The sequence below is a fragment of the Anarhichas minor genome, unplaced genomic scaffold (genome assembly GCF_050575085.1).
Source record: "Anarhichas minor isolate MPS153535 unplaced genomic scaffold, ASM5057508v1 ptg000003l, whole genome shotgun sequence".
NCBI classification, from domain to species: Eukaryota; Metazoa; Chordata; class Actinopteri; order Perciformes; family Anarhichadidae; genus Anarhichas; species Anarhichas minor.
The window spans coordinates 13,315,781-13,376,728 of record NW_027466449.1 but is presented as its reverse complement, the minus strand read 5'-3'; the positions used below and the strand labels follow the sequence as shown (position 1 = coordinate 13,376,728).

The following is a 60,948-nucleotide window of genomic DNA, read 5'->3' as shown; positions in this document are numbered from 1 at the left end:
CGAGCATACCAATGTGTGTGACATATAATGTAAAGTGAGATTCTTCTTTTCAAGCGTCTTTTTTTTTTTTTTTTTTTTACCATTTAGCCCAGAAATCTATTGGAGTAAACGTTTACTTCACCCCGAGAGACTGACACAGTAACACAAACCTGTGCTACTTGTGCACGAGGCAGATCAGACAGAACCAGGACTGCAACTCTGGAATATTAAGAAACTGCATCGTGTTTTAGTAATTGTAGAAATTGGGTCCAGGTGTGGCAGTGATGTCCTCGTAGGGTGCTCTCTGGTGCAGGTGAAGGGCTTTTTGTTTGTTCAGGATCAGGAGACAGAAGAAGGTGGTTGCAGCCTGCGAGCGAGTTCCTCGTTCACAGAGCGCCTTCAGGCTGAACGAGGCGACGCTGTTGCTCTGGCTCTGCCAAAACACGAGAGAGGTGATTTAATTCATTCAACATTATCTCTAATCCTGCCCCGCCCGCCCTGTCCACTGGGACTATAGATTTGAATCTGCCATTCAACGAGCAGGGACACTTCCTGTGTCATCAACATACAGGCAAATATAATATGTAAGATTTGGTCGTTGGTGTTACTGTGATTCTAATACATGAACAATTCTTTTTTACGTCCTTACTTTTAGAATGTTCAGAAGCTTCCGTGTACGTCTGGTTATCATCCTCTCCTCAAAGTCCTGGCTGTCCAGCATAGACTGCAGGTTAAAAAAAGGACCGTATTTCAGTGAGTGATGCCGGGAACATCTCCAAGGCAGCATGGGAAATAACAAATTAGCACCTGCCATCTGGCAGACACTGTTAGATTTGTAGTTTGTTTACTGCACCGGCCATTTTTAGTCTAACTTCCTGCCCTGTTTCTATTTGTGACTGCATGTGTGTTCACAGGCACCTGAGTGTGGAGGGAAGTTGACTGAGTCTCCTGCTGCACGTGAGACGGATGGACAAACATGGAGTCCTCTGATGGAAGCTCTGGATGTGAGAACTCCGAACTGTTGTCATCCTGACACGGCACAGATTACAAACGTGAGAACGGTAAAAGGACATCATGAATGGGGAAATGAATGACTTCTCTTCGTCCGACACGCTAATGCTTACTTGTGCGAGCTCTGAGTAATTCTCAGGTAGATTGTCGTTCATGCGATCGAGGTCGGTCAGCTCGGTGTTGTGTGTTCTTTCGGGGTCTATTGATGAATCCACGACACTGACGTTGCCTGTGGTGAGGGTGCTCGTGCCCCTCTGAACTGCACGAGACATAATTATGCAGATTGCATGTCACAAAAGGCAGAACAGAGGACAACACCAGTGATGCGTTCAAATAGAGATGATAGTTCACTTCCTACCATCTTGTCCATCCTGACGCATCACCTCAACCTCCTCACGCACTACATACGATTTCACCTGGAAAATACTCTTGGCAAAGAGCTGCAAAGGCAAAAGTACATTAAAACGGTAACAGGAGTAATTTCAATTGAACGTTCGCTTCGGATTGATTCGTCGTTTTTAAGATAAAAGACCATCATTGCAGGGATTTGTTTATCTTTTTCACCTTCTTCACATGTGGAGCTGCTACAGAGGAACACGGCTGTGTAAAGAGTTTGTCCACACCGCCGCTCTCCTTCCATTGCATGAGCTGCAGAGTGGGCGGGGCCATGTCCAATGGGGCGACCAGATCGGAATCGTCGAGGAGCTGCCCTCTGATGCAGTCATTGGTCAGCTCTTTAGTCTGGTCCACAATCAACTTGCGTTTCCTCTTCCCCCTCTTCCTCTCCGAGTTCGCTGAAAAGAAACAGCAGAAGGTCATGAGAACGCTTGCTTTGAGTATCAAGAGCCCGCCGTTTGTGTGACAACTTCTTTTGGTTTGGCTCTCTTTGTACAGCAATGTGATCTGTGAGTTGAGGGAACACGGTTTGAGGGTTGTTTAGTTGCGCCTACGAGTGACGGTCACAGGTTCGAGTGCAAAGGCCTCGCCCTCGTTAGTGAGCAGGGTGGTCTGATTCAGTGTCGGGGTCTCCATCGCCGTTCTGTCACTATCTGGAAAACATATGGAATCTGTTCTGAGTCTGAATGAAACTATATTCCGTCTTGATGAACAAAACATAACACAATCCAATGCGCAGCTGTACCATCAAACTAAACTATGATCACAAAATACGGGCATAGCACTAATAATAATTATTAAACTGCTATTAATTAAGCAGCTGTTGAAATTGAGGTGCTTTGCTTTGTTAGAAGGTAAAACAGGATGTAAATATTTGAAATATGTTGAAATAATGATGAAACGTCACCTGGTTGATGATCGAGTGAGGAGATCTCTGGATGTTCATTGTGAGGCTCCTCTAGGACGAAGTCAGTGGACTCGGCATTATCACTGGAGATTGTCAGAAAGTCTACAGGGTCATTAACAAATAAGAGAATCGATCACTCTAAGTTTTGATAAAATAAAAGAACATAACAAGAGCAAATATATACAGCAGCAGAATTCCTTCAGATTGAAGACTTGTTTTAAAGCTACTCGGAGTAAATTGAAGACCAACTGTACAATAACTAAAATATGACTTGCTGATGTAGGCCGTGTTGTTGGAACTGCGTGCAAGCGTGTGAGCAAATTCAGAGTCTGGGAACATTAGTCCCTTATTACCCTATGATTGATGTTTTGTTTTATTTGAAATTGCAATGTCAGAAAAATAGATATGTTTAAAATGTTTAATAGCAATAAAGGCCTTATTTCTTTAGATTAATGAATGAAATGCCGTGTGAGACATTTTAAGGATCCACAGGAACCCAGAGTAAATGAATGCAATCTGTAGCAAAAGTAGGATTTTGTTGCTACAAAGCAACACGACTGATGAATGAGTGCAGAGAGAATCTTTCTCTTATTTGATTATCATGATTTAATGAGCAGTCGGGCCATGCTGCGTCTCAGATGTTATTTATTCTTTGTGTCCCAATTCAGAGGCTGGATCCTTCAAAGAACGCTGGTCCTTCAGAGGATGTGAAGGCAAGCTTGTATCTCTGCTTCCTCCTCAAGAGACAGTTTAGCCTCACGGAGATCAAACCTACGTATTGTTGCTCTTGTGCAGTCCCAGTCCCACGTGAGCAGTCAAATATGTCACAAAGTGCAAACGCCACTGGGAAACTGGGACATGTGTCTTCATATGAGTGCGGACATTTCCCTGAAACACATAATAGATGACTGGGAAACTGTACCAGACTAACTATAAATGTATCTATATTTAATTTCACTTTCTTTTAATGCCTTCTGATCCATGACATATTCAGGCTCCTAAAAAGAACAAACTGTGGAAAAATCCGTTTAAGCGTGTTATGACATAATTGGTCCCCAACGGCTGACTTTGGAGGATCCGGCCCCTGAATTGGGACAAGGCAATCTGGTGTATTGGCTTCACAAAAACTTAGTTTGATTAATTCACAATCACTACCGAGTAGGTCGAGTCCTCTATTCTCATCCCCAAAATCGTCTCCATGTTGACCGAAGCTCTGGAAGCTCATATCCAGCAGCCCATTCTGGTGGCTCTGGGACTCGTCTCCTACTCATCAGAGCACACAAACGGAGGAAATGTTTTTGTTATTGTCAACAAATCCCACGAAAAGACCAACCCCAACAATGCATTAGTCTGTCTGTGGAAATCAGCTGCGAGCACATTCATTACTGCAGATGTAAATCTTTAAAAGCAGGTAACTAGTGTATCATTTAATTCAGAAACTGTTTTCTAAAAAAAGCTGAGGACTATAGTTTTTAGTAAATGTTACTCAATCAGGGGTGAATAACTTTTTACCTTTTTCAGCTGTGGATTTACCTAAAGTCATCGTAATGAAGAAACATGTCAGCCGGTGCGACGGCGTGGCTGATTTATGTGTTTTTAACTTTTTGGAACGCAGTGGAGCTCCTCGATGGCTCAGAGGAATAACATGTATCAGGCTTTAAATTAGCAGGAATAAATAAATGCTGAACATACCAAAACGGCTCCACACTAACGAGGCAAATGGCATTAGCTCACATCAAATCAGGAATAAGAGAACAAAATGGTTCTTACCGAAATCCACTAAGTTCAGAAAGCCATTTCCAAAATCTTCTTTCAGAGTGATTTCCTCTGATCGACACTGGTTCAGTGAAAAGTGGTCCACAACATCCATGTTACTGGTGTCCCAGTATGAAGAGGACATAGTGTGGACACAGACACAACACTTATTCATCACGCTTAAAGGAACAATGGGTGACCCAAATGTAAACGAAAGGGTTAGCTATCACAATTTAAAAGACAAAATTATAATTTACCACATCAGTTAAGTTTGTAATCCAAGCATTAACACCTAAATGTGTCATGTAACGCATCTCTGAGCATCTTGAAAAGCCTGTTTTCAATTATGGTCATTTGAGAAGGTCAAGAAGTATATGCTTTTATATTGCATTTGTGAATAAGCATGTGTCTTTTAAACTGCCACGTCTTGAGTGACATGTCTTAAAGAAACCTGCATCTATGAATGTCAGGTTGGGCTTCGTCGGAGAAGAGAAAACGGTACCTCAGATGTGGCAGCTGGGCATCAAAGGCAGTGAAATCCTCGATCAGAGTAATTGCTTTTAGTGTTGCCTCGAGCCCCTCCACGGGCATATCTGTCTGACCTGGTGTGTTGAGAGACAAACAGGGCAAATAATATACAAACATATACTGCGTTTAGAACTAGAATAGATAAGAACAGCACTCAGTGATTTACCTGAAGAGGTATTTCTTTGGAGCTTTCACAGGCATTAAAAGATCATGTTAAATAGACGAAGATGTCCTCAGGATCTTACATATAAGAACTAATCAGCTGAGCTACTATATTACTACAGGAATTCAGAGATGCTAACTTCTTTACCTTGTTAAGTGTGTTGAAAGACTTTTAGCTGCATAAATGTATGCCTGTCTCTGTCCTTTCGGGACTGTTTATTCTGTGTGACAGTTCACATGAGAGAAACACCTCACATGCATAATAACATTCTCTCTGTCCTCCCGAAATCAATTTAGTGGAGTAATTAGGTCTATGTCACCCTCTGGTGGTTGTTCTCATTAGGGAAAGTATTTACTGGTTTATTAGGTACAACAAGCGCAAACTAATTCTGTCTAAAACAACAATCCTGCAATAAATCCAAGCTTTATGAAGGTTATGATGTTCAGTTGAAACTATTTTAGAGAGGTGTTTACTCAACTGCTTGATCATTTTGAAGGATGCAAAGTTTTCCACTTCAGTGAATGCATCCATGTGGCCAAAGTTTACCTTTGCACCATAATTAATATTTTAGCAAGTCCAATGTCTCTAGAGTTTAAACAACAGTTGACACCGACAGCACAAACGGGGTGTTTTACCTGGTCTGAATGCCATTTTAATTTTAACCAGTGCTTCACTGCAGTCTGCGAGGAGATACTTTGTTTTCCTGGAGTAGATCCTGACCACACCGACCAGCAGATGACCGGAGGTCCTCAAGCCAAGTTTCATCTACAAAGATCACACATACATCTCAGACAGCACTCTTACACTTTAGCTCCAAGTTATTACATCATATTGGGGTTTTGTTGATGTGTTGTTTTTGTTTACCTTTGGGGAAATTATGTCTATGATGGTTGTTTCTAAATTACATTCAAATATATGGGCCTTTGTGAGTTTCCTTTCCCAGTGCGCTGCAAGCCAGATCTTGGCCAGAGGCCCCCGCTTGGAGGTGAAGAGTTGAGTGTAGAACATCATGTTGGAGGACCAGAGCTAGCTGTCACCTACAAACAACACAACACTGGCTGTTTAAACCCTTCCCATGTCTCTGATAATAATGTTATTTTATTTATGACATTAGAGTAGTAAAATATTCAGTCAAGCTGTTTAACTTAATGTTTGTGCCACTCGAGCTTTAATTTTTATGGTCAAAGTTAGATAACGTTAGCTAACGTTAGCTAGGAGGTTCCCTAAGCTAGCTAGCTAGCTATGGCGGCAGACTCAAATATAAGCAGTATTTTAAATATAAATAAAATTACGTAATATAACTTGACACAGTTAAGAATTTAGGTAGGAACGTGAAATTCCCGCTCCACGTAATTATGCCCATTTATCGGGCTAACCAGACATCAGCAATATTAAGCTTACCTTAACTTTAAAAGTGCCGCTTTTTGACATTTGGACGTAACGGTATCCAAGCAGCGACTTTAGCCACGCCCACCCGAAAAAACAAGCGAAGATGTGATGAAACTGCTGCTTCAGAAACACAGGTCAGCGGGACTAACCCGGTGTACAACCAGGTTAACTAAACATGTTGTCCATAGTTTAATCCCACTTATAATAATGCAACATTTAAACGGAGGGAGGCCATGTTAAGTAGTTCATTGTTTAATTAGTGGAGTGTTTGTCAAGCAACAACATAAATGGAGTTCAGGCAAACTTAATTAGGTCTCCACCAAGGCTCTCTTTTGAGGTTTGATGCACTTTTTACAGGCATTTTTTACGAGTTGGCCCTGTACAAGAGGAACAATTAGTAGCTATGTGAGGAAATGAATGCTGGCTGAATTCCACTAAGCTGCTTTGACTTCAGGGTCCTAGTATTGTGAACGTTGCGCATGCGTGCTTGCTTGTTTGGCTGCCACTAGTTCGTAGTTTAAATCCACACTGGTGCAGCAGATAATAAATGCATGTAAAGTGGTGAGTCGATATATTGTTTGTAGTTTATGAAATATCTACGAAGGTGCAGCAGTAGTCGGTCATATTTGGGCTGTTCCCTTTTTAAAAGTCCTGCACACCTACACACGTGTTTTCAATTATCCTGTCTGTTCAGTCTGTGGAAGTTGGGTGAGCTGAAACAATAAATTGATTTATCAATTTTCCATTTGTGTGCACTAGAGGGCGGCATTTGATACATTAAGGACACCTGAACACACTGACTCATGCAGACCCGGCCACAGTGGGAAGAAACAACCTGTGCATTGTTGTCGCCATTAGAGTATTAAATCTAATCGTCACCTCTCATGGTGTGTGTTGTAGATAAACTATAGCAGAAGCTCAAGCGTGATGACACAGTGAACACTTGTACATAATACAACCCAATACAAAAGACTTGCAAATAAGCTGCTTTAATATAAGTTATAATATTTCATCTTTTGACTGTGTCAGAGACTTGTTTCTACTCTGTGGGACAGTGTTTTCTCATCCCATATTACAGGGCTGCAAGTTATTTTCATAATTGGTTAAATAGCATACTGGTTTCAAAGAAACTTTGATTTCCTTTGTTTTGGCTAAAATGACTTAAAACAACTCATCCTTTATCATAATAGTTGCTGATTATTTTTCTGTGGATCGGCTTGTCTAATTGTTTCAGCTCTACATAATTAAAACTTCAAGTACATGCAGCATTTAAAACCACTGGTATGTCAGTTTTGTAAGTTCAGCCTGTGAAACAGATTGTTTTATCATTTATTTCAGTGCATTCATCATAATTAGCTACGTTTCGATTAATGCAGGAGGGTGACGTCAAGATGAACCTGTCGGACGTGAATGGACTCCTCAGTCAAGAGGTAGGATGAAGATGCCTGAACACTCTTTCTTTCTCTCTTTTTCTCTCACACAAACACACTTAAGATCAAAAGTTGTCCTCAAGTCACAACCGAGGCAGCAATGTCGGGCCAAGAATTATTAACATGACAAGATATGTGTTTCATGTTAACCGAGAGCCTTGGGTAGTGTTAGTGTGGCTGCACAAATGTGGCGGGTCCTGAATTTCAGGGAAGTGAGATACAGGATAAAGATATGCGGCACAATGGGCTTGAGCTTTCACTCTGTAAACTCCGCTGTCATTATCTTTGAAAGTGACTTTTACTTTGGATGCTGTGCAATGAGCTCTGTGATGGCAAAACGGGGTATTGGGTTTTCTTATCATGTTTTAACTGTTAGGTTTCCATCTGTTTCTAGAGAAAAAGCTCACTCAGTCCAAAATGAAGTATCTCTCACACAACAGTCACAATAATACAAAATAAAAACTGGGTGAGGAAAATCAATGCTTTAGATTTATGAGTTTTGAAAAATACCCAACTACTGTGTGTGTGCCCATGTAGGATTAATCTGCCAGTTTCTCTCAATGTTTCGTGGTTCGTTTTCTTTTAATTCCTTCTCTGGATGCAGATCAATGCTCGCCTACTGGTTGCAAGTGAAAAGCATATCCTCCAGACTTAAAAATAAATGACTTTGCATCTTAGTCGATACTTCATGCATATTTTTCTTGGACTCCTTGCTGTCATGGGAGTTTTCATTTCCTTTTTATTTCAGTTCAGCTCTGGTAGATGGAAGTATATCTCTTCAGCAGCAGATACACTTCATACTGTAGATGTACACATTTCAGTTTTGTATTTCTGAGATTTTAACTCTCTTTCTTATATGTGGTTTTGGATGCACATTTATATTATCTTCAAAAGGTTGGCAACCCCCCAGCTGTAGCTTTGCTGTCATCACAATTTTGGTCAGTGTGCTCAAAAATGCTCCTCAGAAAATGATGTCTCAGCGGCAAACACAGATAAAATAATGTTGCAATGACATGGAAGTGTTGCAGTGAGTAGTCTTTCACCTCCCTCACAGATAAATCATGTCCAATCTACCAAGTTAAACATCAACATCTCATTAACTGTTGAGAGGATTTTTCTTTTAATCTAACAAACAGATTTGTCTGTGTGACAAATTATTGGATGGATAGATCATTTTGCAGCTATTTAAGCTACTGAGTGAAGTATAATGTGAAATATATTGTCTCAGCTTGTGTTGATTTTTGAGACATTTGACAATGCTTTCTCCTAAGATGTAGTGTTTTGAGGGCATGCAGTACATATGCACATTTGTTTGTGTTGTCTGCAGTTGCAGTGTCTTGTGAAACACTAAAGCTTTTGTCGAAAAAGAAGAGGGGAGATCTGGAAGTGTTGCGCACCAACCCAGGGATTTTAAATAGAGACAACACCCAAGGTGCTGCTAATAATGTCAATAGATTCCTTTGTGGAACATTAGATTGACACTTAATTTGAACCTGGTGAGCCCTCAAGTTAATGAATAATGGTAATGTTCCCAAAGCAACACGTCGCTGACAGATAATTAATGAGGAAATCTCGTCACGTAGGTTTTCTTTTGTGGATCAGAAAAATGGTTGAAATAAAAGATGTCCTTCAAAAGTTTCTTACTTTAATTACTCCTCTGCTATGATATGTGATGTTACTATTCTAATACCATTTCCTTGAATCAGAAAAGATTAAATGAAAGGATTTCAAACACTCTGAGCCGGCTTTCTGCATCTCCAGAAAAATCAGACCACAACAATGAATCACTGTTTTTATTTCTTTAGTAAATAAAGCTGCACCGGAATTGGTTTTGATGATGCTATCAACACTTAGTTTGTTTTTCTTTAAATGCGTACATGAAGCCACAAAGGACAATACCATTAAAAACGGAGAGCAGACTTAAATATAACAAAATGCTGTTTGAGTTCTGATTAGAGAAAACTAAATCGTCAGTCTTTTGATACATATTTGCAGGATCAGACGTGGGTTTTTTTTTAAAACGGACTAAAATACAAAATTAATTTATTTTAATAAATGCGCATGAATTCTAAATTAAAAATAAGGAGTAGACGACGAAAAACAGCATAAATAATCGAATATGCGTTAGAGTTTATAGACACTTCTGTGTGTGCCTCTCTGTCAATTTATAATAATCAAAGACATTATTGAAAACATCAATAAGAAAATTATTATTTGTAACCAAGGACCTTCAAACATTCTCACAGCTAAAATCCTATTTACAATTGTTTGTCACCTGGACACAAAAAATACAACTTCCCCTCGTTCCACTTGGTTCCTGAACAGACCTGAAAACGTCCAGTGAAATGATCTTAATTAACAGGTGTCACTAATGTTGGTAGTTACTGCGTGAGTATTAATCTAATGTAACAACTAAGAGGGTCTCAAGAAGAGAGGGGTCCCACAACTAACATGACGCTTAAGGCTCCTCCAAAAGAAAGGGATCGATTTGTCTCAATTTCAGTGAAAATGAATGTGAACGAACATGAGGTGATGCTGACCTCTAGTTCTACTTTTTGTTAGAACTCTGTTTTGTCTGTCAATCTACAGTAGAATGGCTACATGGCACAGTGGAGCCTGTTTAGTAAAATGATGCTCCAAATCTGTCAAAATGGATTCCACTGGTGACGAGGACAAAATGTCCATAGAAACATTCAAGACCATAGGGGGTGAATACTTGTTCATTTTGGGTTGAGTAGCACTTCACCATCCAGCTGCCAGCATACCAGCTGTCCTTTGTGTGCTGAAACCTGAACAGAAGTTGATCTTAATTACACATTAGCCTGCTAAACAAGTTGTTCATCTTCTTTACAATAATTCTACATCATTTTTTAATTTTCTCACAATGTGTTTTGTTCGCACCGACCAGATACTGAACGCTGTTTATCCCGACATGAAGCAGTATGTTCCTGCTGTATGCAATAGATGGTGAGCTGCTTTGAAATGTCACTCTTTTGCCTAATTAACCTTGACGCCAGCAGGGCTTCTCATGTCTCGTTTTTCTGCCCTTGAAAAATCCATTTAAATTGCACATTCAAATTAAACTGGAACCAAGCTGACACAGACGTAGGCATTAAGACATTTCATGCTTACATTTCTGTGTCAAATCTTCTCCGATGACGTAAAACCCAGTGTGGATTCTTTGAATCTTAGGCCTTTCTCAATGACTTTCATGACTGACTTTCGGGACGGATGCCACTGAAGGTCCTTGCAAGCCTGTGTTTTGTTATTCTATAGGTCTCGTTGACACTCACTCCATTTAACTTGTGAAGGCCCTTTGTTGTGTTGTATTCCCTGCACCTGTCCCGTCTGGTTTGCTTCATGAAAGAAGGAGGTTGTACCACTAGAGGAAATCAGCCTGTGGTTTGTCAGAGAGCTGGCTAACTGTCACCTCTCTGTATGTGGATTCAGTCAGGATGCAGGCGGTCCTTTGGGGTGTTGTCACATGACACGGCGCTGTATTCTCAGTGCAGTGCAGACATGCCCCGTAGCTCTCCTGCTGTCCATTTGAGAAGCGCATGGAGACGCTCATGTCCTTGTTGCGCTGCAAGCTTGATCCGAAATGTGCTTTGGGCTCCGACTGTGGATTTCCCCTGTAGATCCTTTGTCGCAACATCGTAGTGTCTCTGTAGAGACACTCGCGGAAGTTGGGCTTACACAGCAGGTAGACAATAGGGTTGTAGATAGTAGAAGATTTGGCAAACACGGCGGCGAAGGCGAATGCATCAGGAGGAACCAGCGTGGCGTCTCCGAAAGCAGCCCACATGGCCACGACAGCATATGGAGTCCAGGCACCCAGGAAGCCGATACATACTGCTACTGACAGCTATGGAGAAGAAACACATGCAGACACTTGTACATGGCTGTACATGGCTGCACACATACCGAGGCATCCTATTATTCCTTATTGCACGCACACACACACACACACACACACACACACACACACACACACACACACACACACAGATGGCTATGTACATATGTAAGTAATCAGCAAAAGCATTTTCATAACCTCAGAATAATTTAATGTCTCATATCCTGCTATCCTGCCAACTGCCAAGTCAGTCACACTAAAACGACACACTCATATCCTCTGACCTTGACGATGAGAGTGTGTGAATTGGTGGTCTTGGTCTGTGGTGTCACATGCTGCTGGACGGCCTGACGGGACCCCCGCACTGTCAGCAGAATGAAAGTGTAGGAAAGGAAGATGACGGTGCAGGGCAGTGCGTAGCAAAAAACGAAAAGGCAGACGATGTAAGACAAAGCTGAAAACTCGTGGTTCGGTGCCTGCCAGTCGATGCAGCAGGCTGTGCCGTAAGGCTCAGGGCTGTAATGTCCCCACTGAGCCAAGGGCCCAACAGCAAACACGGATGCGTAACACCACACTCCAACGACCAGGAGGCGGGCGTGCGACGAGGAGAACTGGTTACCTGATCAGACAGGAGATGGAAAAAGATGCTTTGCAGTTATTGTGGTAGTTTCTTCCCCCTCTCCTCAAATGAAATGCTTTGTTATGAAGTATGTTGTGTTGGCAACATCCCGCTCATCAGTTCAGCTTATCATCTACTCACCGTGGTTGGGGAAGCAGACTTTAAGGCAGCACACTAAAGAGAGGGCTGTGAGGTTGGTCAAGCTGCATAGACCAAACAGTACTCCGCACATGGCGTAGAGCTGACAGGTGATTTCTCCAAACAGCCACCTGTACACAAAGACGAGGAGGAAAGAGAAATGTGATGGATGCTAGGCCTGCAACTAACAATCATTCAACAATCATTTTCACTATCAATTCATCTGCTGATTGGTTTCTTGATGATGTCAGACGAGCAATCCAAAACCCAAATATATTTATATTACAATGATATGAAATAGAAAAGCAAAACATTTTTACTATCAAATAGTTGCCAATTATAATAAGTACATTTTTCACTGAGAAATTAATTTGATTCTTGAGATGGGAGAAAAAAATATAGAAAGACAAGAGTGACATGTGAAATACCGATGTGTAAAAGCCGATGGTATTGCCAGTGGGAATAAAGAGAGCGTCATCCCAAGGTCACTGATGGAGAGATTGATGATGAAGAACTCAGCTGGCTTCAAGGTCGACCGCTTGTGATACGCAACAAGTAGCAGAATGCAGTTGCCCATCAGGGACAGAACACCTGTGAAACAAAAAGAGAGGGAGATTGATCTGGGCTGGACATTGCGCACCCTGTAGGGATTCGTCAGGCATGCACGGAGTCAGCGTCGGATCAACACAGTAGAGATGTTGTTGTTGTGTGGACTTACAAAAGACGCTGTAGAGTGAACCCATGAGGATGTCGTGCTCCTTGGAGATGGTGGAGGCAAACACAGCAGATGTGTCTGAAGCATTTCCCATCTGAAATGTTAACATTTAGCACACACACACAAGTCAATTGTGAATAATGCAAATGATTAAAGAATTTACTCAACCGGTGTTGTAGGCTTAGTTGAAAACGCTCATGGGAGCAAATTAATTGAAATGGTAAATTAAATGCACTTTGAGAAGAGGGCCTTTCAAGTTGTCCGCCCACTCATGTCAACATTTACCACATTCACACACGCATTCATACACTGATGGCAGAGGCTGCCATACAAAGTTTATGCCCATCCAGATAAACTGAAGCTCATTCACACACCGATGGCAATTTAGGGTTCAGTATCTCGCCCAAGGACAGTTTGAGATGCAGACTGGAAGAGCCGGGGATCAAACCGCTTATCTTCTGATTAGTAAACGACCCGCTCTATCTTCTGATAGACGACCCGCTCTATCTTCTGATAGACGACCTGCTCTATCTTCTGATAGACGACCCGCTCTATCTTCTGAGCCAGTCACAACAAAAGAAAGAGAGCTAAATTACAGCTGCAAACGCAAAACCACATTTCTCCATTTTTGTTCTCAATGAATCTAAAATACTATCTACGGCACAAGACGTGTTTTCTTACTATCTCTATTGTGCAATACTTTCAGCCTAAAGCTGCAGAAATTGGATGGGAAAGCTGCTTTTATTAGAATATAATCCTGTGCAAGAGACGAGGACAATCCATATTAAATAGAAATATACAAAACATGATTGACGGATGGAATGAATTAGAAAGATTGTGCCTTTCGGGATTTACTACAGGAGTATGAGATGAGAGATTTAGAGCTTGGGACCCAAACAAAACGATTAAGATAACATGGGCTCAAATTGTGATGGAGAAAAGATAGTGAAATCGCAATATTGTCTCCAGCCTTCAGATGTTTACACATGATGCAAGCAGGCCACACATGCATATATGCAATACCAACAGATTAACTTTTACAATAGAAACATAGGTTTTCATTCTACCGAGAGAGCTGACAGGCGCTCAGTGATTTCCAAGAGCTCCAACATTAACCTAATAGATTGTTAGAAGAATCGAAATAGTGTCCTCTCTGCCCCAGTCGAATCATGTCGGAAGCACTCGCGCTCTTTGCAATGAGCCATACACATACGCGAGGCAATTAGTTTCTTCTCGCTCTGCCATCTGCAAACAGGATGATGACTGCTATTCAGTACGCCACTTTGCAAGATAGAAGAGTGAAAAATCAAATGGGAATCGGGGAGGAACTGCAGCGTTCAGGGACGAATGTGGAGCAATACATGAAGTGCTATCAGAGATGATACAGAGGCAGCGTTGACTCTCAAGGCCAATCACGCAGGATAAAGAACGAGACTTCATTATACAAGTCGGCATACCAGTCAATGACAAAATGTCCACACAGTTGCCCGTTTATCAGGTTCACTTCGCTAACAATAATGCAGTCCAATAGAACAGTTTGCAGCAATAGTTTGCTCTGTCAATACTATTTTAGAAACATTTTTTTGTGGGTGCATGTTTCTTGAGTGATAAGCGTCCTGTACAAGAAACATCTGCACACTCGGATCTGTGTAAAAGATGATTTAGCTCATGCCAGCTCTTGGACAGAAAACCTCACGCCTGGAAGATTTAGAGCTTGCATTAGTCAAAATAACTTTTGCACAGATCTGAGTGTAGAGGGACACTTCCCTCTGAAGTGTGCTCGTCTTTAAGCTGCACCACGTCTGAGTGAGCAGTATTTCCCAAATTTTCTTAAACCATCCCATGACCTCACTGTGTGGAAGTGACTGGGATCATTCTCGCATGTGTAAGGCCCACTTAAACACTTGCTGTCATAATTTTGTAAAACAAATTGTACATAATGCAATTTAAATAAATGCTGTACTTTTAAATAAATGTAAAAGATGTACTGAATTGTTATTTATCAAAATATTGGTGTCCGATACCAGATCAGCCTATTGTCCCCGATAGCGAGCCAGCTATCCAAACAAAACCAAGACCACCCTTAGCCACGTGAGTGTGAAAGCGAGAGGGAGGACGTAAACACGAAGAGCCGGAGAGAGCTTAACCAGCTGAACTATGACTTTGGTTTCGCTGTGACAGATTAAGTATTTTCAGAATGGCTGAGCTGTGACACTAACGTTATCATGTCTCTGAGCCGGGCTGAATAACTTTTCTGTCCAGCTGTGATTAATTGGATACCTTTGAGACAGGGACGTTGACCTCCAGATGATGATGTAGGGTGGTAAACAACATATCGCTTGCTGACCTGGTTTATGTACTCTATTATTTCATTTGCACCTCATCCTCTCCTCCAAGTTATCTGTCTCTGTGGAGAGATCTTGACTGTGTAATTTACTGGGGAAGAAATTTAAATTCATATTTGTGCAGCTTACCGCTGTTGTCAGCGTGACAGGTAATTTTGAAGGTTGTGAAAAAGTTTCCCTGCAGCATGTCATCGAAATTGTGAGATTAATTTGATGCCCCTGAAACTGGGGCTGTCGCATAACATTTAAATGGCTGCGGTCCGAGGAGATAAGTGGCCTTTTAACGGCAGACGGGCATGTTGGGATGTCCACATGCATGAGCCTATGAGCAGTGACGATCCCAAGGTCAGAGGGTTTACCAGATTGGCAGCCAGTGGATAGCTCAATCTTTGAGTTTAAATCTGACTTTGTATGTGTGTGTATGTACGTATATATGTGTGTATGTGTATATATGTGTGTGTGTGTATGTATGTATGTATATATGTGTGTGTACATATGGCATTGCCTTTCCTTCAGCCCCCTATTGTGATGTTACATTCACACCCAGCCCTCAGAGTTTGTGCCTTTATGACATTATGAATCATAAAGCATTTGTATGTCTCGTGTGTAAAGCGTCACATTGTATCTTTTATGCTTGGGTTGATTGACCTACCACGTCCCTTACGCATTTACACAGTTTTCATTGGTGCATTTCAAGGCAATAATGAACATATAAAAAAAAAATAAATAAAAAAAAAAGTATGCTCTTATACTGTATGTTAAACACGTGCTAACAAAGTCACTTTGCTTGCTTATTTTACATAGCTTTATGTTTGTTTGAAAATAATACGTTTTCCACTATAGATTAATCTGCCAATCATTTCGTCTCTAGAAAATAGAGAAACATCCTCATCACAATTTCCTAGAGCCCAGAGGGATTTCTTCGGATTGCTTGTTTTGCTCAACCAAATGTCCAAAACCCAAAGACATTTCGTTTACTATCACAAATGACAAAGAAAAACAGCAAATCTTTAATCGTTTTTTATCGGAAACTAGCAAACGTGTAGCATTTTTGCAACAATTACTCAAACGATTTACAAAATTGCCGCTTCATTTTCCTTTGATGTGCTAATCAATTGATGGACCAATCATTGCAGCTGTAGTCCACATTTTTTTGTACTATTTGTATCATTTAGTATTTTATTAAGCGTATGATTCACTGCATTGTGCAATATTTAAAAGCAACATATATGACACACAGTGTTGCAGTGCGACACATCCCCTGAGGGCCCTGTGTGACCTTTAGTGAGATGGAAGCGGTCTTAGGACTCACCCTGCTGTGTGTAACTGCCTCCTCCTCTGAGTGACTGACAGTGACAAGTGATTGCCATCACGGTTCAATATTTACACTGTGGTATAGCAGCATGACAAAGAGCCGTTGGAGGCAACTCTTTCAAATGTTGCATGACATGTTCTTACGTAATCACCAGTGTGATCATGTGATATAAATGTCTCACTAACAGTTCACTCACACTTGTGTTTTTTGCTTTTCCTGCACCATGTTCTTTAACATGTGGCGTTGGCTTGTTGCAAATTAGGATCTGAACTTAACAGTTAATAGACATGTTGATAATTTCCTAGAAATAAACAATTCACAATATCAACTTTAAAGTAAAGAGGAGGACTAAAAAAAGCATTACGGTTAATTGGATTGCTTTTCATACCCCGATGCTCAATAAACAATCAGAATATCATGTATAAGATGCTATAAAGTATCTGTAATTAATCAGACTTTAAAATGTTTGTGTGAATACAATTCTGTCACCCTAGTAAGTATCATCATCATCACTCCACCACAACTGCTTCCCCTTCGTAACACAAACGTATTACATAACCGCAGTCTGATTGAGTGTGGGAAAGAGAGCATCTCTGTGTGAATGATGGGTAAGTGTCTTGCCTCCGACAACTGTCTTCACTTTGACTTATTTGACTCTGAGCTTCAGTTGAAGGTCATTCATTTAGTCATATCACGTTGCATCCACTAGAAAGACGTCGTACTCTCACTCTGGCATCATAATCGATCACTGTCAACACATATTGATTCTCTGTTGTGAGGCCCGAGTCACAAACAAATGAATCGCTCACATGTGTCTGTGCAGGTAATAAGAAAAGGCAGTTCATGCATTCATGCACACATCCAGAAAAATACTGTGTGGTAAGCCGCCTGAGATCAAGTCGACAGGTTGTCTTGAAAACGGTCAGCACATCGACGACTACGACAAAAAGATGATGAAAAGCAGTCGCTGCTTTTCTTGTCACAGAAGGGGATGATTGGTGACCTCATCACTAATCCCGTCGGAGATCCCACAAATTGTCTGTGGTGTCTGTGCCTTAATTTCATCAGCATTACAGCCAGCACAATCCGTTTTTCACTTCCTTGAGATGGTTTTTGAACCTTGACTGAATGTCCGTCAGTAACACGTCCCTTTAACACAACCAGATGCTATCATTTCAGAGGAAGACTTGTAAGATAACAGCCACTGTGAGTCACAATAAACTAGCAGACCTTTGCACAAAAAGAAGTAAAGAAAGAAATAACAGAATAGTTATTTCTTTGAGAGTTGTGTCAGTTGCCAGCAACCATTTGAAAACAACATCAGTAAAATTTGGAAGATGAAACAAAAGCATCATCATCAATTATCCTGCATTTTGTAATTGTCTAATATCTTTGTATTGCACTGGAAATAGAAAAGACACCCCCACAGCTGTGCTGCTTACCTTCCAGGGAGGAAAGGCTTGTCCTCAGTTAAACTCATGGAAGCCAGGTGGAGAACAGGACAGAGAGGAGAGGAGCTTGGCCAGCTACCGTTAGGGAGACAGAGAGGACGAACAGACAGAGAGAGAGAGAGAGGAGAGAGAGAGAGAGAGAGAGAGAGAGAGGGAGGGAGGGAGGGGCACTGGAAGAGTCTGGTAAGGGGTTCTCCTCCTCTTCAATGACACACACTTGCACACATCCAGCCAGGTGGACACCGACTCACTCCCTCATACAGAACATGCACTCATCTTCATTGTGGAGATACGCTGAGCCCCACTGATGTAGAATGAAAAGCCCACAGTGACAGCAGGCCAGAGAGAGAGAGAGAGAGAGAGAGAGAGAGAGAGAGAGAGAGAGAGAGAGAGAGAGAGAGAGAGAGAGAGAGAGAGAGAGAGAGAGAGAGAGAGAGAGAGAGAGAGAGAGAGAGAGAGAGAGCAGCATAATACTGGCGAGCTCTGAGTGTCACTGATGACTCAAAACACCACTCCCCACCCTATTTCCTCTATCCATCGCTACTTTCCCACTATACTTATCCCCTACACTTTGATTTGCTTCTATGCTTTGGATTATTCACCTTCTTTAGACATGAGAATCATGCCTTTGGATGAATCCTGCATGTACGGTGGGCTTCCCCAAATCACTTTCTCACGGTTGACTCATACACGGCAACACCTATGAGCAACAGGTTTGTGTTCATACTTTATGTTGCAAATCGCTTGATCACAAGGATTGTAAAGGTGGCAATCACAACCTGGAGGAGAGAAAAATCTCTGTAACAATGTCATGGTGGATTTTTTGAAATAATTTCAAACATTTTGATTTTCTCTCTGAATATAAAATTGAGAATATGAATATCACAGAATGTGCCTGTGAAGCGATAATTTAAAAGCTAAAAGTGCGAAAAATTATGATTGTAATTTCTTATCGTGTGACTAGACAGCTTATGACTATTTTCATCAGGGTCCTAATAGTTCACAGTGAAGGAATTGAGCTGCACCGATAGTTAATGATTGGGCTCAGTGAATGTCCTGTTGCTATTGTGCTCATGGTAATTAATGATTGTTGGAATGCATTGAGAATTACAAAATGTTTGATGCATGATTTGCGACTGGAATGAGATTTCTTAGGTTATTGTTCATAATTCAATATGACAGACACTTAACAGAAAATAAAGTGCCATCCTCGTTCACACAGTCAATGCATTCCTCTTGGGAAGCATTCGAACTGCACCTGAAGCCTTGTGTCATCCTGCTTTATCATACTCACCCATGCAGTTTGCCCGGAGCAGCGCCGCTCTCACACTGACAGTCATGGAAAGCTGCTTAAGGGAGTGTGGGCTCGCTCGCTGCGCCGAGCCGAGGCTGCAGCGCTGCCAGAAGGCTGCATGGAACATTGCTGTCAAATTAATACCTCGGTTCAGGATGCTGTTCCTTCTCAGGCTCTTTTACAGATACTTAGTGTCACAGCCAGTGGTCTGCTGTAGTGTGAAGTCCCTACAATGACTTATTGGTGATGACATAGGCAGGAAATTATCAGAACTCGTGGAAATTATGAGAGATCATGTTGAATCATGAGGGCAGTCACTTTCCCTCTGATCATAAAAACATGGTGGAAGTCAATGTTTTAGGTTTGTCCAGACTAACATATCTCAACAACTATTTGATGGATTGCTATAAAACTTGGTACAGACATTCATGGTCCCCAGAGTGTGAACCCTAAAGACTTTGATAATCCCCTGACATTCCCTCTACTCTAACCTGGAGGTTAACATTTGTGGCTTTGAATTAAGTTTCTCGACAACTATTGGATGGATTGCCAAATCATTTTGTACAGACATTCATGTCCCCCTCGGGATGATTGTAACAACTTTGGTATTAATTTGAGCCATCATCAGTTTGAATTTATCTAAAAAATGCTTTGGTTTATAATGAAATTCCTACAAAACTAATGGCATTCTCTTCAGCTCTGTTTTGTGCTAGCAAATGATGCTAGCAGGCTAAACTAAGACCTGAACATGGTAAACACTATATCTCCTTAACATGCAGACATTTTGCAAAAAGCACAAATGTGCTTAGGAACGGCAGCGACCACGGCAAGCAGAAAACCATTTTTCCTGCCCTTGAAATTCAGTGCACTGGTGGTAGGTGAATGAATTATATGAACACAAATTATTCCAAAAATATGCCAAATTAATATGAATACATTTTACAATATCTGTTGTCAGCAGCTGCTTTAGACTGTATGAAAAGCTTCTCCTTCAGTTCATTAAATCCCTACAGCGAAGGCAGCGACCTCTGAGTGGAGATGTGCCACAAAAGAGCTCAGTGTGTTTCGCCCGATTGAATTACATGCAATTGACACCAGGCAGCTACAAAATAAGCACACCACCTCAACATACGTGATACCTGGAGCTCATTTATCCTGTGAATCACAGCCTCCTTTCCAACTTTTTACCTGCCGCGACAGCGAGTGTTTGGTGTCTGTGGACAGATTTTGCGATCGCTATAGTGTCGCAATTGTGCAAGATACAATCACGGACCTTTACAGGTATGTATATGAGATCCGAATGAAGGTCGAGTTCGAAGATGGGCATGGTCCCGAGCAAGGGGGGCGAAGGGGCCCCACCTCTTCATGCCCCTGGCCCGATTTGGCGCCGCGGCTGGTGTGATCCCATCGCAAGATTTAAATGGTCTCTACTTCTTGAAATGCATTGTGGCAGTCTCAGTACTTTCATTTCCCACTTCCCAATTAATTTTTCGCAGAATTTCCTAATTCCTGAGTTTAGTGAAGGGGTTATACAAAACACCTGTTGCACAGGCTGATAGAACTGGCTTCTAATTAAGAATTGAGAGCAGCTTGGTGCATTTCCCCTCTTCGTGTATCAGGGTGTGACGGCGTCCTTTCTTTAGAGCTTGAGAGAGGTGGGGAGTTGCACACCCAGGGCATTCTGATCCTTCCTCGACTTAATGCAGACCTTATTTCAGCAGATGTTTCTAGGCAGAAACTCAGGTCTTTAGGCCCTTTGAGAGTTCTTTGCTGTCTTAACTTTTCTGTTTTGGGGTGATTCTGAAAACCCACTGTACGCTAAACAGCAGCCAGACAAAGATTGCGATAAGCTGGTGAACATATTGGAGCATTTAGAAGCTAAAGAGGAAGATATTTCCTTCAGGAGTTGGTACCAAAACAGAGCTGAAAGTGAGTGAGTGACTCCGTAACTGCTGGATGTGTAAATAATCAATGAGCTGTGGACTAACAGACTTCATCCCTCAAGGCTAAATTATACAGTAAAGCTTCTGGCTATAGAATTGATCGGACTGCAATATGACTAATTGGCACTGCTGGAAATTTTGCCAGTGATTAATTTGAATGTGAATGCAGAATAATGAACGTCTTTTACAGATGAGCAAATTTTTCCCAGGTTTTTAATGTAGCAACTGTCCCCCTAATTAGGGAATAATACATTCTGCCCAAACACATGATGTGGAAAAGAGAAACTGAGAAGAGAACATTTGAGGTATTGATGAAATAACTGTCAAATCTAGTTGATTTCATATTGGTCATCTTATTTAAAATAACTTGTATCAATTACATGATCCGATAGGTCAGCAGTAACCCTTTGCATAAATAAAACTTCAGTTGAGTTGACTTGATTCAGTTTTTTCGAGCTGTAGACATAGCTGTTACATCCCAAAACGTAGTTACAAAGAGAGAGTTACAGAATAAATGCAACAATGGTTGATTCAACAATAATAATTAGAGGACCACCTGACCACTTTCTTAAAAGTCATGGCATTTGTCGGGTACAAAATAATTATGAATGCTATAATCATAAGCAGAGGTCACAGACGGGTACTTTTGATGTACTGTTAGGTGTTTATTTTGGGCTCCAAACTTCTCACAGGTTTAGTAAAATAAAATGTCATCTAAAATCTAGTGTTACCAGAAAATACATGGTCTATTGTTTTTCACTGTTATTATGGAAGTGACTGAATTTGATATGATTTGTTAGCTCTTCTTGTTAACCTTCTATTGGTTCATCATTTAGCTCTCACATCAGGCATCAATGTCTTAGCTTCTCTGTTTTTGTAAGAGAGCGACTGAGTTTCATGAGTTTCAAAGGAAGACAGAACAGATTGAAATGGATTATTTGGTTTGGTTAAGGAAGCAGCAAAACTAATGAAGCAGATGTAAGATTTGCTGTGTTCTAGGTTGACGTCATTCTCACAGTGAAACACTGACTCACAAAGACTCGTAAAGACCAATAAAGCGGTCTTATCAATATCCTTTTAGAATATCAACATCCTCTGTTGACACTTTTTCAAAGTAGGATGGAAGAGGACGAGATCAAGAGGCTCATTACATGAATGTTTCTATTTCAATGGGGTTCTTCTAATTTTATGGGGGCTTAAACTGGATTTAAAAAACATTGCGACTCATAAAATGGACAAAGCTTGATTATTTAATCTAATTTATCGAATGATTATTTTCATAATAGTTTAAACCACCTGTTTAGGTTAATCTTTTAATCACTGAAATGCCATAAAATACATAAAGATTACCGCCAAGCTCCCAGAGCCCAAAGTAATTTGTTATCTGTAGCTTTGAAGCTACGCTTAACTGGATTAGTTTGACATTTTAATAAATACGCCTTTTGGCTTCCTATCCAAGGGTTAGGTAAGAAGATAGATACCACAAAATATGAAGTATGGCTTTAGAGCCAGGAGTTGATTAGCCTAACTTAGCGTCAAATCTAGGCAGTGGGAAATGCCAAAATACCTATCTAAAAGCTCCAAAGCTCACTTATTAATGTTATGTCTTCTTAGTTTGATCTGTAAACAAACTTAAATAATAACGTTAATTCACAATGTGTAAAAAAATACAACAAGAGGCCGTGAAATGGGTGCTTGCTGTATATCTGCATATGACACCTGCGCTCTTCATGCTCGTAACACCCATCTAATGTACATAAGATAATTTATTAAGTCCAGAGATGTATTGTACTTATGTGCACCTTCTGTGCACTTCCTTCTCTTAAAATCTTACTGTTTGTAGAAGCTTTTCACACCAGCATGAATTTGCCTAGTTTCCCTTCTGCTTTCCTTCTGTCATAATCTACCCTCCACTTTGAGGACTGAGACAGGCACTTAACTCAATAATCCATCTTCTGTGATTTGAGATTTTTCAAGAAGCAGTAACGTGTGAAGCTGTACTTGAGCTTCTATCCTCTATGTATTGGTGAAAAGTTGTACTCGTATAAATAAACCCACGCCTACAAAACATTGTGACATTTACCATCACAAGTTTTGAAATGATGAATACAATATAGTCCTGCCTAACTTGGTACTGCTTCCTGAAAAATGTGAAATCCTGGAGCTTAAGAAGCTCTTGAGTCCTTGAGTTAAAGTAACCCTCTCCTGTGAGCCAACTGTAATCATCACTCTCTGCTGTCTGGCCATCACTATAAATGAGGACGAAACCTCTTCTTTCACCTTAAGCGTCCAGAGAGGACATTATATAGGATGATTCACGATTCACACCACTGCAGCGCTCTGTTTACTCAAATAGCCTTTGTCCTCTGTCTTTGTGCCAGCTTTGTCTCTTGTGATGTGAGTGCATGCCTTGGCTATAGTGACAGTGTGCGAGTTGTGCATGGGAGCATAATCGGATCCATGAGGGAGAAGTGAAGAGACTCTTGAATCAGAGGAGACAACTTCACCAGAGCCGCCTCGACTGTGTTGTTGTCTGCGCTTGTGTAAGGTGTGAACGTATAGGAGATATAATAGGAATACAGAAAAGAAAGTAGAAAACACAAATAATGACGGAGACATGAGGAGTAACATGGGACTGGTGTGGTGCAGTAAGAGAATGGTATATTATTTTGTGTATGGCTTTATAGACAGCAACCTATTATATATGTAGTTATTTATTTTTCATGGCATTTGTGTTTATCATTGCACTTAAGTAATGGAAGAAAAGTAGTTTGTAGGTCTTCTGGAAACAGTGAATATCTCTTTCTGCCTCTCACTCTCTCTCTCTGTGTGTGTGTGTGTGTGTGTGTGTGTGTGTGTGTGTGTGTGTGTGTGTGTGTGTGTGTGTGTGTGTGTGTGTGTGTGTGTGTGTGTGTGTGTGTGTGTGTGTGTGTGTGTGTGTGTGTGTGTGTGTGTGTGTGTGTGCGTGCGTGCGTGCGCATGAATGAACCTGCATCATTACCTAGGGTTATATTTGTTTCTTGAGATCGCGCGATCACTCCACTCTTCCAACATAAATTTGGTGTCTACTCTTTCTGTCTGTCCTCCTTTTCCTGCCTGCAATTGCCGTCGTTATTATTCACCACATGTCTCGGGTTAAATAGTTTTTATACAGCAATGGGCTCATCTCCCACATAGCTGTGAATTGAATGGTTGTTTGTCCGATATGGGGAGTGGCTGAGCAGGAACTACAGTAATGAGAACTGTGCTCAGCTGGCCTTATAGATTTATGGAGAGAGAGAATGAAATATGGGGCTCCTGTGCTGAAGTCCCCCGTGTCTTTCTGTCTCACCTTGGCAATAAGGCAAGTTTGCAGGTTTCCTCTGGCTGTCCTCATGAAAATAATATTTTGAAGTGAGACTATAATTTATATTCTGCATGAACATAGCTTCAGTCAAGTCAAGCCTCCCTAGTCCCCAGCAGTCAACAGTATTATTGCTTCTCTATTGCTCTCTTGTGGTTTCCCCACTTCTCTGAATCAATACCTCTAACCACTAAAGTAAAACATGACTAGTTTCTGAAATGCAGGGTTAGACCAGAAGTTATTATTATAATTTTTTTAATGTATCTATCACCTGTTGTGTGACAAATCTGTAAATATACATAGTCAACATGAATAGAAATGTAAACGTGTTTATTGGATTGTCTTTATTGAAAAACCTTGAAATTCAGCTTGAAATGCTAACATATTATGTTGAGTTACAATCAGAATAGAAACGGATGCTCAAGAACTGAAATCATATAAAAACATAATATATTGTATACTTCTAGTCTAGACATAAGAAAAATCAATACAAAATCTTAAACATGTAAACATTGTTATACAACCGTTCATACAATATTCTTTGTAAGCTTTACAGAAACAGTACAGTAACACCGGTGCAGTTTGTTGCCGTTTTTGTCTTCCACAATCACTGGAGCTCTAAATAAAGGTCAATTAAAACAAAGACTGAATTTCAGCACCTTCGTGATTCAATTTCACGATTCTGTGTTATTAGTGCAGTTGGAATTAGCTGCCATTTTGTTTTCATTTTTATAGCGTAAGCTAACTAAAACCATCCTTCAGTGCAGGTTCAAAACCTTTGTATTTTACAATTCAAATAATAAGATGGGGGTTTAAGTGGACCGCCACTACACCTGCAGAGTATTTCCCCTTTTTCGTTCATTTTTAGAATCTATTGTCCGTAACTCCGTATGAACTGAACTAATTCAAAGTGAAGGTGTCCCCTCGTCTCAGCTCTGGCTCCAGCTCTAAACTCTGTTGTGTTGGTTCTACCTGGGAGGTGCAGTTTCGGAGTTCCCCTCTCAGCTCAGACAGCTGCTGAGCATGACTGGAAAGAGTCCCATTGACTTGCACGAGAATCCCATTCGATTGTCTCTCCAACTCCTCCCTGATTCTCTCCAGGTCATCTGCTAGGTAATTCAGGCCCTTGCACTGGTCTTCCACACTGGTAACACGCCCTCCAACCTCAATAACCTCTTTCTGGACCCCCATTGCTGTGCTCCGGCAGCCCCGGACCTCCTCAGCTAGCCGCCTCTTCATCTCCTGCAGCTCACCTTTAACCCGGGTCAGTCTGCGCTCACCTGCACCAAGCATGGAAGCCTGATGTCCAACCAGCTGCACCACACCCTTTATCTGCTGGGCCAGACGAGCCTCTCTCTCATGCCAGGAGCTGTTGGCTTGGCCCACCTGGTGGACCACTGTCCCCAGGGAATCCTGGAGGCCTTTGAGGGTATGGTTGACTGAGCGGACATTGAACTTGAGGATTGTGAGCTCTCCCTGGATGGGATAATCTCCCTCTGCTTGTTCCTGCTGGTCCCTGGAGGTCAGACGCCTCTGGATGTTCTGTAGTGTAACATTGAGGCTATTCAAACGGTCACCTTGCTTGTTGAGTTCATCCTTCACATTCTGCTCCTCTGCCAGGTTGGCACTTGGTGCCGCTGAGTCTCCTTGGACGGCAGATGGGTTTTGAGGTGAGGAACAGGAAGAAGAGCAGAGAATCTCAAGGCTGCTCAGGTGCTTCTGAACTCTGTCCACATCTATCTCTAGTCTCCCTCTGAGAGACTCCAGCTCTGTCTCCAGAGTGGGAACAGAATGACCCTCCAGCAGTGCGGGAGCAGTGGCATTACCCAGCTCCTCCAAAGCCGTCAGTAAACGGCCTTCCAGAGCCCTCAGCTTACCATCCATTATTGCTTCCACCCCTGGTCCTGTCCCCACTCTGTCTGGGACACCACTCCCCCTTCCAGACTCATCAATGTTAATCTCCCCTGTCAGGTTGAGCTTGGCCTCTACATACCCTAGACGCCCCTCCAGCATTCCCTCTATGTGGTCCTTGTGTCCACCTAGCTCCAGTCTCAGGTGCCCCTGGGATTGGTTGAGGCCTGCCATGGATGTTTCCAGCATTTGTACCCTTTCAACCAGTCCACTCACTCTACCAGAACAGCTCTCTGTTGCTTTTAAACCATGGAGCTGTGCTTGGAGGTTTCTCAGCTCTGTTCTCAAGTCTGTGTTACTCTCCTCCAGAGCGTCCTCCATCTGCTCCTGCCTCTTATTTTGCTCCTTCTGGCACTGAAGACGCAAATCCCCAGCTTTCTCCTCGCATCGCCCCTCTGCACTCTCCACCCATTTCTCAAACCCACCAATAATTTCTGTCCTGGCTACACTCAGCTTTGCGTCCATTAAGTTCTCCATAGCTTTCTGCGCATTTTCCCCAAGATTTCCGTTGGAGTCTGATACCACCCCAGCTCTATTTGACATCTTCTTCAGTGCTCCATCGTGTCCTGTCACTGTTGCTTTGAGTTCCTGCAGCTCTGCTGTCTTGGCTTGCAGCCCTGTCCTGAGCTCTTCTACCCTTCCATTCAGTTCTGTGAGTCCTGGAAACACGTGTCTGCCATCTAGACCCTCTGTCTCAGGGTCGCCCCCTGGAATCTCTACAAACCCTACACTGGATGGACCAGAGGCTACAACAGGAACGGGACCAGGGGCAGCAGAGAGAAGAGCTGACAGCATCCTGTTGGCATCCTCTCTCAGCGAGGCTCGTAGACTATCTTCCAGTCCATTCACGATTCCCCTCAGGGTTTCCAGGCCCTGGTTTAGATGTTGCACATCCTCCTCCATTCGATATATTCGCTCCTCTGTCTCACTGTCCAGAGCCTGGCCTGAAGAGAGAAAGAAAAGCTGTTAACATTGGGACAAACATGATACACTTTGTGCTTTAGTGTGATTTGAATCCAGGTCAAAACGATGATGTTAAATCAGGATTTCAGAGCCCACGATGAAAAGTGTGAGTATGCTTAGTTTTGTCACTATCCAGTACCAACAATGCGCTACATAGTCAAACCCAGTTAGATCAAGTATGTAGTTTAGAATTTGGACACACCTATGGTCTCACCTTCAGGCTGTTCACCATCAGAGGGAGCAGGAGGGATTTCCTCTGGTATGTGTTCCTCAGGTCCTTGGCTTTGTTCATGCTCATGCTCATGTTCTTGGTCGTGCTCTGTGTGATGTGGTTCCTGGTGCTCTGGCATTGGCTCCGGCTCGGATGGATAAGGCTCAAAGGAGATGTCTGGGAAGGAGGAGGTCCTCGGAGGTCCAAAGTAGCGCATTGGGTAGGAGTTAAAACTGCCTGTGGGAGGTCCTTTGGGTCGACTCCATGGGTTGGCCTTCACAACAGTGTTAATAGGTGGGCCCTTGAACATGGGACCCTTGAACATGGGACCTTTGTACTGTGGGCCCTTAAACTGTGGGCCTTTCATCGGTTGGCCCTTGAATGGTGGCATCCTTTTCATGGGGTGTTGGTAAACTGGATGTCCCTCCATACAGCCATAACCAGAGTACCCAGGACAACAACGCCACTCCAGCTCTGTGACTGTTTTATGTGCCACCTTGTACATTGGTTTGTACATCAGACGATACCTGAGGGAAACAACCATCAATCAGAAAAGTACGCTTGACTGTGGTATTTCTCTACCCTGAAGTGATATAAATCCCATTTTTTTAAATATCAACATGACATAATATAAGCCATTATTTACTCACTGTAGAGTTGGACATTTTTGACCCCAGGAGCACTTGTTGTATTCAGCTTTTACATATGGGGCTGCCCCATCCTGCACGGTGAAGGACACTGTCTTTTCAACCACATAGGCGCAGTGGTTCCTTTCAGAGAGGAGATAAAAGATGACAGAATAGAGGTGAGACAAATAAATATGATTTCTAGTTGGCTTTAGAAAAACAAAGTTTTGTCACTCAAAGTAAAATGTAAGTTAAGATCATAAGTGATATGGACTTGATTCCTAAGAGCATAAGACAGAGAGAGAGAGAAACAGAACTTACTTGTGTCTGCTGGTGGCTTTCCCTTGGTCATGGTGGTGATTGAACCCAGCTTTATACTGGTTAAATTGGAGTGGTCTGTAGAACTTGGTTTCGACCAGTGACAAAAATAGAGTAATGAACACAAAAGGACTCACAGCCATCACAAAATGCATCCTTGAATATCCTCGTGTTGAAAGTCAAAAATGGGTAAAAGTCCTCAAACTGAGGTAAAGGTGATCTCACAGAATATAAAAGCAATACCCTAAATATTCCACTCCATTCACTTGATATGGAAATTATTGAATTGTAGGGCTTCTGACAAAAGAAGATATCTCAAAACGCACAAACTCAGAGAGAAGGCTACAAAATTGACATGAGAAAAAGACTTGAGTCTCTGCAGTATAACCCTTTTCTGGCTGTGCTATAAAGCAGAATGCCTCCCTGTGAATGTTGACCCTGACGCTGGCTGTGGGTGTGGTGGACTCTGTTAGAGTGACAACAGTCCACTGTGAGTTTGGTGGACTACAGACGCCACTAATAGGGCCCCACTGCCACCATCTGCATATCTCCGCCCACTCAACCTCCTTAAAGTAACATCAGGGTGACAGTGAAAGAGGGGAGAGAGCCCTCACCTTCACAGTTAGTGTTATTGATGGTATTCTGTAGTACTCAACTTTACACAAAATGTTGTTTTTATTATTCAGCTAGTTTGAAGGCTGCCTTCCACCCATCAGGGCTGAGGCTAAAGTACCATGAGCTATTTTCCCATGGTGACATCATGTACAACACCAGACCTGTCCCAAAATAGACTGTTTTTTTCTTTTTTTTACATTTTAGGTTAATAGCAGAAATTAATTATCCAAGCTGACAAGTGGACATATTCCGCAATTATTCATTTGTTCTTTAGAGTATGAAGAAGACTTACTCTGTATTGTGTGTGTGATCCTTAACAATATAACATTAACCCTGACCATGTCCGTCTTACTTTTGCAGAACACAATGTGCAGTGGTGGGAGAAGTATTCAGATCTTTAACTTAAGTATCATTACCAAAGTGTAGAAATACTAGTTCCAAGTAAAAGTCCTGTATTTAAAAAAAAAAAGTACACAAGTTATACTTAAAGTACCAATAATAAATATACTTGTGCTTTTTTAATATATTAATGGAATATAATTATTGATGCATCAATGTGTAAGCATTACTAATATTGCAGCTGGTAAAGGTGGGGCTTCTTTTGTACTTTACTATCTTATATACTGCCGGGTACCTTAATCTATAACGATACATCATAATTTATCAGTTAATTATCTGAATCTCCAAAGTAACTAACAACTAAAGCTATGAAATGAATGTAGGGGAGTAAAAAGTACAATCGATGCCTCCAAATTGTAGAAGGCAGCATGAAATTGTAATACTCAAATTAAGCACAAGCACCTCAAAATTGTAGTACAGTAGTATAGCATACACGAAATATATAATATTGTGTGGGATCTGTATGGAGATCTTTCTTAAAGCTAGAATGACTGTTCTGTGATGATATACTTGAGGTTGTCTCTAAAGGGAAATGTGGGAAACATCTTGGTCTCTTTTACTTCACACATAGACACAGTTTATACCCCGACCTAACAGCAAACCTCCAGGACTGGGAACAAATAAAAACAAATACCCTGTGTCGAAGGCTGTGGCAGTGCACACCCATGCCTGAGTGCTTTGCCCCACAAGCCCACACATTCATTTACAACACTAGTCTTTGTACAGTTGAAAAACTTCACCGCCCTGAGGAAAGGAAGACGCCTGGCTGCTCCACTGTACCACAAACGGAACACTTTCCACTAAAAGGCCACGTTAGACGGAGACGCATTTTGGCCGCTTGCATCCATTATGACCATTTTATCGTAACAATTTTCCAACAAAGCCCAGTGAAATAAGTAATTCACAGAATCAGCTTTTGGAGGGCAAACTGAACACTCTTGTGAATACAATCAAAGCCTCCAAATTAAGCTTGTACAAGTTATGTATTAAGTTTTTCACAACTTTAAGTATTTTCTGTTGGCCTTAAAGTTAATTAGACTTCGCTTTTCTTTTAAATCTCCTATTCTATTATAACGGAAAGTGCAGGGTAGCATGTGATTTATTCCCAAGGGAAAAATTTATATACCTTGTTAGTGATTATGCAGATAGACCAAATGTAGGTGGGTAAGGATGGAGTTAACAAAATACCACCGTTTCCACTTATCGCCTACGTCTGTAGTTACAGGTTACTTTTCAGAAGATTTCACACAAAAATACATTGTCTACGTTGCATACAGCTCTTATCTCATCGGTTGCGTTTTGATAGGACAACAGCAGCAAAGTTTAAATAAGTTGATTTTTGAGCGCAGTGCGCCACGCAAAAGGTAGCGCTTCTGCCTAACCGGGCGCTACCACTCTCCCTATAGGAAAACAATAACACAGCCAGCACACAGAGATTTTACTATTGATCATGTGTGGGAGGACTAGGATTTGTTAGCAGTTCCATTTCCTCTCTAAACTTCTTAGATGGTTTCATTTAAATAAGTCCCAATGAAGTCAAATTATCCAATATTTATAAAAACATAAAAATTAAAACAGATTTGTGTAAATTCATTTTTTTTTTGCTGTGAACATTGTAACATTATCTCATTTTGAACAAGAGTAACACTGTGTCCGTTATTTTGCAGGGATCTTTTGATTGACCCCTTTTTAGAAGCCGGCCCATTTCCTGTATCCTGTTTGTACCAGGTCCCACCTCTTTCACCTGGAAACACCCTGTTTAGTGTAGATGCACAACAGTGTGTGTGTTTGTGTGTGTTGCATATTCTCCGTGAGCTATTTTACTCTCCCAATTTGTAAACAAGCTCTCATTGTATCATGTGAAGCATGTTGCAGAGCACACAGCATCCAGGCTCTGACTTTCTAGTGCTGTGAAACAAGTGCAGCTTTATTCTGCAGGCTGGTTGCGGCTCCACCCGGAGTTTTCCTTGAACGTCATCACACAGTTACAGCTGTTTTAGCTTCCACTCACCTGCCCTTCTTAACGCATACATCAGGCTGAAGCTGTTCATGGACTTCTTGACATCGCCACATTATAGACAGGGTGAGGCCAAACTTGCCTGCATGGAAAAACAAAGTGCAACACTATCTCTGAAAGTCTGTGCAGCATGTGGGTATTTGTGTTTATCCCTTTCCCTATTTCTTTGTGTCTATTTAGTTTTAACACCAGCGGTCCAAATTCTGAGCTGGCCTGTAAATCTCCTAATGTGTGTCTTTAGTTTTCAACGAAGTCGGTGCGTAACTGGACTGTGTGTTTGGCAGAGCTTTCCCAACAGTGCTGGCATTTTCAGTATTTGTTTAAACTTGCATCGAATAATTGAGCAGGAGCATGATCCACAGAGTATGAAAGGTCTATACATTTTTTTATAGTTTCTTAATGCACTGAAGTAAGCCTGATAAAACCTTATTCTGAACACTGTATTTCCTGCCAGCTTGTTGTACTAGTTTCTGGATACTGCATGTTAATATATCAATGGCTGTAACTTGACAGGGAGAAATGCATAATGCAATCACGCGTGAAACTTAGAAAATAGTCCAAGCAGCTTTTATTCATCACATTAACTGTTCACGTTTAAGAGATAATCTTGCAAATGCAGGTTTAGAAATTGCTGTGTCTAACTTGCAGGGCTGTTTGTTGTAGAGTGGCCTATATCCGCTCTTGTATGTTCACAGCCATGTAACAGAACAAACAAGAGTAATTGGTCTCGACACTTCACAAACCTCAACCTTGTTTCCAGTGGAGGTGCACCCAGTTGCGTGCTTTTCCTTTTTCATTTTGGCCTCTTTCTGTAAGATTCTTCTGTTTTAAGTTTACGTTGTCGAGTTGCCATTTTTTTCTCTTGGTACTTGTGGAAAAAGATTAATTCGGAGGCGTCACCATCTGAAGAATTTAGTCATTAAATGAGCCAAATGTGGTGGCCTGAACAAACATAATTTGGGGGCCATATGGGAAGCAAGAGGTCACGGCACACTTCACACCTCAGCCAAGAAGTTCAGTGTGTTTGCTGTTGCCATTCTCAAAGCAGTGAGTACACATCTGGAGACAGCCAACACACGCGCGCGCACACACACACACACACACGCACACACGCACACACACACACACACACACGCGCACACACACACACACAGAGAGAATACCCAAAATGGTAGTTGTGATACTGGAGGTTTATTTGAAGGAATACAGTATTTAATGTGTTAAAGTATATTTCTGCCTTTGTAAATATAATATTGAACATAGTCAGATATTGCTCAGTACTATTAGACAGTACAACGTCTCTCTGTCATCAGAATAAGACTGCCCCCTTGTGTTGACTGCTGGTTTAGATGTTAAGAGGAGAAGCAGCCGCCTCACTTTCTCTCTCCTAAATGCTCTGACTTTGTTCTTTGTTGTTCAGTGTACACATATGGGTAGACTTATTGCTTATTAATGTTTGGACTGTTAATAATACACTGGGGAGGGTTTTCTGGATTACTCTGGCATGACCATAAAAACAATAGAAATAAGATACAGTATTTGAAATATTTCTATGGTAAAAACAATTATTGGAAAAGAATTCCTTTGTTAAACAGCTCAGTGTAAACCTCAAAGAATACTATTAATAAGTGAGGCCCTTTGATGTTCTCTCTTGTGGAAACTATTAATTCGAGCGCTCCCTTTCATCTTTTTAGCGCTCGAACCGGGCCAAATGTGTACATGCTTAAAGTTTAAGAGGAGCCCCAATGCTCCAGTCTGCATTTCCTCAGAATCATCTGCAGAAACCAGCCATACCCACACCCTGACAGTTAAACTAGTCAGCCGGGTTTACAACCACATGTGCAGTTTGTGTAACTGTCACCACTGTTTAGAAAAACCAGGCTAGAGCCAATGAGGCAGTAATCACCAGTGGTGAATGGGAAGATCACTGCCCATGATTCAAACATTGGGAGGAGAGGGGGGGGATGTCGGAGAATATCTGGCAGATGCTGTTATCTAGTGTGGAGTCATTTCAAATAAACACCAATCAGCAGGGTGCGCAGCCTCCCATCTACTCTTGGCATATTTCCATTCTCATAAACCCAAAGAGAGAATATTTAATCGGTACATTCAAGGCACCCAGAATGACACCATCACCAGCTGTAAAACTGTCGATTTTGTGAGCAGGTGTGCAACTGGGAACTGTGCACCCTGTGAGCTGTCTCCTGTTGCTTCCTGTTGCTGCATGGCTTGAGAAGGCTTATTTCGTATTTCTATCGCTTTCTTTATCATCAACCTTTGTTTATTCAGGACGAAATTGACAGCAGTACACTGAATTCACATTCATATGGGCTAGAAGGATATACAATGCAGGATAACAACCATAGTATTAACAATAAAGGGATGAAAAAGTTGAATACAAATTAAATAAATAAAAGATGTCTGGCGAGAATGATATACAGCAATATGAACAGTAAGCTGACAAAAAGTTAAATAACAATTAAATAAACAAGTCTGCCTAGAAGGACGGATATATAACAGCAATATAAACAATAACATGTAGAAATGCTAATTACAAACAATAAATAACAACTATGTCTGCAAATTAACCAAAGCAGGAACACTATACAACAACCTCATCATCTTGCATTCACCTAAATGATCTACCGACACGTTCCAGTCTAATTTCAATACCTCCTGTAATTTGTTCCATTTATTTGGTGCGAAAAACCTAAAAGACAATTTCCCAAACTCAGTAGTTATCTGAGGAGTTTCAAGGGATAAAAAAATCCTGTGAGCGTGTGTGATGACAAATGGATTTGAGTTGAAGGAAGTGAGGTAGGAGAGTAACTTGCCTAGCATTGCCTCGTAAACGAAACAAGAAGGCATGTCTTTCCCGTCTATCACTGACAGTGATAGACTGGTATAGCTCACAGTGGTGAAACCATCACCAGTAATTAAACAGAGAGAGCTGTGGTAAACTGTTTGTAGTGATTTCAGTGTGGATGGGGCTGCAGGCGTATACAAGATATCCCCATAATCTGAACATTTTTCATTTTATTCTCGGTGTCTTCTGTCTGTAAATTTTGGGCAACACCTCATTGGTTTCAAAACATTTCGCCAGAGGACTGAAGTTGAAAATGAATTAGCTGGCTAACACTGGGACATTTACATAAATGTTGACTAATGAGCCTTTGTCCTTTTTATAAATGAATTATAAAAATGCCCACATAGTCCTGAGAAGAGGCCTAATCAGGGAAGATAAGTGAAAACACCTGTGTAGGTGGATTACTAGCCTTAAAGGGAAAATCAAGCAGTTATCCAAGTTAAGCTGATTTACTGAATGGAGTTACACTATAATCAACAGTTGCATGACAAACATTACAAATGTAAGTATTTAACAGACATAAGAAGCTCTGTTTTATCTTTTGTGATAAGAGCGCCGCCATGTTGCAGTACTCTAACTGGTTGCATCACAGGGTTGGTAGGCTTGGCTGAGTTCAACAGATACAATGAGGAGCCACAGGACAGAAGAAGACAAAAGAGAGGCCGCTATTGTATTGCTCCTGGATGTAAAAAGGACTTTTACAAGATTAAAGTCCAGGACAAAAAACGGCCCATTTTCATAAATGGAAAACAGTACTCCACTAAAGAGAAAGAGTCCTCCGATGGGCGATAACTCCAGCTGCACTGGAGTACACTACGAAAGCACTACTTTATTCTGAAGCCCACTGTAAAGCGTTTGATGACCTATAACTTGCCGGTAGCTTATCAGCTAGCTCCCGGCTCAACATTAGCATACCAAAACCACCAACACAAAGTAAAAATCACCAGAGACATTATTGTCCTTAGTGACCTGTGTTCTTCTCTGTCTCTCCCTCTTGAAGCCTCGGTTGTACCCCCAGCACACAGCTGGGGACTTTTGATTAAACTACTAGTATAGTAGTACATAGCTACTGTTTAAAACTGAATAATAAGTACCAATCATTTGCTTTACCCAGACCAGCCACAACATTAAAATGCTGATTATAAACTGATGCATCAGTAGTATGAATAAAGACAACAACAACAACACATGTCCACTGTGCATAATTACTGCTTTGATACGAGATAATTTTTCCGATAATACGTACGTACTTTTATTTAAGAAATATTTAGAATGCAGGATTATTACTTGTTACAGTTTTATTTCATATCTCACGACAATGACAGCTGATGACAACTTTATTTGTATGTGAATAAGACTATAGGGTGGTGCACCTTGTGTAGCTGTGATGAAAATATTGTTTCTGCCCTTCGACTGCAAAGATGCTTTTTTTTTCATTTAGGAAGTCAACAAGGTCATTAAACTTGTACTCAGAAAGTATGCAAATACCCTCCGATAAGCATCTGTGTCCTTCCATCATTGCACAACAGAACACCTGCCCACATCCACTGTTGACACTGATTAAGTGCCATGCACTGCGGATAATATTGTGGATGTCACCTTGAACTCTGCCATCAGCTTTCATCATCACACTTGCACCGCTACAGTCCTTTCTCAAAATCTGTCTCAGCAGGACAATCATGTATTATTGTGAACACGGCATTAGTCTCTACAGAAAAGAAATGCAGTTTTTTAACACATACAGCGGTGGTGTCAGTTCATTATTGTTTTCCTGTTTTGTAGATTTGAACCAGAGCAGCCTGATGTCAAAGTATGATATATTTATAAATACATAGATGAGAACCACGAAATGTATTTTAGTCCAGACCTTCAGGGGCAATCCCTCAGCTACTCCCTGACGCTCCACTAAGATTTGTTGCAGCGGAGAAACAAAACTCAGTTTGACCTCATTTTAGGTCTTTTTTTTAATGTATTTATATACATGCCTATTTGTAGTGTGAGATCCCTCCCCACTTAGACATGAAACTGAGTGGATTCATTAAGTATTGATGACGGGGCGTGAGAGCCAATATATGGAATACCTCTCTTGCATCCACCGTTGATGGATTGCCTAAGGCTGGGTGAACAGCAGCATTTGTCATTTAAAGTGGTCATGATTATATTGCTACATTCCAAAAGTGCAAATAGTTTTTTGCTGGGCCCTAATGGGAACCGATAGGACCCACAGCTCCTTTTCTGTAATGCCTACTACATGACAGCAACTGCTAATGATCCCTCCGCGGGTTCACCTACTGAAACCTTGTAACAACGTTTACTTCCTCTAGATAGTCAAGTTTTATCGTCTTCTCGGGCGATCCGAGCACCTCACTAAACCATCCAATCGTTAGAAGCGACGGGCGGTATGTACAAAGGACAGGGACTCAATCAACGCAAGCTTATGACCTGCGCTTACTGGGAATTCGTCCTTCATGGGAAATAATTGCAATTCCAATCATGAGTGGGGTTCAGTGGGTTCCCTGCATCTCTCCGCAAAGAGTAGACGCATGCTGATCCACTCAGAGTGGTGTGTGTACAGCCCCGAGCATCTTAGAGCATCACATACATGTTATTGCACAATCTCATGTGGCTGAACGCCACTTGTCCCTCTAAGAAGTTGGACGCCGACTACGCCGGGCCGCGCAACTAGTTAGAATGCCGGAGTCTGGTTTGTCATTGAAATTAACCAGACAAATCGCTCCACCAACTGAGAGCCGCCATGCACCACCAATCGTGTTGGCAGATGAGTCTATCTTGTTTGCAGGCTGTGAATTGGAAGATGTCGAGAGTGTTGGAAACCCTGTGTCTTCAGGCAGACACCTTTTTGACAAAGTCAATTAGCCACCACCACCGTCTTGATTATTGTGTGACCTGCAATAATACAAAAAACACAGATTCAGTGGTTAGAAAGGATCTCTCATGGTTTAGAACTAAGAGATTCTATTAGAACAACTACTTGTTCTGGTGCTGTAAGACTTAGTACTAATGGTATTAATACTAGGAAGTAGTTAGAAGTCAGTTATTATTCGGGACTTGGTTACTGGTCCCGATCTGATACTTATTTTTTCCAAGTTAATACAGCAGCACATTGCACAATTCAAGTGCATTAATGTTATTAAAATAAATCCAATGTACATGCTTGACCCTTGCAGCCTTTGCCTGGTTTACCTTAATGAAATGTATTCTGTTGAGTGTTCATTTTTGTCAACTGTACATCCTTTGTACAGATAATAGATTACTCTTGTCCGCTGGTAAAACTCCATCCACTAGATGACAGCAAAACAAAAGAGATTCTCACACTGGGCTGAAATGAAAGTGCTCATAAATCAGTTGAATAACATTAATAGTCTCATCGACCTTTTCCTCTTGTTTATGGTGTTTGGTGCAGTCGTTGCGGTGCAAGAAAGCTCTGCGAGACAAAACACCTGAGTGACAGCTGATTGGATCGGGTTTGATAACTCAATATAGACAATCAGTTCAAAAATGCCTTGATCGGCCCTGATACCATGTCTTTGAGGGTGAATAAGGACAACCCTAATTAATACTTTATTATTACTAATAAATATACAAATTTCCCCCTGGGGATGAATAAAGTATATTCTATCTATCTATCTAAAGTTACTATATTTATTCATGAGACAGCAACGTTCTACATATTTATAGGTATGTTACTTGTGTGTTTCTGTACTTAATAACAAAAATAACAAACAAAACAATGTTTGCTGTGGTATCCACCATTTGACAAAACATTTTTGCAACTGCCAAGACACAAAAACTGGTACGTGTGGCACAATTATTGAGACCAGTAACTCGTGTTGCCTATCTATTGTCCAGGTGCTAAAGCATAAGCACATTGTCTGCTTTACACTGAGTGTGAAATTATAAAACACACTTTTTTTTTAAAAACTACACACTGTGATCTGCATTAGACACATCATTCAAAATGGAGAGCCTATGAGTGTTGTTTGCTATACACTGCCATTGAAATACCACACTCAATTATCAATCACGTGCACACAGAATGCACCTGCAGGGCGAAAACACCTGTAACCAATTAGAGCGCCTAGAAATCAGAGTTGAACACTATAAATAAGATTCAGGTTTGCCTTTTGATGTAAACAACAATGGAGGCCAATTTTGGAGAGAGAGTTAGAGGACTATAGCTGCAATATACGGAATTGTATAAAACTGTAATACAAGAGCTGTTGATACTGATTCGCAGCACTTTATAAAACTATAATATAATGCAATGACCATTTACTTTGTAAAAGCCCCTAGAATTGAGAGTGAGCATTTTATTATTCTCAGGGTTACTATCTACATTATGTCTGATATTGTTATGGGATAGGAAAGTTTGATCCACAGTTGGGCCATTTTGAAAAATGTCTGCCACACAGTAAGTTTGTGATGGCTGGATTTACACTTTTGTTCCCAATATCTATCAACACATCTGCCAAATGTGATGCTTTTACAGTTATGTTGTAATGATATGTAACAACGCGCCCCACTACCACACGTTTTTTTTATTTGGCCCTATGTCATTTTCCTTTTGTGGTGGAAAATAATAATAAAACATACAGGCAAAGAAAGGACATTATTGTATATGTGACCCATTTAGTTACTGCGCAGCGCCGGTGCTCTCTGATATCGTACTGCAGCTCTTCTGGACAAACCCCACATAGAGGGTCCATCACAGAGAGGGCCCGCTGCCTCAGGCGCGCACAGAGCTTCCTTTCTTTAAGAAAAGGCAAAGGGGAATTCCTACACGCGGGATGCTGCAGTGATGAGAAGCCTTTTCATCCGGCTGTTTTTCAGAGTCTCCACTGGCTGCGATAATTACAGGGCCCGGGGCTGCACTTTGAGCTCACTGCGCTCATGCAGGCTCTTGAGAAAAAGTCGCGCGTCTGATTCTCACGGCACAGATATAAAACTACATACTGCGCGCACGCACGCACGCACGCACGCACACACACACACACACACACACACACGCACACAAGCGCGCACGCCTGAGCCAGCGGAACCAGTCCGCACAGCTGCTCGGGGACATTCCTGTCGCGTCTCCAACAACTTCAGTACACAGACGTCAGCACCGGTGAACGACGTGAGCTGGTTGAAGGCATTTCCCAGTAAGGCTTGAGAGAATGCGGAGCGTCATTCCTCCTGCCAGAGCTCACGGAAACTTTTCTCGGTGAACACAAACGCGGAGACGGAGAGAGGCGGCCGCAGGACCCCGCAGTCTGTGCGTGTCGGTCACCGGAGATGATGGGAGTTTGACTAGATCCACTACGGCACGGAAACACCATGGCTGTGGACGGTAGGCGGCTTTTTGCAATTAAGACGTCGATATTTTCTTAAAGAGAACCTACATTCAATGGAAACTTAAACTTAGCATGGAGCTGTACTACTTTGTTCGTTTAACTCAGTAACCTTCTCGTGAGACCGGTTTACCATATGTTGGTGCGTCTGTTGACAAAACGCCTGCTATAGACTATCATCCAGTAACTGCACGAGAAAGTACAAAGGCTACAGTGTGAAGTGAAAACATTACATTAAATCTATAACACTGTAGGAGGTAAGAACTCTTTAAACTGTATGAATGTCTGTAAGGACATTATAGGGACGTTATGGTCGAGGACTTGGTGCTGAAACGGACAGCCCACCAGAAATGACCAGTATCAGTCTAGTGGTGTGACTGTTAGTTGTTTTTTTTGCATTGACGTTACTCTTAATTGGACACTCACTGTGTTCCAAATTCTGGTGAAAATTCGTGTTGCTGATGTGTCGCTCTCTGTTTAATCTACAGAGCAGATTCAACCAAAAATACCCAGTGAAACATATTGCATGCAGGCTAGACACTTCACAGCATGCTAAGTACGATTTTTGTCCATGAAAGAGTTTTTCTATCCGGTGCTGGCAATTAATATGTGTGCTAGTTATAATGAGGACCTTTTTTCTTATAGACTACAAAACTAAAGGAAGGAAAAAACTCAGTCTGACAAGTGGTCTTAATTAAATGTGTTTAATCCGGGGAAGGGGAACATTTATGGTTACTGCAGCAGCCTGGGGGAGTAATAACACTGTAGGAGAGTTCATAAGTACACAGCGTCAAAGTTCCACCTCAAAGCAACAAAAATGGCATACAGAGTTTTATTCATAATAATCTGATGCTAATGGTTCGCTTTGATGATTGCAGGACTCGCTCCGCTCTCAGTGGGAGATGTTGAGCGACAGAAAGGAGAGGCACGGAGCTAGAAAACCAAAAGACACTCTTTCATCTCCTCAAACCCTCGCAACCCCCAGTCTCTCTCGTTACGTCCTATTTTCAAATTCTCTTCTCAATTTAAGATATCGGAAATGCACGTCGACAGACGCACACACACACACACACACACACACACAGCTGCACGCATACCTTCAAACAGGGTAAGAAAATTCTTCAAATCTGGCACATGAATCAGTAATGACCCGTAGCTCGCTGCCAGGATCTGTGCCAGTAACAGCGTGTTTACTGTAGTTACACACTTTCTTTAATTACTGGATTTTGGGAAGCCACCTGCTGTTGAGTGGGTTTGGATGTCTGCCTGCGGGCCTCGGCATTAATTATCAGAATTTGGCTCGCCTCACAAGCACAGAGTAGTAGTGTTACCCGAACTAGGACTTCTGTGAATTACCCACGAGCTTGTACAGCCTCAGGTGACTTTGAACATTACCTCATACCTGCTCAGTAGCAAAAGAGCATGAACGAGCAGGCCCTTCATAATGACATCATCCCTGAGTGACAGGGGTGTTCAGGTAGTTATTTGCAAGTCACGCAGAGTTGGGGGATTTTTTATTTTTTTTTGCAGAGCGTGTCTCATGCTGTTTTTACATTGTCAGTGGTTACAAGCAGATCCGGCTATCTAATCATTATACCCCCTGCTTTTAACTCCAGCGGCATCCAGTTTCAGTTTCTGCAGGCCAGCTGTGGAGTACAGGGCTCTGCCGGAGGACTTCAAGCACCAGCTGAGTCGACGGACAGGTGGGAACCTAACCTGGCATGACGGACGTGGGCAGAAAACCGCAGGAGGCAGGACAGTGAAGCTGCTGCAGCAGCCGGGCACACAGGCCCTGCAGGTACTGAACACATCCGTGACCTCAACATGTCCAGTGGCACACCTGGTTCATGAACTGATGTTGTGTGATACCCCTCGGGCTTTCTTCATCCTCCACTGTCAAGGAGATGTCTTTATTTCTTATGCTTGATGGTGCTCAACAAAACACACTGGCAATATTGATTAAAATTAGAACTGTTGTTAGATAATCAGTGTATCCTTGATGTAGTTAGCCATTGCTAGGTACCGATATGTGATTTGAGCACTCCCTATACGTTATTCTGTGTCGTTATTCAAATTATGGACTAACGTATATGATTGGTGAGGTTACAGGACTACAAGCTGCTGTGTGTTTTAACAGTCTGGTTATTACCCACAACCACACACTTTTAAAATAAACAGAAACATATGCCCAGTAGGTGCAGTATCAGCACCCTCTTCTTTCTTAAAAACAAATTTCTCTTTGACTTTAAATCACAGAAATCCTGACTTGGATTGATCCAAAATAATTCTTAAAGATGTATCTGTATCTGTAGTGGTTGCAGCATATGGAGTCAGAGATCATTCAGTCAGCCCCACCGCATTCCTACATAAAGTGATGCAGACACAAAACAATTATAATGCTGACTATACAATGATTATATAATTATATCTATATGTATGACTATACATGAGAATGATCCTCAGTGGTGTTCAGTAACTCTACTCTCAGATTTCTGTGCAGAAAGATGCAGAAAGAAAAAACGTCATAGTCTGGCCGATGTAGCCGGTCGGCACACATTGTTGAAAATGGCCACTTTCTTAGCAGAGAATGGAAGTTGCTCTCTCCCCAGCGGGTTGGTGGGCTCTAACAGCCTTTTAGTACAGTGTGGCTTTAAATAGCATCGGCCTCCCAACACTCACTGTGCTGCAGCAGCACTGTTGACTGAGAGCAGGAAGAAACAGACTTTAGTTTGGTACCAAATACTTGATGGTACACGGTCTGGGATTGTAGTTGTGCAAAGCCTTTTTTCATTTTTTCATTTTTTTTAAGATCTCTTTATGTGAAACGTCGTCAGATCCACTTCCAGTAGCCCTTCTGGTCCAGTTTTAATTTCATTTTTTAATGGATGTTCCTTTCGTTATCTGATGACAGCATTGTCTGCTCGCTGTCAAGAGGGACAATTCATGTGTGCAGAAAACTGTCCTCGTTTAAAGCCCTTGTCTTTGTCTTCACCCCATGAAAGAGTCTTTAAAAGGCGGTAATGAGCTGAAGCCAAAGCTGCAAACATAGAACTGGGCTGGGCTGATAACAGAGTTGTACACAACGCATTGTTTGTTTGCTTCAATCCTCTTGGACGCACATAATGTAGTGGTTGGTTTATTTTGGTTTTGGGGAACATAAACTTAATCAGTGTTGTGTGTCTGCACTGGAACATGTGAACAGTACTTTCACTTCTACCACAGTTCAGCTTTTTATCTTTCAGTTAGTTTTATTTACTCTTTTTCTACATTTTGTACCCTCGTGCACTCTGCAACCACAGAGTCGTCACTAATGTACTGCACATGTTGGTTTGAGAGCAGAAAAAGCTGTAAACACTCATTATAGTCTCTCTCTACAACACAATACATTCAGTAGTTGTTGTTGAAAGAAAATAATAACCGTGAGCCATTTTTCCCGCAAGAATGCCAAACAATCGTTAATTCCAGCTTCTAAATAATGAGCAGTTGCTGCTTTTATTTTCTGTTATTGTTCAGAATAAAACAAGCGATTTTCTGATTACCTTTGGCTTAAGGGAATTGTGATGGCCCATTTTCACAATTGTCTGACATTTTATTGGTCAAACAATTCATCACTTAATCAACAAATTAATCGGGAGATTAGTTAATAATGGGAATCATTACTTGCAGCCCGAGGAGAAAAGGCAACACGGGTTTTTCGGGGACAATACTGCATTCTGAACGCTGTCTGTTTGACACGCTGAAAACAATTTATTTTTGATGAATTTAGGAAAATGTTTGCTTTCTATGAAATGTGTGAAACATTTCATTGACATTGAAATGAGTCTTGAATGTACTGTCTGGCACTGTGATAATTCAGAATACATGCATCTATACAAAGGTCCAATTCCGAAGTCCAAATATTCACATACCCACTAATGGCAACAATGCAGCATTTTAGGCAGCACCTAAACACTCTGAGGACGTGAAGTGAGTAACGCCGTCCTCACAACCAAAGGGAAAGGAAAGGAAACCCGGTGTTCTTAAAGTGTAGAGCAGGAAGTATAAAGATAAAAGCAAACATTTAAAATAAATTTCCACAACCAGGGTGGATCGGAAGTCTTTCAGGAGGCCGAAAAATATCGACTCAGACTTGCTGCTCTGAATGCGTCTTTCTTTGTTTGTTATTTTGCTCCCCATTAGCGCTCTGTACTGTAACAACAACAGTAGCTCCTCTTCTGGAAATCCACATGTATTTAAATGACAAAGATACGAAACATTTCTTACATCGCCACTCACAAAAAGACTCAAAACAATAACTCAAAAACCCATCTAGTACAAGCTCTACATCATATTACCATCATTAGAGAATTGAAATAATCAATAAAGCAACTTATATTTCACTAACCACAAATACATCTTCATCAATATATCCTTAGAGTTATTTATTCAGCTACTCAATTTCTTGTGTAAATAGACTTTTCACTACTTTTTGAAAAAGAATCCCACTCTTGCTTGATATTTTACTGCTCTTTGTATTAAACTAGTTCTACAATAAATGCTAATTGTGGTGTCATTTTGTATAAAATGACACCACTTTAAGTCTAAAGTATTATTCATTGTTGTTCTTCTCTTTGTGGCCAGTAAAGTCACAAACATTATTTACCTTATTTAAATGACTTTTTGGTGTGCTAGACAATATTACTCAAGGTGATAAAAGTAACGCTTGAACCAACTGTTGGGTTAAATTGATAATTAATTTACTACACTTTTTTTACTCGTTAGAGTATGTTGTTAGCTTTTGTACTGAAGAATAACTCATTATGTTGGATTTTAAGCCAAGTAAATATATATTTCCCAAAGAGGAAAGGGTTATTGTTTATGGCTCTGGGTGTTTCATTAGATCATGGAATGGATACTGAGATTATGGACACAACTTATTATAATGTAAAATGCACAATACTGAAACACAAGCTTCAGAAGATGAATACTCCTTCTAATTAATGGACATGTAAAATCGAATGGGATTGTTTTTTAAGAGTCTTTCGTAGCTGGAACATACACATCCTTCTTTATCAGATAGAGGTCTGACAAATTATGCAGACCTCCAGCACAAATCTTAAGACAGCCTTTTTTCTTTTTGAACCACCACTTTCTTGCATATAAGAACATCTTGAGTTTGAGAAATGCTGAATCTGCTAAATTTTTAAAACTGATTGACTGATCAAAGGCCCATTTTGATTGGTCTTCCATAGCTTTACATCCTGTACTTCTTGTAAGATTAAAGAGCTGGATCTCATGATTACACTGGCCTGTATGCTCCTCCAGCTGTGCTGTTGCTGTTTCAGGAGCTGCTGCTGCATGTTTGCTGATCTTCGAGAAGTTCATGAGCAGTTTGATCTGCACGTGCATATGATCGCAATCGTCCCTGTGTGCTTTAATGAGTTTCAAACCTGTTTGTTGATCTTATAGGGGGCTGATCCTGTCAGTCCCTCATGTACAGGCGTATGTGCATCTTGTACCCCGCCGTAAAAAACACAATTAGTCATTTTAATACAAACGTTAGAGGCTCGCAGTTTCCCTCTGTTTACAGTCTTTTGCTAAGCTAATCGGCTGCTGCAGTAGCTTGATGTTTACTGTCCAAACGTGGTGTCAATCTTCTCATCTAACTCTCAGCAAGACAGCGTATTTCCCAAAATGTTGGAATATTCTTCTAATTCGTGTCCATCGCTGTATTTAACCGTGTGTCTTCCTGTCTGTCTGCAGTACCGTTCCAGTGACAACTATGGGATATATCACACAAGCCCAACACAGCCCAGCCTGATCCGCCCCGTCGTGCTCTGGACACAACAAGATGTTTGTAAATGGCTGAAGAAGCACTGTCCACACAACTACCTGACCTACGTGGAGGCCTTCTCCCAGCACGCCATCACAGGTCACACTGCGAAGATCATCAGCAGACGTACAAATGGAGAGTGGATTGAAGAATCCCCAAAATAAAAGCAACATTTATTTTTGCTCTCACTCTCTAGGCCGCGCGTTGTTGCGTCTGAATGGGGAGAAGCTGGAGAGGATGGGACTAGTGCAAGAAACACTTCGGCAGGAGTTGCTGCAACAGGTGCTGCAGCTTCAGGTGCAGGAGGAGGGACGCAACTTGCAGCTGCTCAGCAGAGGTGAGGGTGTGCGTTTTTACTTTTCAACACTCAAACCTCAACTTTAAAGGAATAGTATGACATTTAAGGAGCTATACGTATACCACAGAGAGGTATACTAATATAAATCTATGGAAATATGAAATCTCAGTTTTTGTACAAATCAAACAAGTGAGATATGAGGTATTAAATAGTGAGCTTTTGAGGTGCTGGTAGGTGGTGTGTGTTACCTTGTGTGCTAAAAGCTCACCAGCTGATGGCTGTAGCTTCTAATCAACAATACAGACATCTAATCGTTGTTTCCCAAAATGTTGAACCTTTGATTTGAACGTTTAGAATAATCCAAAAAAGTATTAATCTTTCTGTCACCCACAGGTTCCTTTGGAAGAATATCGTAGCCAGATTGCTGGAAGATTTGGATGCCGTGGAACTCTGGGATATTTACCCCAAATAAACTCAAATGTGAATCAGACCTGTGGGAGAAATCCATCCAGCGAGTTATGTTGTTGAATGGAAGTTGGCAGCTTTTTCATTCTGCACAACGAACTGACACAATCCTTGCGGACTGTCAATGAACTGCGATGGAAGAGCAACGAGACAATCTGCTTTGTAAATGTATTGCTCTATTAACTATTTCTCTCTTACTGTCTCTACCTCTTTCTCTCTCTGTGAAGCTTTTTTTTTTTTTTAATGTCAAAAAGTAAAACAAGTAAATAAAAAAAAAATATCATCACATCAACGCTTTTAGTGCAGATGCCTGCTTAAATGCCAGGAATGTGTTCATTACCCTAGAAAATGCAGTTGTGAGGAAGCACGTGATGATAAACTACATTACCCATAATCCCACTGCACGGATAAGAAGGAATCCAGCTGATGCCGCCGGCTCCGAGGTCGCAGGATCCACAATGGAAGCGGAGTGCAGGAGAATAATGTCGTCCCGTTCGGACAGGTACACGATGGTCTCCGTATCTTCTACCTCTGTTTGAAATCTGTGTACCGAAACTATTCATGTGATTTATTTTATTTTGATTCAGTCGGCAGCAGCGTCGTGATCCGGTCATGTAACGCTAACCACACTGACTCCCCTCCAAACAGCAAAAGCATCCAATATGTTTCGTCTCTGACATTTAATATTATTACATTAAAACCCATTTCTGTTAGTATTGATTCATCGTACTATATAGTGACATATGGGAGGCTGTAGACCCATCAAATGTGAGGGAAACATGAAGCTCTTCAGAAGTGGGTGAGCTACACGTTGACGTCAGACGTTGGTCACAGGCTCACTAATAAGAAAATACCAGAATATTCCTAAAATATACAGAAATAAACCTTTAAGTATATTTCGTCTTTAGATAGAAGATAGGATTTGATTTTCTATACGTTTCTGTTTATTTTTTCAGTTCTTTGATTTAGAATAACCTTAAAACATACACGCATATATAATTATTTTTAAATGAATTCAAAACATCTACACTTTATGTACAAATTGTCACCCTTTCAACCCTCTGCTATTTAATTTCCCTGTCTGTATGTTGCTGCCAATAGGCAGTGGAAGAAGTATTTTAAGTAAATCTTTGTGTTCTTTACTTACTTACTTTTATTTACTAAAGTAAAAGTAGCAATATTACACCATTAAAAAGACGTTGTGAGCAAAAGCCCAAAATTCGAAATATGACTCACGTGAAAATACATAAATGTACATAAAATATTAAAAGTTCTCCTGTCATTGTGATGTTATAATATTGGATCTGAATTTGATTTGAATTACTTTTTTAATTAAAATGCACTATAGGTAAAATCTAGAATGAAGGACTTGTAGTGGAGTATTTTGTAATGAGGTATTGCTGCTTTGTACACAAGTATAAGACCTCGATACTTCTGTTTCTCCATACTGTAATTCTACTGTTACTCTCGTGTGAACATGTGACTTCTATCTGTCCTGGAGGAGGGACCCTTCTCTGTTGCTCTTCCTGGCTTTTTGGCCTTATTGGCCCGTTTAAGAGCCCTAAGAACAGATGGTGTTGTACATTATATAGATTGTACAACCATGTGAGGAAAATAGGGCGTATAAATAAATTAACTTATTTTGCCTGACTAGAAAACAAAAGAAATAGCAACAATTCAATCAAACTAATAAAATCCTTCCTTCCTTTAGGACTCGGAAAGGCAAAGCTGGTTAGGGCTGAAACGATTAGTCAATTCATTGATTAGTCCTAATATCACGATGTTCTGCTTTTTTCTGCTTTATGTCATTGTACACTGAATATTTTGGAGTTTTGAACTGTTGGTCAGACAAAACAAGACATCTGAATACTTCATACGTCCTGTTACAATACGACTAGTTTGGGCTCATCGACACCTGATGAGTTAACTCAGAGGAAGGATCAGCAGAAGACGGCCGTCCCGTCCTGCTTTTGCTTACCAGTGTCTCTATTAATACCAGCCGAGCAGCACGTTGCTGCCAGTGTTACAGTGATCCTCTTAGTGTCTGTCACACACACACACACACACACACAGAAAGGAGGTCACATTGACAGCAGCACTGAGAGAATTTTCCGATGATTGTTCAGTCTCCATAGATGCAGACTGTGACTGGACACAGTGAAAGCAGACTACAAACAAACCAAACTAAACTCCTTTTTGACTTTTGGTCAGTGTTCCTCTGTTGAGTTGCCGCTGTGACAGGCGAGCTGGAGGGTAGCAGGTTGTTGTCAAAAGCAGACATGACTCTGCTCGACTGCGCAGGAGCCAGAATCTCTGGCTGTTGTTCCTTGAGGTCTGACTGCAGGTAAGATCTGACTGCCTGTGTTGTTGTTTCCTCTCAGCGCAGACAGGATGCTAGTTTTCCCACCTCACAAAGCTCACAAGCACGCTGTGCATGTGTGCACTATAAATGAAGTCTCTAAAAAGGGGGTTTCTTGAGAGGTCGGAGGAAGTGCTGGATCTAGGTAAGTTTGCAGGGATTTTGGTGTGTTTTGCTTGTGCTCAGTCACAGAGGATTGTCTCTATAGTGTCTCTTCAGTTTGAGTGCATGTATGTAGTTGTGCATCACAAACAATGAGAAATGAACAGAGGTACTACTTTGATTTCTAATTACTGCCTGTGGGAATGCAGGTGTCCCTACAGGTGGCATCAGATTGTGACGCAACAGCTTGGCTGACATTTATTTGTTCCATAGAGTAGCATTGACCCAATCCAGGCAGTGGTGGAGGAGGTATTCAGATCCTTTACTTCCAATTCCACACTGTAAAAGTACTCCAGTACAAGTTCTACATGAAAATGTTTAAGTATCAAATCGTAGAGAAATGGCCCTATCGTCACATTTCAGAAGCTGCAACCATGATGTCTTTGGCATTTTTGCACGAAAATAGGAATTAAATGATAAGCTCACACTTTAAATAATAACATCGGAATTTTTTTTTTTTTGAAGCGTCATAAACCTAAAGGTGCACAACCAACATGGGCTTACAAAGTAGTGGAGTAGAATTATATAATATAAAGTACCTCCAATTTTTGTTTTAAGAAGCACAGCAGCTGGATTTGACCTCACAGCGGCCCACAGGGGAAAAACCAATAAACAGTCTGACGCAACACACAACAATGTGTTTGTGTGAATGCACCGAGGTGCTTTCTCCTTGCACAGCAGGTTTTTTGGAAATTGCATCTCTACACTTAAGTTGTTCACTGCAGCTGCTCCTGTTTGCCGGGCAGACAGAAAAATGTGACATTTCTTTCTTTTAAATACATTTATTTTCTTGTACTCTATACACATTTATAATTCAAAGTTGCTGATTATTTTGCTGTCATTTGGCTAATCAATCAACTAATTGTTTCAGCTATATTTTGTAAAGCCACTACATTTATTTGTCCTGTTTATATATATTTAAATCAAATCTCGACATGCCCCGTGGAGCTGGAGCTTTTAAACACATCTCAAGGCCTTCATCAGCGGATGGAACTTGCTCAGTACAGCAGGTATGCTGATGAAGCTCTGATGAAGACCGTGAGATATGGTTAAAGCTCGTAAGTGGACCTTAAGTCAACCATACTAAATGTTTAGTACCCTACACGTGTTGTGTAACACCTGGATTTCATGTACAAAATAAGTCGGTATGTGCTATCAAATCATCACAAAAGATTATATGATGATTTCTGATTCTTGAAGTTGAAGTATGGCAGCTCTTTGATAGTGCACACTGTGAAGAGAAGCCATCCAGTCGTCCACCTGACTGTGTAGACTCGTGTGTGTGTGTGTTCAGGCTGTAACTTGCCCTGCTGTTTGCTGTCTTGCAGTGGGAGCGGGGAGGACTCGTTGGACCGGCTCCTGCCCCCCGCCGGGGCCCCGCGCAAGAAGAGCACTACCTCACTGAGTAAAACCGAGCCTCCTCTGCTCCGCACGGGCACACGCACCATCTACACCGCCGGCCGACCTCCCTGGTATGACGAGCACGGAGCGCAGTCAAAAGAGGCCTTTGTCATCGGTATGACGCTCACTGATGATGTTTTCACTCCTCCTGACTTGTTTTCTTCTTTCACCACCTTCGTGCCAAGTTGTGGTTTTTGAGCTGCAGAGCCTGTCCTCTGCTGTCTTCTTCTTACCCATAAACACTTTACTGCTATCACACATGCATACCGCCAGACAACATTAGACACACTCTGAAAAACACACATAATGGGCCATTGACATGCTGTGTGGATCTGCAGGGTTGTGTGGGGGCAGCGCCTCAGGGAAGACCACCGTGGCCAATAAGATCATTGAGGCTCTGGATGTGCCGTGGGTTGTGCTGTTGTCTATGGATTCTTTCTACAAGGTGAGAGACTCGTGCATTTTACGCTTTCTTCGACTTGTTTTATTTGGCTCTTACTAAATTATCTGTGGGCTCATTGTGGGATGACATTTTTTCATTATTTTATATGAATTAAAAATTCACATTCAGTCACAACACCTCAAAGCAATAAGTGCCGCTCTGCTGTCACAGTTTTAAGTTAATAAACTGTTGAGGTAACACTTTAGATTACAACCTCATTTAGATGTTTTATACATAAAGAGCACCAATGAAAAACTTACTTAGGACACAAATAAGGGGGTATCTAGAAATATAATACACTGAAGCACTTCTTTAATTACCTCTATGTCATTTAACAACAGCTATGCCTTGAAATGGAGACACACTGCATGTGACACTTTCACTTAGTAAAACAATTAGTTATGTTAATTTTAATTATAATACTATTTCTTCAGCGCACCCTTGAAAGGGGAACGGCTTGCCACACTATTTTTTATGCTGTATCGATCTCTGTGACAGGACAGAAAAGCCTTTATTTAACTTCAACTTTATTGTCCCCAAGGGGAAGATTTTTGCCCTTCTCTCACAGCCCGGTAAAACACAGAGCCCTGACGTGAACATAAAACATAACTAACACATTAAAACATATTACAAAGAGAAATACTAAATGCTACATAGGATCGATACCAGTCCAGGTATCGTTATTCTCATTTAATTCTGCCACAAATTGAATAAGCATGGTGAGCTGTTCCTTTTAAAGTGCAATATCAGCAACCGTCCTGTGAACCTGCGAACTTTCATCTGCTCTGTTTTACAGGTTTTATCCTCGGAGGAGCAGACTTTGGCAGCAAGTAACGATTACAACTTTGATCATCCGGGGGCATTCGACTTTCACCTGCTGGTTGCCACCCTGCGAAAGCTGAAGCTGGGCAAGAGTGTGAAGATCCCGGTGTATGATTTCACCACACACGGAAGACAGAAAGACTGGGTGAGTTTCCACACAACATGGTGCATTCCTCAAAGACTCAAACTGTTGAAAGATTAAACATGTATCCCGTAATTTAGTAAAGTAGAAGACGATGATAAAGCCTTCTGCTTTTCTGTGGATTGATTTTTCAAAGCTGAAAATATATTGTTAACTTAAATAAAATATCGTTGTTTAGAAAAGTGTTTCCTGCAACAGTGACATCCTGCAGCTTTAATCTTAAAAAAAGGCTGAACTGACTGAACATGAAGCAGCTTTGAAGACTGTTGGTTTTCTCTCCACTTTGTGCAGAAAAATGTCTACGGTGCCAGTGTAATAATATTTGAAGGAATTATGTCTTTTGCGGACAAAGAGCTTCTTCAGGTGAGGCAATATGTTTTCTGAAAGCAATCACCACCGGGTATTGTTGTTTGAGCAGCTGCTTTCGTAGCAAGTGAACACTATTGAACCGTTCGGGGGGGGTGTTTGCTCTTCCCACCTGCAGCTCCTGGATATGAAAATCTTCGTGGACACTGATTCAGACATTCGGCTGGTCCGCCGGCTGCGCAGGGACATCACAGAGCGCGGGCGGGACATTGAAGGCGTCATCAAGCAATACAGCAAGTTTGTGAAGCCGGCCTTTGAACAGTACATTGAGCCGACCATGAGGCTGGCTGATATTGTCGTGCCGAGAGGTGAGACTTCCTTAAATAACTGGAAGTAGAACTATTTGACACATTGTTGACTGCAGAGAACAGATCAACATCTTCTTGTCATTCCTTCTAAGGTGGTGGGAACATGGTGGCCATTGATCTGATAGTCCAGCATGTTCACAGCCAGCTGGAGGAGGTGAGTGTCCAAAAGCACTGATTGTACATGAGAGGCTGGCGCCACCATGTGTCCGAAAGCTGTAACATACAGACAGAAAGAGAGACTCATAACTGTTTGTACAGTAAAATGCTTCAAGCTCAAATTAAGTCAGAACTTCTCAGTTGCAAACTTGTATCCCTCTCACTTTGGAAAACTAAGTCTGAAAAGCCTGTTGTTATTTTGTACTCTCACGGAAAGATCAAAACTTATTTCTCTGTGACATAGATCTTTAATGAAAAAATATATAAAATAGTCCCAGACAAATTAACTATTTACTTATTGTTTTAAAAAGTTTGTGAAAAACTACAGTTCCCACCATTTTTTAAAACATGAAACTACACATTTGTTACAAAGATTGACCTCTTCAGCAGAAATGAATGCGTCTGACGGGCTGTGGACGTCTTCTCACCATCTTTATTTTTTCACCCCATCTTTCTCTTACCCTCTCTTAATGCAGCGTGAGCTCAGTGTCAGGTATGCTCATACATATCTTGACTTTTTCGTCTTCTGGCTTATTGTTATCGGAGATGTTGAGTCGTTGTCGTGTACAGACCGAACCTTCACACTCCCTCTCCGTCTGTCTGCTTTTAGTGGCTCGGTCGTAATAATTACTCTCTGTCGTCTTGAGTGCAGCAGAATAACACAGTACAACCTTCTGATCTGAACAACCTTTCCTCGGTCTCAGGGCGCTCCTGGCCTCCGCTCAGCAGACTCAGCCGCTGCCCCAGACGCTCAGCGTGTTGGAGAGTACGCCGCAGGTCAAAGGCCTGCACACCATCATCAGGTATCTAACTGTGCTCAGCAAATACACCTTTGAGTCCTCGTAACAGCTCATACAATATGAGTTTTAATACCTATTCTTTTTTTGTTGTAATGCAGGAATAAAGGAACCAGTCGAGATGAGTTTATCTTCTACTCAAAGAGATTAATGCGGCTTCTCATAGAACATGCACTGACGTTTCTACCGTCTCAGGTGGGTGGACTGTAAATATTAAAGTGGCTAGAATCAATATTTTTGTATTAACAATGGATAAGCATGACTACTTGTATGTGAAAGAGGTTGCTCGTAGTGATGGATCCACAGAGAATCATCACCCGACTCTTGCACTTCCCCTCAGGTCTGTGCATCTTTGCGTCTTTCAGCTCATTGTTTGGGTTTTACAGCCCGCTGTACTTTTACTCTCTCGGTTCACTCTCACCGCTCAAATCGGTGGCATTTAACTTATTACTTTCCAGGCAGCCATCAGATTTAGTTTCTGCCAATATAGTTTTGCAGGGACATGAAGCTTGCTTGAGATAATTATAATAATCACACTCTGACTGTTATTTTAATTATGGGTTTTGTCACAGGTTTTGTCGCATGGTAATGAAGCTGAATATAGCTATTTTGAAAACTCCTAATCAACACCTCAAGAGTCAACTTCAAGTTCAAACTTAATCCTAAAGACAAAGCTCTTTAGCAGCCAACTCTCACCTATCAGTTGTCATAGTTTGAATGCACCAACAAAAAAGTGGTTTCAACACAGTTTTAGCTCCCAACAACGTACCAGACAAACAATAAAGGTGACTGAACACTCTCTGTGATGTCGTGTCTAAAGCAGAGTTCAAGTCTCTGCAAGTTGAATTTAATACCATTCTGACATCAACCAAAACCACTGGATCAAGCAATCATGTAAAAAAATTGGAATTGGAAAATTGTTGGTATTAAAGTTAAGTGTAGGCCACTTGTGGTGAATGTCCTTGTGGTGAAAGCAAACAAACCTTGTTTGCGTGAGTGATACAGTACATATACTACAGAAATGTCTCACACATTCACAGCACAAAGTTCCATATAAACCCTTTTACAGCAGACAACATCAAACATATGCGGCCGCATGTTGGCAGCAGGAGCGGCAAAGAATCACCAGTTAACACGGTCACTAGTTAAACAGAAACACCGGTGGCGTCTATGGCTGTGAGCTACTTAACTTGTGGACTAAACTCTGAGTCTACATGTCATGTACATAATGTCACATGACATGAGATGTACAAGCATCTCGTGACTTGTATGCTCATAATTTCTCACTGGCGTAGCATTACACTAGATTTCATCTATACATCTGACCATTAAATATTGGGCCACTTGCTCTATAAAAGCACACAGATCTGGAAAGTCAACTTGTTTGGGTTGCATTCGCCATCTTTCTGGGTTACTGCCCTCACATAGCTTGATAAGATATTGTACTTCCCTTCTTCCGTTGGCAAACTGCATGCTCACACGTATGTACTTCATTGTTTACAAACTATAAAAGAGTATATGCGTACAAAAACATGCATAGATTCTTTTCTTAGATCTCAATCTATGGGAGTCGTGTGTTTGTGTAATAAGATGATTATTTCTTCTGTGTCTTCGAACAGTCGTGTGTAGTCCAGACTCCACAGGGCCATGAGTACGAAGGCCGCAGCTATAAGGGGAAAGGGGTGAGTGATGCCCTGGTTTTACTAGGTCTCGTTAACTTCCAGTCGAGTGTGTCCGCGGGGGTTTCTGTCATCCCACTTGCTCCACTGCCTCGTCTCCGCAGATCACCGGTGTGTCCGTCCTGCGGGCGGGAGAGACCATGGAGCCCGCCCTGAGGGCCGTGTGCAAGGACGTCCGCATCGGCAAGATCCTCATCCAGACCAACCTTGACTCAGGCGAACCAGAGGTTGAACAAATTTGCCATTTTCTGCCAAATCCCCTTCACATCACATCTTCAGATCAAGACTCAAAAATCACATCAAACAAAAGATAAAAATGTTTTTTTTGTTTTTTTTCCTTCTTCCACATGATGTGTGTCTCCGTGGTAACTACCCTTCCTGATTTTGTAACCATGGTAACCTGTCTCCTCCTCTCTGGCCTCGCCAGCTGCATTACCTGCGTCTGCCCAAAGACATCAGCGAGGATCATGTCATCCTAATGGACAGCACCGTCTCCACCGGCGCTGCCGCCATGATGGCCGTACGAGTCCTATTGGTGGGTGAATATTAACATCATTATTCTTCAGTAAGACGACAAGAGGACCCGTCTCCTCTTGATCAGTCAGCATGTTTTATTACTCATCTGTGGGGTTATTGATTGGAAGTTTATTTCTGTCCCAGTGGGATTAGTTTAGCATTATTTCTGCAGATATTGTCTTCTCTTTCCAATTACAAATTATTCCTCTGATGATGATCAGGTAGGCACTGACTTGTGTGTGTGTGTGTGTGTGTGTGTGTGTGTGTGTGTGTGTGTGTGTGTGTGTGTGTGTGTGTGTGTGTGTGTGTGTGTGTGTGTGTGTGTGTGTGTGTGTGTGTGTGTGTGTGTGTGTGTGGCTGAGCAGGATCACGAGGTGCAGGAGGAAAAGATCGCGTTGGTGTCTCTGTTGATGGCAGAGCTCGGGGTGCACTCTGTGGCCTACGCCTTCCCGAAGGTCAAAATCATCACTACCGCTGTGGACAAGAGTCTGGACGATTTGTTACATGTGATTCCTGGTATCGGTAAGTCATCACATGCACGCTCTCACTCTTTCTGTCACTGTGCTGTTAAATCAGAAGGCACGCATCAAGCATTTTGTCCAAAATGTAATTTATTTGAACATTTTGAGTCTCTCAATCTCGGAAGAACTTTAACTGGAATTACAGGTGACGTGCAAAAACTATAACTTCTTGTTGTCAGCACATAACTCCGTCTCGAGGGTGCACGGTTTTTAGTTTTATGCAGAATCTAAAAATGTCCACGGTCTTTGCTTCCGATAAAAGATAATAAACGTTTGTGTTTCAAGTTGACAGATTTCATTTCATGTCCCAGCAGATTCTAATTTTATACTTGTGTCACTTCAGATTTGAAGCGAGCACTGCTCTTGATCAGCACTGTGACTAAACTGCACAATCTGCACATCAGATAGATCAGTCTGGTGTTCGCAAACATAAACAGTTACACATAATTACATAATTGAACATTACTGGCAAACGGTAGGATTAACATTCAATGTATTGTGTTACACCAATTGATTGAAGTGACTGAATCACTCACAATTTCATCCTTTTAGAAAACCATCACTGAGCTCTTTATTTCCACATCCTCCAACCGTTGCAGCCATTTAGTTTGACTGTGTCTTCATGCTGTTTTTTCATTATTTTCTTCAGCCTCTAACCTGCTGATGAACAGCAGCTCTGAGCCCACTGTGCTGTGTTTTCAGGGGACTTTGGGGACCGGTACTTTGGGACAGACACGTCCGACAGCTGGAGTGATGAGGACCAGGAGCAGCCGTCGTACTGACACACACATCTGTGAGCCACTGTGAAAGGAAATACAAACACTACTTGAAAACTCCCGTTATCGTGCTTCCTCTCCTTCAGACATATAACCAGCAAAAAAACAACAATTGTTAAATTCAACTTTTGTACTCTTATACAACAGGTGAGTCTCGGTCAACTTGTATGTCAGAGTGAAAGAAGGATATTTTGCTCTATTTACAACTGAGTGTTCATAATTTTATACAGAAGGTGAACGGTGCCATTACCTTTGAGCCACAATAATACAATAACAGTGTTGGATATACTACACGGTTTAATCCAGGATTGCACCAGCTGTTTGTGAATCCTGTACTTAGTAACTCTGAGAAAGTTTCAAATTAGTCATTTAATAAATTGGGTTGCACCATCAAAACTGAACTTGTAATGTGTGAGTCGGCTGATGGCAAACATGTAAAACTGTCCAATCAACTGTGTAAACATGGAGTCCCCCAACTGACATTATGAGCTGTTATTTATAAGAAATGTAATTTTAAATCATTATTAAACAGCAGGTCAGAATTCAGAAGTGTCGACCAAAACCCACTAAATCTAAACGGCTCCTATTAACAAGCTAACGTTAGTTTTGTCAGTTGGTTCGGTTGGCTTTGCTTCAGTTTCCACCTGCCAGTCATGTAGGAACTAATGCATGAGAACTAGTTCGTATGGTGCAACCCATTTTATTTTAATGATTCATTAATCTTCAAAACACCCTAACGGCTTCCTTGCTCTTTTTCTAAAACACAAGTAAAATGTTAATGTTATTTTTTACAGAAAGATAAAATAACATCAATATACACGAACATAACTCGTAGTTATTTTTTTGCTGATTTGGTTCATATTGTACAAATCGAGCAAGAAGATAAGTAATTTCCAGGCACCATCTTTTTTTGGATCAGTTAAAAGCAACACACCTTGAGAAACGAGTTACAAATCTTTTTGATCATGCAACAAATGGAATATTTTTTCATCCAGATGTCTTTGAGGTCTCTGGAAACACCTTGAGAACAGTGTCAAGTGTTGTTGAACGGCCAGGTTTAACTCCGCGACTCGAATGTTAATTCATGAGAGGCACAAACTGCGGCTAATTATATCTTGGCTCAGATTGAAATTATTCACAGCTGGTGGAATCGCTCAAGAATATGTTCTGGTATAAATAAGTTCATACTTAACGCTGCTCTAATAAAACATTTTTATATATATTATGTGATTAAAAACACACCTAGATAAGAGTAGTTGTCAGAAATGTTATATTGAACATGTACCACAATACCAAGTCATGTAGCTTTACACATCCAATAGATGTAAAATGCAAAAGTTTATAATAAAACCTTAAATTCAGAGTAGAAGAAAACATCTTGGAGATTTTGTTCAGTTCTCACTGCCACTTTCTATATCTACTGCACATTATTTTTTCATTATGTTTCTGGACTGATCCACCAGCTGTGGATCAGATTATCAGAGCGAGGTCAGGTAGGGTCACATGCTCCTCTCTTGAATATGATCCTCGGTCCTCCGACTCTCAGGGTTCAGAGACAAGCCGCCCGGCTCCCCCTGTGATGCACTTTACAGACTGAGGGGGTCAGTGTAGCTCACATTTAGCTTCTCTCAGTGTGATTTATATCTTTTTCCTTTGAGAAAACACTGTCAATACACTACAGAAGGATGCATTCAGGCTAACCTGAATCACTTCACTTTATTACATGTTAAAATGTGTTGGTATCTGGTGTCAAGAATGGCAGTTTTGCAGTCACAGAAACATTGTGTTCATGATTTCACTGATTGATATGGTGCAGAATACATTGTGTTAAAGCTCAGTTACAAACATGTAAGATAATGATATTCATATGTTTTCAGGGTTACAAAGGGAGCAATAAGAACCTCGAGCCTCCTAGGTTCCCCCCGCCGTTGTGTTCACTCCAAACACCTCGTGATCCGCCGGTGATGATAATGATTCCCCAGCCGGTTTCTGGCCTTATGCTCGGTATTATCCTGCTCTCTTTTCACTTGTCGTACACCTTCAACGAATCTGGCGAGTCTCATTCATGTATTCATCCAGTCATTCATGCTCCTCGCCGTGAGATTAACACCTCGCACAAGCTGTGAACGTTGTATCATCTTCACACCTACAGCATCGCCTGCACGTTTGTTTTGGGCTGCTCCTTCGCCGAGCGGCTGACACTGTGATCACGGATGTCATGCGACGCACGCTGTATTCTCCAAGACAGCAGAAGACTCGCTCGCCCATGTGACTACTGCCTCAAGGTTAACCTGTTACCATGGAGACAAGCCCACCAATGGAAATTCAGCAGACGGTTGCGATGTTGACTGCAAGCTTTTTGTTTTAAGGGGTGACCTATTTTTTTTTTTTCTCCCCCCCCCCCCCCCCACAGCTACTCAGACCTACTACATGGGCACGTGCACACACACATTCACACGGATGGAAAAAACAACCATGGGGAGGCTACTCACACAAGCTCACACACACACACACTCACGTTCACATACACACACACACACACACACTCACGTTCACATACGCACATGTGAAATGAGGTTGTAAGGTTGCAAACAAAAGAAAGAAGGAGCCTGAGATATAATGTAAGAAATGAATCGTATTTTGAAATCGTCTTTATTTGACCCTAGGATTAAGATTAAAGATATTTCCTTTGATAGAGCTGAAGACGTGAATATAATAAGGTCCTTCTGTAGTAGACGGCAAAGTGAACTCTTGGTGATATTTAGCCTTTTAGAGAATAGTCTTCAGCGTTTCAGCAGATTCTGCTGTCTTTCAAAAATGTAATAACTGACACTATGAGATAAAACATCTTTTTTTTTTAAAGTGCCACTTTATTACAAAAGTATAAACTTGACTGACATTTCATGAATAGTAATCTTGATATAAAACATTACAATCTTTTGCACTTTAGCACTTAATTACACGCTTTTTGAGTACAAGACCCTGTAGTCTGAATAGCAAACACACAACGTTAGCTGCCACATTTAACTTAGCTGGGCTTTCCAAGAACACACCGTAGCTTCATGGCTTCAAAAACAACAAACAATACACTGAAAATGTTTACATTGCAGCTGTTTTTTTTTCTTTTTCTTCGCAGTCTGTGTCACAAGAGAAGTCATTCCAAAACACAATTAAACATAATAGAAAAGGATAGATTTCTTGACACTGATGATATATTTATTATTCTTTCTCTTTTGTAATGTACATACACATTGCATCAACATACAGTATTATCACATTGTTTGCTGGGGATATTTGGTCAAATGAAATCGTCAGTGTCATTGTCCTCTGCTGCTTAGCGAAACCATTTGCTTCACATTTTTGCAATTTTTTGCAATATTTTTAACACTGATAACAGAGAGAGGACGGAGCGTTCATCGATCACGTGATGATGGGACATTGGCTAATACACATCAGTTCTACTGTAGCTTTCCAAGCTGCACTATGGTGAAACCCAAGCAGGTTCATATGACCACAAGGCAGGGACTGTGTAGATGAACGGTCCACGGATGTGGGTGAGGACTGAGCAGAGAGGGAGGTCTGTGAGCGGGCGGTGCAGTGAACTGTCTCCACCTTTAGGACTCGAGCAGCTCTCTTTAGTCTTGTTTCATCCGTACCGTGTGTGTGTGTGTGTGTGTGTGGCGAGAGGAAAATGAACTCTCCTCTCTGCTGCACAGAGTCCCACTGAGCCAAACACATCCTCGATCCCACTGGCTTTGTGCTCTACAGAGAAATAAAGCAACGCACTAAAAAATAAATAAACAACCAACGACGATAGAAAAAATAACATTCATATAGAGGTACCACATGACAGTGCTTGATATTTTTTTTTGTTTTTAGTTTTAAGTTTGATTTTTTTTTTCTCACTTTTTTTAGCATGCAACTTGTAGCAGGCAAAGTGCAGAAACAGGATCAACAAAGTAAAACACTTCATTTACAGATGGCAGTGGAGACGGTGTTCAGTCCATGTAGGATGAAACAAAACGAGTGAAATATCCGGTCGGTTTTTAAACACGATGATGCTCTAAAA

General features: G+C 41.4%; 5 protein-coding genes across 5 annotated transcripts; 2 read left to right on the top strand and 3 right to left on the bottom strand.

Annotated features, from left to right (window-relative positions):
* Nucleotides 1-226: 226 nt before the first annotated feature.
* Nucleotides 227-5,750, bottom strand: rad21l1 (RAD21 cohesin complex component like 1). The gene is made up of 13 exons (XM_076102714.1): nucleotides 5,604-5,750; nucleotides 5,375-5,504; nucleotides 4,551-4,650; nucleotides 4,064-4,167; nucleotides 3,449-3,556; nucleotides 2,294-2,395; nucleotides 1,941-2,039; nucleotides 1,555-1,784; nucleotides 1,349-1,430; nucleotides 1,104-1,249; nucleotides 898-1,008; nucleotides 629-703; nucleotides 227-412 (listed from the first exon to the last, which is right to left on the bottom strand). The coding sequence occupies exons 1-13, from the start codon at nucleotides 5,748-5,750 to the stop codon at nucleotides 227-229; spliced, it is 1,620 nt and encodes a 539-aa protein (XP_075958829.1).
* Nucleotides 5,751-10,940: 5,190 nt separating this feature from the next.
* Nucleotides 10,941-12,980, bottom strand: opn7d (opsin 7, group member d). Its single transcript, XM_076091984.1, has 5 exons — nucleotides 12,890-12,980; nucleotides 12,600-12,762; nucleotides 12,175-12,302; nucleotides 11,699-12,033; nucleotides 10,941-11,423 (listed from the first exon to the last, which is right to left on the bottom strand). Exons 1-5 carry the CDS (start codon nucleotides 12,978-12,980, stop codon nucleotides 10,941-10,943), a joined length of 1,200 nt encoding a protein of 399 aa, XP_075948099.1.
* Nucleotides 12,981-25,477: 12,497 nt separating this feature from the next.
* On the bottom strand, nucleotides 25,478-28,761 carry emilin3a (elastin microfibril interfacer 3a). Its single transcript, XM_076092505.1, has 4 exons — nucleotides 28,610-28,761; nucleotides 28,313-28,432; nucleotides 27,666-28,189; nucleotides 25,478-27,432 (listed from the first exon to the last, which is right to left on the bottom strand). Exons 1-4 carry the CDS (start codon nucleotides 28,759-28,761, stop codon nucleotides 25,478-25,480), a joined length of 2,751 nt encoding a protein of 916 aa, XP_075948620.1.
* Nucleotides 28,762-39,843: 11,082 nt separating this feature from the next.
* On the top strand, nucleotides 39,844-46,383 carry samd10a (sterile alpha motif domain containing 10a). The gene is made up of 5 exons (XM_076091978.1): nucleotides 39,844-39,856; nucleotides 41,474-41,655; nucleotides 45,600-45,768; nucleotides 45,866-46,006; nucleotides 46,361-46,383. Exons 1-5 carry the CDS (start codon nucleotides 39,844-39,846, stop codon nucleotides 46,381-46,383), a joined length of 528 nt encoding a protein of 175 aa, XP_075948093.1.
* Nucleotides 46,384-46,890: 507 nt separating this feature from the next.
* On the top strand, nucleotides 46,891-58,476 carry uckl1a (uridine-cytidine kinase 1-like 1a). Its single transcript, XM_076102705.1, has 16 exons — nucleotides 46,891-46,934; nucleotides 50,282-50,469; nucleotides 50,693-50,799; nucleotides 51,593-51,763; nucleotides 52,052-52,123; nucleotides 52,245-52,434; nucleotides 52,527-52,588; nucleotides 53,067-53,083; nucleotides 53,295-53,393; nucleotides 53,489-53,582; nucleotides 55,007-55,069; nucleotides 55,171-55,293; nucleotides 55,494-55,601; nucleotides 55,948-56,104; nucleotides 56,806-56,875; nucleotides 58,377-58,476. The coding sequence occupies exons 1-16, from the start codon at nucleotides 46,891-46,893 to the stop codon at nucleotides 58,474-58,476; spliced, it is 1,665 nt and encodes a 554-aa protein (XP_075958820.1).
* The last annotated feature ends 2,472 nt before the right edge of the window (nucleotides 58,477-60,948 follow it).

Excerpts from the sequence above, each read along its gene's own strand:
- uckl1a (XM_076102705.1), top strand. The coding sequence starts at position 46,891 with ATGGAAGCGGAGTGCAGGAGAATAATGTCGTCCCGTTCGGACAG. Across the intron at positions 52,124-52,244 it reads CGGACAAAGAGCTTCTTCAG|CTCCTGGATATGAAAATCTT; the intron begins GTGAGGCAATAT and ends TCCCACCTGCAG. Across the intron at positions 55,070-55,170 it reads GCAGCTATAAGGGGAAAGGG|ATCACCGGTGTGTCCGTCCT; the intron begins GTGAGTGATGCC and ends TCGTCTCCGCAG.
- opn7d (XM_076091984.1), bottom strand. The coding sequence starts at position 12,980 with ATGGGAAATGCTTCAGACACATCTGCTGTGTTTGCCTCCACCATCTCC. Across the intron at positions 12,763-12,889 it reads TTCACTCTACAGCGTCTTTT|GTGTTCTGTCCCTGATGGGC; the intron begins GTAAGTCCACAC and ends TTTGTTTCACAG. Across the intron at positions 12,034-12,174 it reads AGTCTGCTTCCCCAACCACG|GTAACCAGTTCTCCTCGTCG; the intron begins GTGAGTAGATGA and ends CTGTCTGATCAG.
- rad21l1 (XM_076102714.1), bottom strand. The coding sequence starts at position 5,750 with ATGATGTTCTACACTCAACTCTTCACCTCCAAGCGGGGGCCTCTGGCC. Across the intron at positions 2,396-3,448 it reads TAGAGGACTCGACCTACTCG|ACTTTCTGACAATCTCCAGT; the intron begins GTAGTGATTGTG and ends ATGACCCTGTAG. Across the intron at positions 1,431-1,554 it reads CAGCTCCACATGTGAAGAAG|CTCTTTGCCAAGAGTATTTT; the intron begins GTGAAAAAGATA and ends TTGCCTTTGCAG.
- samd10a (XM_076091978.1), top strand. Across the intron at positions 41,656-45,599 it reads CGGGCACACAGGCCCTGCAG|TACCGTTCCAGTGACAACTA; the intron begins GTACTGAACACA and ends GTCTGTCTGCAG. Across the intron at positions 46,007-46,360 it reads CTTGCAGCTGCTCAGCAGAG|GTTCCTTTGGAAGAATATCG; the intron begins GTGAGGGTGTGC and ends TGTCACCCACAG.
- emilin3a (XM_076092505.1), bottom strand. The coding sequence starts at position 28,761 with ATGCATTTTGTGATGGCTGTGAGTCCTTTTGTGTTCATTACTCTATTT. Across the intron at positions 28,433-28,609 it reads AAAGCCACCAGCAGACACAA|GAACCACTGCGCCTATGTGG; the intron begins GTAAGTTCTGTT and ends CCTCTCTGAAAG. Across the intron at positions 27,433-27,665 it reads TGATGGTGAACAGCCTGAAG|GCCAGGCTCTGGACAGTGAG; the intron begins GTGAGACCATAG and ends TTCTCTCTTCAG.